This window comes from Castanea sativa, chromosome 4, assembly GCF_040712315.1.
Source record: "Castanea sativa cultivar Marrone di Chiusa Pesio chromosome 4, ASM4071231v1".
Lineage (NCBI taxonomy): Eukaryota > Viridiplantae > Streptophyta > Magnoliopsida > Fagales > Fagaceae > Castanea > Castanea sativa.
In genome coordinates this window covers 38,783,255-38,845,676 of record NC_134016.1, presented here as the reverse complement: position 1 = coordinate 38,845,676, position 62,422 = coordinate 38,783,255, and the positions used below count along the sequence as shown (strand labels likewise).

General features: G+C 36.4%; 4 protein-coding genes and 1 pseudogene across 4 annotated transcripts; 1 reads left to right on the top strand and 4 right to left on the bottom strand.

The window, feature by feature from the left end:
- Positions 1 to 4,956: 4,956 nt before the first annotated feature.
- LOC142632856 (RNA polymerase II C-terminal domain phosphatase-like 4) lies at positions 4,957 to 6,102 on the bottom strand. Its single transcript, XM_075807177.1, has one exon. It carries the CDS (start codon positions 6,100 to 6,102, stop codon positions 4,957 to 4,959), a length of 1,146 nt encoding a protein of 381 aa, XP_075663292.1.
- A 3,176-nt stretch (positions 6,103 to 9,278) lies between these two features.
- Positions 9,279 to 10,406, bottom strand: LOC142632855 (RNA polymerase II C-terminal domain phosphatase-like 4). Its single transcript, XM_075807176.1, has one exon. It carries the CDS (start codon positions 10,404 to 10,406, stop codon positions 9,279 to 9,281), a length of 1,128 nt encoding a protein of 375 aa, XP_075663291.1.
- Positions 10,407 to 13,674: 3,268 nt separating this feature from the next.
- LOC142632854 (RNA polymerase II C-terminal domain phosphatase-like 4) lies at positions 13,675 to 14,526 on the bottom strand. The gene is made up of 2 exons (XM_075807175.1): positions 14,370 to 14,526; positions 13,675 to 14,267 (listed from the first exon to the last, which is right to left on the bottom strand). The coding sequence occupies exons 1-2, from the start codon at positions 14,524 to 14,526 to the stop codon at positions 13,675 to 13,677; spliced, it is 750 nt and encodes a 249-aa protein (XP_075663290.1).
- Positions 14,527 to 27,667: 13,141 nt separating this feature from the next.
- On the bottom strand, positions 27,668 to 30,525 carry LOC142632852 (RNA polymerase II C-terminal domain phosphatase-like 4; annotated as a pseudogene).
- A 19,242-nt stretch (positions 30,526 to 49,767) lies between these two features.
- On the top strand, positions 49,768 to 50,597 carry LOC142633157 ((+)-cis,trans-nepetalactol synthase NEPS1-like). Its single transcript, XM_075807425.1, has one exon. The coding sequence runs from the start codon at positions 49,778 to 49,780 to the stop codon at positions 50,573 to 50,575; it is 798 nt and encodes a 265-aa protein (XP_075663540.1). The 5' UTR covers positions 49,768 to 49,777; the 3' UTR covers positions 50,576 to 50,597.
- The last annotated feature ends 11,825 nt before the right edge of the window (positions 50,598 to 62,422 follow it).

Below are 62,422 nucleotides of genomic sequence, written 5' to 3'. Positions count from 1 at the left end.
GCACATGATCAAGATTCTTTTTTCGCTTGTTTCAATTCAAATCTTTCACGTGTAATGATTGACTTGAAGTAAACGCTTTCTCAGGGTCAAGAAGCTCAGCAATTTGTAACGCATAACTTCGTGTACTCATTGTACACATGTAAAATCTCAAACATAGTACTTGCTTCTTGCAGAAAAGTGTGAACGGAAGGTCTCAACTTGACCATTATCATTTCCCAAGGTTGACCAGCAGACGGAACAGGCTATCCTTTAAGTTGTTTTGCAAGAGTTCTTGAGGGGTTCTCAAGTATCTTTCTTTTGTTGTTGAATGAATCAGAGTTTGATCTAGATCAAGAACCAAGACCATCTTCTTATCTTGTAACAATTTCACAGACTCTACCTTCCGAATCCGATCCATTTCATCTTTGGTAACCCACAACAACCGCATACCCTCATGAAAGTACTTGATTGCCAGCCTCTTACAGCTGACACACTTTCCTCTAAAAACACGTAGATGTGCACAATTCTCCCCTGTATTTTCTTCTGGTGTATCATCATTGTCGTCATCGACATCCACGTTGATGGATGAATCTTGTGGAAAATCCTTCTCGGAAATTATCTTCATGGTGAATCTTGGAAGTTTCTTTAGCAAAAGATAGTGACAAGACAACCCCTCTCTCTCTCTCTCTCTCTCTCTCTTATTTGTGTATAACGAATAATAACTGAAAAATGGGTTCACTTTTTTTTGGGAACGCTATCTCAGAAAAACAAGCTAAAGGAAGCACACTCAGATCAACATATATAGATGCAGTTTGAATTATACTGCATAAGCTGCAATCGTTTAGTTAGTCCGTGTACTTGTGCTACTTGTCGTATTTCCTATGTAATATTGGTTAGCAAAGTTAGTTGTGACACGTGCAGTGCACGTGGGTGATATGTCTAGCTGTAGTCATCTTACAGGTTAGCTATCTAATTAATTCTGTTATTAGTTAGTTATTCTTTCCGTTGGTTAGATTTACGGGTACACAATTGTGGACATTTCACATCTTCTAATTTTTAAATCCACTTCTATATATTAAAATATGGATATTCCTACACCAATTGAAAATATGTGTGTGAAATATGTGTGAAATAGCCAATACGTATTAGAGTGAAAAAAATATTTTCCCAAATAGTAAATAACATTTTTAATTAAACCGTTGAGCTGGCTCATACTTTATTGTGTATAGGCTACAATTTAAACCAATACTACACAAATTGTATTATCTTTCTCAAGTAGAACTAGTTTAAAAGGAATTATATATTTGGATTTAATTGAAAAATTTAAGGTATAAAACTAAAGAACCTGTACATAAGTTTTATCCATTAGTTCTATCATGTATAAAAATCTCATAGAGACTACAAGATATATATATATATATATATATATATATATATATATATATATATATATATTTCAAAGCCCAATAACTACTCATAAACACAAGTCTATGCAATGCTAATTTCCAAATGTAAATAATGGTCTTCCTTTTACTCTATAAAAAATTTCATGTCATTGTGAGAAACTTTACCACCTAGATTAAGAGTTTTATATTTGGAGTTGCCACTTGATTATTTAAGGAATTTTTTAAGAAAACCGAAAATTAATAAAAATACAATTTTATTTGAATAAGAATAAAAACTACATGTCTTTAATGAAAATACATTTAAACAAATAATTATATGGTTTATTTTCCTAATTATAATTTAAAGAAAAAATTTTATATATATATATATATATATATATAAACTAATTTTAAGAACATAAATTTACTTTGGAAAATAACTAATCAAGAACCCAAAATCTAATCTTATAGCCTCTCACAAGATGTGAAGGGTTTACGCACTCATTTTACCTTTTTTCGAATGTCAAACTTCTAAAATTTAATGGTTATATATAGCATGCAACAGTCTAATAAACAGACAATCTATTTCATGCCATCATTATGCAAAATATCATTAAAGAGAGCTTCAACATTCATAAACAAGAATCATGTTCGTCATACTATCATGTTTGTCATGAAATTACTTTTCATACCAGAATCACAGATAATTACATTCCAATTTGGTCCAACCATGTTCATCACATATCATCTCATCATACCATATTTCATCATGTCAGGTTCATAATCTAACTATATATTCATTATCATCAAATCCAAACATGTTGTATGCATAAAATTAAATAATGCAAAAATGTTAGGGTGCTATATCCACCTTCACTACCTCTTGTAAAGAAACAAGTGGTGGATTATCTTCAAGGATGGATGAAGCTATACAGAAGATGGTGTTGCTACTTCCTCTATTACCAAATCACAAGCTCTTTCCCTATCTTTTAATGAAAGAATTGTGCCTTCACCACCTCATGATGATTTGGAGGGATTTCAATCTGACCCAATTCAGAACTTTTTTCATTTTATGTTCGAGATGATCTTGATGTGTCTTGAAACTAATGAATTTGAGGAGTTGATGATGGGTTGAAGGTTGAATTTCTTGAAATTTAGATGAACACAAAGCTAGGATGAGAACTAGAACGTGTTTTTAGTGACTTTTCGATTCATGTGGTTAAAGCTTTATGTTCGATGAAACTTGTGGTTTATGTAATAAGAAAATGATGCTATGAAGATGGTGTTTTACTAACCTAAGGGTCCTTAGGGTCGTGGGTTTTAATACCCTAACACAGAGAAAGCTTCAGGTTTTCTATTCGCAAAATTACTCATTGCAAAATCTGATGTTATGTTTTTTGTTGGTTCTTGCCTTATATATAGATGGAAGAGGTCTCAAAGACTTAAGACTTTGATATAAACTCTTCCACCTCATACTTATCCAAAAAAATGGTAAGAACGAAAAACAAAATATTGAGCAACATGGTCAAAATCAGGCTTCAAAAGCTCAGAGAGTATCAATTTCCTCATTTTGTCTGCCTATCGGAATACTAATTTTGAGTTAAAGCATTCCAATTTGACATATAGTTAACCCTTTCATCTCAAACGTTTTTTTGCTCAAGTTCTCCAAAAATTTATAAGGAGTTTCATTATATTATTATTCAAATATATTATAATTTTTTGTTTTATAAGAAAAAAAATTGGTCTTACACAATTTCTTTTTCACGATATGTATAACCTAAATTTTTTTTTCAAAGTTTTACTATTTATTTTATTGTTCAATTTTATTTTTTAAGTTTAAGTTTAAGCCCTCCACAACCAACCCTGTCCTTGATGATCGGTAGGATGTTTCATTAGGGATGAGTGATTCAGAGCCTTTTGGTAATTTGATGACAAGGAGGACCAGAGACAGATTGTATGTTGTTCACCAGAGAAGACTTATAGTTGCTTGGTCATAAGTCATAAAATATTGGAGCACTACCAAATGTTTCAAATCAAGTAGAGCTCACTCGGTGAAGTTGGATGGCGAATGTTAATTTTCAATGCTAATTGATTTGATACAAGACTACCTAAAGTTTTACAAAAATTAATTATTAGTTGCTTTCGGAATATAGTGATGTAGTGCTCTATTTTTTTACATTCATAATAGATTTTATTAATTAAATTCAATATGGGATATACCATGCATACGAAAGGAATGAGCACCACATTACAATGCTCAACGCCCAATAAATTTCCATTAGATTGAGTTCAGTTATACCACCTGGAGCAGTTGGTGTGGAGCAGTTGGTACGAACACCAGGATTTCTTTTACCTTGGGATTGTTTCACATTTTCCATACAAGAATACCATTTATTGTTGGAATTATGGTTTCAGATTTTTTTCATATTTTTAATATTGGGTAAAATAAAGTCAACACCCTTAAAGTTTAAACTAATATAAGTCAAATTTAAGACCAACTTAGTCCCTAAATTGTTGTTCATTCTTCTCCTCTATTTCTCTATCGGTGATTAAAGATAAGTTTACCAGTTTTGAAATATCTTGAACTTGATCATCAATAACTCAAACCTCATGAATGTTAATTGTATTTCACCCTTTTAATATTAATTGACTTGGGATTATGCATCCATTGTTCAAAAACATTACATGCAAGCCTAGCCTCAGATATTGGAAAACTTGCCATGTGCTGAATTGAACTGGCCAGGTGCTTTAGTCCTCTAGAAAGTCCCCTAAATTTATGATATCAGCTTGAGTAAGGCATGCAATGAGTGCCATAGTCAAGGGCACGTTAGGATTAATTTGTGTGAACGCAGTGTTTGGGCTGTTTCTTTTGACAAACAAGCAGATTAGAGTGGTGGGGTGCAAGGAATTACAGTGAACTACATATATATAACGTCGTAAGTGATTATTAAGCCTATAAAGCTATAAAATGTGGTAGGGGTGAACTACATATCATCGTATGTGATTAACAAGTCTATGGCATGACATGCGCTTGGGATCAATCGTTGCAGAGCAAGTTTAAAAAATTTATGAGCCACACTAAGTATTGAAAGAAAAACAAGTGGCCAATGCAGTGCTGTTTCTTGCATAGGATGATATACTGAGCATAACGTAGTAATGGTGCATTGTGGCTTCTATTCTATGTATTTTAAACTATGATTCAAGATCAGTTTTACCAAATAGTAGATGAAACTAATCATGTAATTGTTGATACAAAATAAGGTTTCCATCTAACAAATAGTAACTACAGCATATATTCAACAGGGTAGAATCGTTTCAATTTACAAGGTCACACTCATATAAGAAACTGTAGATATCAACAAGGAGATAAACCACTGTAACAATTTCTCCTCATCACAATTGAGGAAGAATTCAATACCTCACATCGCATTAACTACTTAAAATCAAGCTCTAACAATTAAAAGTAAAGAACCTTTAATTTCTTTGTCTAGGAAAAAACCCTATTTCACTAACTGCAAGAAACATTTAACAGCAAAAAAATGGAACTTATACCTGTGCTGTTAATTGAACTGAACAAAGATCATCTCAACTTCTAAACTTTCGGCTTAATCAGATAATCTTTTTCAGATACCCTTTCCAATGCTTTGTAGCATGCACGTAACCACTTTGGACGGACCAAAATAATTTCTTCCATCTTGGCCTCCTCAAACTCTTCCGCTGTGGCAAACCAAGTGACCACATGTGTGACGGCGTTTATCAAATTATCCATAGAAATTTTGGCCCCTAACTCCTCTGCCATCAACCAGAGACGCGAATTTTCGGGCCTAAAATCAGAAGGGAAAATATGTTTGAAGGATAATGTACACCCTTGGAGAACCCTAAGGCGATTAAGTATGTCTCTAACATCTCTATCCTGAAGACCACCTTCAAATTTTGGGTTGAAAAACAGTCTGTGTATTAGTTTAAGTTGTTGAAGAACGGTGGTGAGCGCACCCGTGGTCTCACCTTCATCAGTGCCCAATGCAGAAAGAGATACAACACTCCAGTCATGATTTGAATCAAAGTAACGATACTTCTTAACAGGAATCAAGTTTGATTCATGCTTACTCCACACACTCACGGTATCATCAAGAATAAGAACCATGCGTTCCTCCTTTAACACAAGATCAAGACTCTTTTCGTCAATTTCAAGTAAATCTTCACGTGCAATGATTCTTGATGACATGAAGTAAACACTTTCAGGGTCAAGAAACTCAGTCGCTTTCAACGCATAACTTCTTGTACTTGTTGTGCACATATAAATCTCAAACATGGTACTTGCTTCTTTCAGAAAAGTATGAACAGAAGGTCTCAACTTGAGCATCATCCTTTCCCAAGGTCGGCTCAGACGGAATAGGCCATCCCTTAACTCATGTTGCAGGAGTTCTTGAGGGGTTTTCAGATATTTTTCTTGTTCTGTTGTGTGAACCAGAGTTTGATCTAGATCAAGAACCAAAACCATCTTCTTATCTTGTAACAATTTTGCTGACTCTACCTTCCGAATCCGATCCATTTCATCTTTGCTATGCCACAACCACATACCCTGATGAACGTACTTCAATGCTACCGTCTCACAGCTCACACACTTTCCTCTAAAAACACATGGATGTAGACAAGTCTTCTCAGTATTTTCTTCAGGTGTATCATCGAAGTCTTCATAGTCATCTTGTGGAAATCCCCTCTCGGAAATTATCTTCATGGTGAATCTTGGAAGTTTATTTAGCAAAAGATAGTGACAAGACAACCTCTCTCTCTCTCTCTCTCTCTCTTAACGAATAATAACTGAAACGTCTGGAGTGTGTTGGGGTTTAATTAGAGAACCAAAAATTCACTCTTATGTACTTTTTTTTAAGTCCTATATATTTGGAATGGGTTCTTTTACTTATAAGAAAAATGGGTTCATTCTCTATCTCAGAAGAGCAGGCTATAGGAAGCGCACACAGATCAACATAGATGCAGTTTGAATTATACTGCATAAACTGCAATCGTTTAGTTACATTGTTTACTTGGGCTACTTGTCGTATTTCCTATGCAAAGTTTGTTGTGTCACGTGCAGTGCACGTGGGTTATTAATCCAGTTGTAGTCATCTTATAGGATAGCTATCTAACTAATTCTGTTAAGTTGGTTGGATTCTTTGTTTAGTTTATTTTTGCTGAAAAGAAAGATCTTATTGAAAGCAAGAAACAAGCCTACAAACAAAAATGCTAAACTGGCCTCAACCCTTTGAATATCGCTAACATAGGGGGGGAAGTTGCACAAGTCAAAAGAATTAGCAGCACCTTTCGCTAAGATCAAGTGTAGATTCTCTGTTTTAGTTGTATATATAAAACAGAGGCCAATGTATTTATTTAATTCATTAATGAATTTTATCCAATTCATTAGATGTTGATTCTCAATTTCCGTTTTCTTAATTCTTTGTAGAATTTATTGAGGCTGGACAATTATGGAGTTTCGTTTGAAGAAATTAAATCCTGTATATGACCTTTTTTTCTTTTTTCTTTTTTTTTATTCTTGAACCTCTAGGCTTCAAGTGGGGCTGCCTTTGCTAGAGGCTACTTGGACCTATGGAATAAATTTTCATTCACCGATGAATTACCCTTTTTTCTACTATGTACTCATTAGATCTATAGATTATACTGAGACTACCATTTATGGGTACATATTTATGGACATTTCATATCCACTATTTAACATCTCTTTTTTCACATTCCTTTTTTGTGTTAAAACGTGGACATTTTCATATCAATTATAGATATGTGTGTGAAATAGTAGAAGTAAACCAAATTCTAAAACTTATCATATATTATTCTTTTGAATAGACCCCGCTTTAGCAATGATCATGTCATCAGTATACCAAACATAGCCGATCCTCCTTTCTTTTTTCATAAAGGAAGAATTGATTTGCAAATCAAGTTGATGTGGAAAAATTTTCTTTAGCATGTGAGAGAGGGGGCTGCCTCGAGCGATGATTTTCAGGCGATTTGAATAAGAATGCCCCTTTTTGTCTAAGATTGGAGTTTGGAGGAAAGCGAAATGAGATCACAGAAGGATGCATTTTCCTCACCTAGATAGGATTGTGTGAAACCATATTTTTCCCAACAATAAATAATCTTTTCAATCAGATGAGCAACTTGAGCTTATTGTTACTGTCTATGGGTATGATTTAGACCAATACTAAAAAAATAGTATTAATTTTTACAAGTAGAATTAAATTCAAAGCAAATATGTGTTAGGATTTAGTTGAGAAATCTAAGATATAGCACTTAATAAAGCCGTACTTAAGTTTTATCCATTAGTTTTGTCACCAAAAAAAGAAAAAAAAAAAAAAAAAAAAAAAAAAAAAAAACCTAGGAAAAAACAAAGGATTAAAGTAGCTGCTTTGACTCTCTCATTCCAGTCATTGTTTTTCTATATCCATTATTTTGAAAGTAACTGCTTCAGCTTCAACAAAGTAAAAAACAAAGGATGAATTCCACAGAGACTAGAATATATTTCAAAGCCCAATAAGTGCTCACAAGCCAAGTCTTTGCAATGCTAATTTCCAAATGAAAATAATGGTCTCCAATGTATTCTAAGAAAAATTTTATCATAGTGAAAAACACAACCTAGACAAGAGTCAACATTGAGTTCTCAAAATGCATCCATAGTTTGAAAACACTACGTGCAAGACTAGCCTCAGATATTGGCAAACTTGCCATGTGCTGAATTGAACAGGCTACGGGCTCAATTCCTCTAGAAAGTCGCCCAAAATTATAATTTTAGCATTGCAAATCAGTCATTTTCATTTTTTTTTAATTGATGATCACTATTAAATAAAGTATTAGGATGATTTATTTAGTTGTAATGACCTCCATTGCCAATGAATTTTTTTGTGTTAGCATGTTATGGCCCAAGTGGCCCAAACCAATTGTAAGTTTATGTATTTGTAGAACAAGCATATTAACTTTAACTTAGTTTATGGTTAGTTCATGTACTTGTCAAGGGCTTTCTTACTATAGACATAAGCAGTTAGACCGAATTACATAAACCTTTATGTGTGCTCTCTATTTTATACTTCTAATTACCATGCAATCATCATACACAATTACATAGCAACTTCAACATTTCGGAAAGACTTCATTGACAATAGTCTTTGGAGAAGTAACCTAACACACCAATTCACTGCCTGTAATTCTTTGAGGAGACTGCAATCGCATTAGGTAGCCGGCACCTCATTCAGGAATAAGACACACAATTCTTGGCCCACTTGAGGTGAACTACATATCATCGTATGTGATTACTAAGCCTATGACATGCCATGCTCTTGAGATCGATGGATGCTGTTTCTTGCATATGATGATTCACTGGGCATAACCTAGTGGTGGTGCATTGTGGCTTCTATTCTCTGTTTATTAACTTTTGGTGATAGTAAACACTTTTTGCTTCCATTCTCTATGTATGTTAAACTATGAATCAAGATCAGTTTTTCCACTTAATGTTAGACTAAAATAACTAAATTTTCTTCCACTCCTACAATTCATGTAATTGCAGACACAAAATAAGTTTCCATCAAACAAATAGCAACAATAGCATATATTCAACAGGGTAGAATCGTTTCAATTTTCAAGGCCACATTCACATAAGAAATTGTAGACATCAGCAAGGAGATAAACCACTGTAACTATGTTTCCTCATCACAATTGAGGAAGAATTCAATTCCTCAAGTAGATTTGACAAGTTAAAATCAAGCTCTAAAGATTAAAAGTAAAGAACCCTGAATTTCTTTGCCTAGGGGAAAACAAACCCTATTTCGCCAACTGCAAAGAACATTTAACAACAAAAAACTGGAAATTAGACGTGCTGCTAATAGAAGTGAACAAAGATCATCTCAAATTCTAATCTTTCGGCTTAATCAGAAAATCTTTTTCAGATACCCTACTGACTGCATAGTAGCAAGCACGTAGCCACTTTGGATGGACCAAAATAATTCCTTCCAGCTCTGCCTCCTGAAACTCCTCCGCTGTGGCAAACCAAGTGACCACATGTGTGATGGGGTTTATCAAATTATCCATAGAAAATGTGGCCCCTAACTCCGCTGCCATCAACCAGAGACGCGAATTTTCAGGCCTAAAATCGGGAGTGAAAATATGTTTGAAGGATAATACACACCCTCGGAGAACGTCACGGCGAGCAAATATGTATCTCACATCTCTATACTGAAGACCGGCTTCAAATTTTGGGTTGAAAAACAGTCTGTGGATTACTTTAAGTCTTTGGAGAAGGGTGATGAGTGGGCCAGCGTACTCAACTTCATCAGCACTCCAGCTATCAGGATCTGAATCAAAGAAACGATACCTCTTGATATGAATCAAGTTGAATGGATGCTTACTCCACACACTCTTGGTATCATCAAGAATAAGAACCATGCGTTCCTCTCCTAGCACAAGATCAAGAGTCTTTTCGTCTGTTTCCAGTAAATCTTCCCGTGCAATGATTCTTGATGACTTGAAGTAAACATTTTCAGGGTCAAGAAATTCAGCCACTTGCAACGCATAACTTCGTGTACACATTGTGCACACATAAATCTCAAACATGGTACTCGCTGCTCTCAGAAAAGTGTGAACAAAAGGTCTCAACTTGACCATCATCATTCCCCAAGGTCGACTCACACAGAATAGGCTATCCCTTAAGTTATGTTGCAAGAGTTCTTGAGGGTTTCTCAGATATTTTTCTTGTTCTGTTGAATGAATCAGAGTTTGATCTAGATCAAGAACCAAAACCATCTTCTTATCTTCTAACAATTTCGCTGACTCTACCTTCGGAATCCGATCCATTTCTTCTTTGTTAAGCCACAACCACATACCCTGATGAACGTACTTCAATGCTACCCTCTCACAGCTCACACACTTTCCTCTAATAACACATAGATGTGCACAAGTCTCCTCAGTATTTTCTTCAGGGGTGTCATCAAAGTCGTCATAGTGATCATCTTGTGGAAAATCCCTCTCGGAAATTATCTTCATGGTGAATCTTGGAAGTTTCTTTAGCAAAAGATAGTGACAAGACAACCCCTCTCTCTCTCTCTCTCTCTCTCTTGTAACGAAACGAATAATAAATGTATACTTCTGGACAGTGTGATAGTTTAGAGAACCAAAAACGCACTCTTATATACTTTTTTTTTCTCCTGTATACTTAGAGGGGGTTTTGGATTCAACTTATCCCTGCGTTTCAGCGTTTCAGCGTTTTCAGCTCTTTTTTTTTTTTTTTTTTTTTTTTTTTTTTTTTTTTTTTTTTTTTCAGCCGTAGTTATTGACTAATTTCTCATGAACAGTGCATTCGTGCACTGTTCATAGACCTACAAATTTCACTTTTCAGCAACTTTTTCATTAAAAATGGGTCCTACAGTACTATTCACACATTTAAAAATTATTTTGCTACAGTGTTTTCAGTTTTTAGTTTTCAGCTTTTTAGTTTTCAGTTTTTAGAATTGATTCATTTACCGATAAGAAAAATGGGTTTATTCTATAATTGAGATTAAATATTTAAATTATTTCTTTTAATTTTACTTTATATTGGAAATGGTGGAAAAACTGCAAGGAGACCTTATTTTAGACTGCACGCACACATCAACATAGATTCAGTTTGAATTAAACTGCAATCGTTTAGTTAGTCGGTGTACTTGGGCTACTTGTCGTTTTTCCTATGTAATATTTATCTGTTAGCAAAGTTAGTTGTGACACGTGCAGTGTACGTGGGTGTTTAATCCAGCTGTATTTATCTCATAGGTTATTAACTATCTAACTAATTCTGTTAAAGTAATGTTAGAATACAAACTTTCTACAAAAATTTTTACAAACTATTAATGTGGTGGTCAACATGTCTTTTTTAATTATGTATTATATATCTCTTCTCTTTTGTGTTCTTAACTCTTTTTTTCTTCTTCTTTCTCTAATTGGACCTCCCTAATCTATCTTAAAATCACTAGACAATCTCTTGTCGTAACCCACCTCTCTCCTATTTCTCTTCTTACTTAGTATTTCTTATAATAAAATATTAGTCTCAAACTCTTCTTAAAACGATGCGATTATTTTCTAACAAAATATAATTGTTATAATATATTAGATTTTTTAAATTAATCTATCTATATTTCTCATTTGAAAGTGTTTTAAATTTTGCAATTTTTTTCAAGGAAATATTATGATTGCTCGAATGCTCCGAAATGGACCAAAATGGAGCAAACTAGACCAAATTGAATTAAAATGGACTGAATGGAGCAAACTGAACTGAAGTAGTCTAAAGTGAACTAAAGGAACCTAAATGCTACATTGATATGGTTCAAGAGGAGCATATCAATAATAATTATTATGTTTCAGATTTTAGATATTATAGATATAGATGGATAACACCCCATATTCATTTAAATTAAATTTCCATACAAATGAATGAGGTTAGACAAGTATAATGTTTGTGATTGAAGAAAATTTTGGTTTTCTTTTTCTTTTTCATTTTGATAGAAGAAGCTTTAATCTTGTATTTGACTGTGACCTTTTTTTAAAAAAAATTTACTTGCCGTTGGCAGGACGTATGGATTAGGTTTATGGGCGTTATTAATATATCTATTATTTTTTATACTATGAAAAGATTTATATATTATAGGATATAAAACTGAATATTACTGGGTAAAACTTAGTTACAAAATATATATATATATACACACATTCAATACCTAGTTTAGTTGCATTAACCAATTAAAAACAAATAATAACAAAATGTTTACATTCAATTGCAGTATATAATGTACTACATCTCAGATATTGGAACCAAGTCAAAAAGAACCATTTTTATTCCTTTTGGCTGAATAGTTCAACCCAGCCTTTGACCCACCCGAGGACTACACTTTGTATATTAGACATCATGGAAGCTAAAAAATAATTCCTACAATCCTGGCTACATGAAAAATCTCATAGATCCTAAGAGATACAGGGGAATCGGATAAGGCGATAACTACTCACACGCTCTAGTCTTTGAAGTGCTATTAGGATTTCCCATCTGGGAATGCAACATGAACTTTCATCAATTTTAATTTTTATTGTAGCATCACATCTACAAAAAAGTCTCAAATCTGGTTACGCAAAATGCAAAAAAAAAAAAAAAAAAAAAAAATTGCATGTAGTTACAGTAACATCTAAAAATAGATGTCCATTTTAGCAGCATCAGCTTGAGTAAGGCATGCAGCGAGTGCCATGGTCAAAGGGCACCTTAGGATTAGTTTGTGTGTACGCAGTGCTAGGGCTGGTTCAATTAACAAGCAAGCAGTTTGGGATGGTGGCCACGGGGTGCATGGGATTAGAGTGAACTACATATATGATTACTAAGCCTATGACATGCCATGTGCTAGGGATCGATGGATGATGAGCAAGTTTAAAAAATTTATGAACGACATTAGTATTGAAAGAAAAACCAGTGGCCAAGGCAGTGCTGTCTCTTGCATATGATGATTCACTCGGCATAACCTGGTGTTGGTGCATTGTGGCTTCTGTTCACTGTTTATTAACTTTTGGTGATAGTAATCACTTTTCGCTTCCACTTTCTATGTATGCTAAACTATGATTCAAGATCCATTTACCACATAATGTTAGACTAACTTGGCTAAATACTCTTCCACTCCAACAATTCATGTAATTGCAGATACAAAATTAGTTTCCATCTAACAATAGCAAAATTTGGATACATCCAACAGGGTAGAATCGTTTTAATTTCCAAGGCCACATTCACATAAGAAATTGTAGACATCAACAAGGAGATAAACCATTGTAAATATGTCTCCTCATAACTATTGAGGAAGAATTCAATTCCTCACGTAGCATTAACTACTTAAATCAAGCTCTAAAAATTAAAAGTAAAGAACCCTGAATTTCTTTGTCAAGGAAAAAAAAAACCCTATTTCACCAACTGCAAAAAAGTGGAAATTATACCTGTGCTGCTAATAGAAGTGAACAAAGATCATCTCAACTACTAATCTTTGGGCTTAATCAGATAATCGTTTTCAGATACCCTACTGACTGCATAGTAGCAAGCATGTAGCCACTTTGGATGGACCAAAATAAATTCTTCCCGCTCTGCCTCCTGAAACTCCTCCGCTGTGGCAAACCAAGTGACCATATGTGTTATGGGGTATAACAAATTATCCATTGAAAATTTGGCCCCTAACTCCTCCGCCATCAACCAGAGACGCGAATTTTGACGCATAAAATCTGAAGGGAAAATATGTTTGAAGGATAATGTACACCCTCAGAGAACGCTACGGCGAGTAAATATGAATCCAACATTTCTATGACTTAAACCAGCTTCAAATTTTGGGTTGAAAAACAGTTCTTCGAGAACAGCGGGGAGGGTGCCAGTAGTCTCATCTTCATCAGTTTCCAATGCAGAAAGAGATACATGACTCAAGTCATCATCTGAATCAAAGTAATGATACTTCTTAACAAGAATCAAGTTTACTTCATTCTTTCTCCGCACGCTCTTGGTATCATCAAGAGCAAGAACCATGCGTTGCTCCCTTAGCACAATATCAAGACTCTTTTCATCTGTTTCAAATAAATCTTCACGTGCAATGATTCTTGAGTACTTGAAGTAAACATTTTCAGGGTCAAGAAACTCAGTCACTTTCAACGCATAACTTCGTGTACCGGTTGTACACAAATAAATCTCAAACATGGCACTCGCTTCTTTCAGAAAAGTATGAACTGAAGGTCTCAACTTGAGCATCATCTTTTCCCAAGGTGGACTCAGACGGAATAGGCTATCCCTTAAGTTATGTTGCAAGAGTTCTTGAGGGGTTCTCAGATATTTTTCTTGTTCCGTTGAATGAATCAGAGATTGATCTAGATCAAGAACCAAAACTGTCTTCTTATCTTATAACAATTTCTCTGACTCGACCTTCGGAATCCGATCCATTTCTTCTTTGTTAAGCCACAACCACATACCCTGATGAACGTTCTTGAATGCTAGCCTTTCACAGCTCACACACTTTCCTCTATAAACACATAGATGTTCACAAGTCTCCTCAGTATTTTCTTCAAGTGTATCATCATAGTCGCCATAGTCATCTTGTGGAAAACCCCTCTCGGAAATTATCTTCATGGTGAATCTTGGAAGTTTCTTTAATTAGCAAAAGCTAGTGACAAGACAGCCTCTCTCTCTCTCTCTCTCTCTCTCTCTCTCTCTCTCTCTCTCTCTTATTTGTGTATAACGATTAACAAATAATAACGGAAAATGAAAAACGGGTTCTTTTAATCTTACTTTTGCTATCCTAGATGAACATAGTTGCAGTTTAAATTATACTGCAGAAACTGCAATCGTTTTGTTAGTCTGCGTACTTGTGCTACTTGTCGTATTTCCTATGTAATATTTATCGGTTTGCAAAGTTAGTTGTGACACGCGCTTTGCATGTGGGTGATTAATCCAGCTGTAGTCATCTCATAGGTCAATAATCTAACTAATTCTGTTAATCAGTTTAATTAACCCATTCGTTAAAGAATTGTATCCAAATCATTTGATTTTGATACTCTGTAATTTTCTTGATTTTAAGGCTGTATTTGAATACCGCTTATTACTGAAAACTGAAAACACTATAACAAAATGATTTTTAAATATGTGAATAGTATCGTAGGACTCAGTTTTGAAGTTGTTTTAAAGGAAAAAAGTACTTGCAGGTCTTGTGAACAGTGCACGGGACCCACTGAAAAACGTGGGACGCAACTGATGAAAAATGCTTTTCAACACTATCCAAACATACACTTGAAAATTTTTAGGTGCTCCTGGAGCACGAAGAAACGGTGCTTCCTCCTCTCATATTCATGATGGACCTCATCATGAATTTAATGAGTGGTCCCCACCATGAATGTGAGAGGAGAGTGCATCATTCTCCGTACTCCCGGAGTACCTACGAATTACTCACATGCAGTAAGTAGAAGTGAATGAGGCTATAGGACAAGTATGGACTTTCGCTAGAAGAAACTTAGGATGAATTTGGCATTAGCTTTTAATTTTTAACTTTTATGTACAGCTTTTTAAAACCTCTTTTTTTCCCTTTTTTTCTCACTTTTTATAAATTTTTCAAGGTATAATTATATTTTAGCATATTTTCAACAAAAATTAAATAAATTGTTCCCAAGCAAACTCTTAATCTTGCATATGAATGCAACCATTTTTGTTCTTCCATCAAAGGCTGATTGAACCTATGGATTACATTTTTATGCACCAATGAATTATATTTTTCTTTTTTTTAACTGTGAACTCATTAGGGCTATGGAATATACTCAGATTTACTATTTATGGGGTACAGAAACATTTTGATTCTCTCACACCCATTATTTCACATCTTTGTTTTCACGTTCAATTTTATGTATTAAAATGTAAACATTTTCACATCAATTGTGGATAAATGTGTGAAAAAGTAGATGTAGTGTCCGTTTGAGAAAAACTTATTTAGCTAAAACTAAAAATTTTTTGCTGAAAGTAATGTTGATAAAGTTAAAAGTTAGCTGAATAGTACAGTGGAACCCATGAATATTAGCAAAAATAAACTAAAAGTGGAGATAAGCTGAAAAATTCAACTCAACCCAAACGCACACGTAAACTAATGTGAGAATATTTTTCCTAACAATAAATAGCCTTTTTAATTAGGTGAGCTTGCTAATACTTTATTGTCTATGGGCTATGATTTAGACCAAAATTGCACAAATAATATTATATTTCTCAAGTAGAATTAAATTCAAAGAAATTATACGTCTGGATTTAATTGGAAAATCTATGGTATAACATTTAGGGTTCATTTGGTTCGTAGGATGGAAAAGTGAAATGATAGAAGGGATTTTAGTTTCCCTCATTTGTGTTTAAATGAAAAAGTGGAAAAATAGAGAGATAGAAATTTTTGTTTGGCAGAAAAGAAATATAGAAGGATATAAAATGTGATTTGTATAAATTTACAATCATGTACCTACTAGATAAACCAAATATAACACTTTTATATATATATATATATATATATATATATATATATATATGAATGGGCACTTCATTTTTTTTAAAAGCACAAAAAATTTCAAGAAACCAAAATTGATTTCTAAAAAAAAACCCATAATGGATGGGAAGAAAAAAAAAAGAATTAACGAATAGCACCTAGGATATTATAAGAAACAAATGGCACCAAAAAAAAAAAAAAACACACTTAAAGCAACATATATGTTGTGAACATTGACAAGTGGGTGGGCATTTTAATCCAAAATTTTGCACTAGATTTTCGCTCCTATTTTCTTCCAATTTTGGGGAGATTAAGTTTTGGTGGGTCCAAAGAAAAAATAGTTGGATCCCATCATTTTTCTCTCCTCCTCTCAACCAACACTCCGCCCACTAATTTTTCCTCCTATTTTCCACTCCCCTTTTTCCATTATCTCCAAACTCATCCTAACCTAACATACAATTAAGGAACTGGACATAAGTTTTATCCATTAATTTTGTCACATAAAAACAATCTCATAGAGACTACAAGATATATCGGATCCCAATCTCATAGTGACTACTCACAAGCCCAAGTCTATGCAAAGCTAATTTTCAAATGCAGATAATAATCTTCCTTGTAGTCTAAGAAAATTTTTATATCATTGTGATAAATACAACATAGACAAGAGTCAACATTGAGCTTTCAAAATGTATAATCAATATAAAGATACTTTAGAACCTAGATTGAGAGTTTCACATTTGGAGTCAGTCAATTGATTATTTTAGGAAAAATTTAAGAAAACCCAAAATGTAATAAAAATACATTTCGAGATACAACGGCAAACATTTTGAGATACATTTGGAGTCGTTTTTAGAATGAGTTTCCTCTCCACCTCAATCCAAATACAACGGCAAACAGGGTACTAATCTTACAGGACTAAATAATTTTTTTTTCTGTAATGTGGAATGTTAATGTGTTGCTACCAAAGTATCTGGAAAATTTTGGCTTCAGGCTGTGCCTAACACTTTGAGATATGTATTATAATGTTCATTATAACGTATTGCGTGATTTTGGAGAACTTTTACTTAAGCCAATGAGATTTTATATAATGATGTGGCATGTTGGAATTAAAGAGTGTTAGGTACATATTTTTATGTAATTGGCATATCTTTTGACAAAACACATTTTACTTGTATTTAGGTAAATCTAAGTAGGTTCAAGATGATCATTACAAGTAGTTAAATTGAAGATATGAAGATTACTCAAGAATTGTTCAAGAAAAGTGCAATCAGCAGGTCTGGATACTTTCTTGACAGAAGCTCGATTTGTCGAGATTCATTATAGCTCGACACATGTCTCGATCTATCGATCTTACGGGATTTAAACTATAGCCAGCAACGTTTTTATTCTAAAATGCTATTAGTTTATGGGTTTGTATAATCCTTACAAGACTAGGAAAACCCAAAGTTTGTGGGTTTGTATAATCCTTATTGGACTAGGAAAGCTCAAGGTTCGTGTAAACCTATTTGGAATAAGAGAGCCTATTAAGCTCTTATTTAAAGGAGGTGGAAAAAGAAAAACCCAACCCTAGAAAGCTTGATAAGGTTTTCTTTTTGAAATTCTAGCCTCCTCATACAGAAGAAAGAGTTCTTGCTGCGTTTCTTGTACACCTTTGGGTTCTGTAACCAAGAAAAGTCTCTTACACCAACATTGAAGATTTTATTGGTGTTTCTATGTGAAACTGCTACAAACCAACTACAATAATCGAAGGGTTGCTATGAAATTAGTCATGTACTGCGATTCATGCAAAGGAGTAAGCCGTGTATTGGGATCCGCGCATCAGTTGATTAGTCACGTTCTAGGAGCCGTGCAATACAAGGAGAGATTGTCACTATAGAACAAGTCCAATTGTATATTGGGATAAGGGTTCAACTGTAAGTTGGTATAAGGTACTAGGATTCCTTTACTTGTAACCGCTTGTTTTGAAAATATTGGATTCTCGTGAGTGGTGACCTTAAAATCACCCGGTGAAATTTTTTGCTTTGGAGGTTTTTCCCATTTGTAAACAAATCACCATGTCAATTTATTTTCCACTGCATATTTATTTAGTTGGAGATTTGTTTGTGCTACCACGTGCATTGCATGTTAAATTGATTAATTAATTAAACTTGGCTAATTAATCAACTAATCCATTATAAGGGGTCAATACGTTTTTGATCTATCAAGTGGTATCAGAGCAGACACACTCTGATTAGGTTTTAATTTTTGCTGTGTGATCCATTGGCCCCCGTTGTCAAGGAAACTCTTGATCGTTTTGATTTGCATGATCTTGTGTTGAATGATGATGATGATATTCAAGATGCTTATTGAAAGCTTTATAATTTTTGTGTGAAATTTCTTGAATGTTCTACAAAATTAAAAGCTAATTTTAAAAAGGTCAAACTTGAAAGAGATGAATTGATTGCAAAATTGGATGAAGCAAATAATTTGAATGAGAAATTTAAAAATCAAATTTCATCTCAAGCGGACAAAATTAAGAGTTTGGAAGAGCAACTAGTTGAATTTAAAACTGAAGTTGAAAATTTAACTAGTGTCAAACTTGTTGTTGAGCCTAACTCAAAAGAAAAAAAAATTTATATTCCTCCATTTAAAATGAATAATCAAGAGTTGAAAGCAAATATTGCTAGGATAGACAAAGGTAAACAATTTGATGTTAACGCTGAAGTTTCTAAACCTATGTCTTAAATTCCTCCTAGGTTGAATGAAAAATCTGAATTTGTCCAAATTTGTCATCATTGTCATATTGTTGGTCATATTAGGCCAAATTGTCCTAAGTTGAGGTATCTGTCAACCTCTAAGGTTAGACCTCCTTCTAGGAAGCATAATAGTTCGAAAACTACTCATGTTTGTCATCATTGTGGTGCTTCCAATCACACTCAGCCTAATTGTTTCAAGTTGTGTGACAAATAGGTCTCATCCTTTGACTAAAGGCTCTGTACCTATTCCTGGTGAATTATTAAAAGTTTTGAGCTTTTTAACCCAATTTCAAAAGAATTCTAATTCTTCTATATCCTTTAGTAGACATACTAAGACACGTGTCTTTTCATCTTCACGGCCAAAGACTCGTGTGGTGTGGGTGAGAAAAGAGTCTAAGACTTAATTGTCTTTTCAGTGTGTCCTCTACTTTAATTCTTCCTATCTAAAGTAGGACTCTCTTTGCTTGATTTCTTATCTGCTTTTGGAATCATGATTTCATGCATATGTATCTTTCTTTCATGCTTTCATGTTGTTTGTCTGTTTTTATTTAGTTGTTTAGTTTTTATTTTGTTTTGTTTTCAAAATTAAAAAAAAAATTGAAAAATAAAAAAATACAAAAACAGTGTGTTTATGTACATTGGAACTTGTGTACCTGTTAGGAACTTAGAGGTTCCTAATGGAAATGAGTATGAATTGTATGGGGATTGATAGGAATTATAGGAAAATTGACTTAATTCGAGGTAGTCACACTCCATAGAGAGAGAGAGATTAAGAGAGAGAGAGAGGGAGAGATGCACTAATGTACTAAGAAATTGGTTTATTCTTCAATTGATATCTAATGTTGAATTACAATCATGTATTTATAGGAGACTAACTATAATCTCATTGGCTCACATAACTCAAGATAGTTGGTTAATTAATTCAACATGTGTTCTATGAATTAAACCACATGTTAAATGAGCTACATGTGCTAAAATCCTAACTAACTCATCATAATCTCAACTTACTAACTAACTAACTAAAGGGATTACTTCATATTCCTAACATTTCCCTCCCCTTGAAAATACATTGCCCACAAGGTGTTGTTGTAATCTTCATGAGGGGTGATCGGCCACTACACCAATACCTCAAGGCATCTTGACCGTTGAACACACCAACAATTCCAAAGCAATTAATCACAACCCAAAATTAGAGTAAATAGGCTTCATTTCAAATTAGACCAGCAAATGAACACTCCTAGCAAAACCTTGACCTTTGATTTGTTGGATGATTGAAGCCATGCACAACAACCCCAACAAGAAAGTTTACTAGTACACCATCACATATGAGAGTGTTTTCCTCTGGACCAATAAGACCAAATTCTATCATTCTTTGTTGTCCATAGTACACATCATCTTCTTCTTTTTTGCGTAGACCATAGCCAAAGCACCAAGGAACTTGAAGCATTTTATACCTTTCCACGTAGCCAATATTTCCTTGTCCTTTGAAACAAATTCACCACTCCATTTTGTAATTACAAAAGCCAACTTCTCAAAAACTTCATACCCACACATCATTCTCAATGCCAAGGGGTGTTCAAATGAATGGTTGGTGAATGGGAAGTACATATCAATCCAAAACATTTCCATAGTACCAACTATATCACAAGGTTCTGAATTTCTCACCTTTGAACAAATCTCCTTCCCATGCAATGGACCACAAGCACCCGGTGTGATTTTGATCTCTAAGTAATCCGCATTGACGAAGAATGTTTGAGTTATACCAAAATGATAACCCACGACGGAACTATTATTCAATTTTCTTTGTTCACTAAACGCAGTCGATTTACTATTCTCAAGAACCACTATTTGTTCTTTGAGCTTCTCAGGACTTTTGCTTAATGAACAACAAAGATTATCCCATGGATCTTCAAAATCATGGGTAAGTTCAGTTGATTCATGAAGCTTTAACTTGTCACTTGTACCTTCAAGGAGTTGTATCTCTTCTTCGAATTCCATTGAATCAAGAGATTATAACTCTTCTTCAAATATGTTCTCAAGATCCTCTTGCACTCTTGAAAGTTCTTCCTTCATGGTCATGTTAGATTCAGCCAAGGCCTTCATCTTCTTGGAAATATCCTTGACTTCTTCTAAGGCTTTGTTCAGTTGGGAAATTTAGACCCCGGTTGATAGAATTAACAAGTTTTTAAACCCAAGTTGTTAATTATATTTATTATGCATAAAACTTGTTAAAACAAAAAAACATCAATATCATGTCAAAACTAAGTGCAGCAGAAAAATAAATAAGACAAGATATGATGACCTAGGAAAACCAATTAAACCAACCAGTTTCACAGTAAAAAACATGGGGGGAAACCTTCCCAAAAAGGCAATCCACTATAGTAAAGAGAATTTTCAGATTTAGTACAAAACCTTTGTCCCTAGACTCTACAATCCCCGTAGATGAACTCACAGCAGAAACCTTCTACCGCTTCAGAACCTCTGAACTCTTCAATATATGAACGCCACCCTTTGATGCACGAATCTCAGTACGTGACTAACCAATTGCGCGGATCCCAGTACACGACTTCAATCACCAACTAGAGAAGAAGATGTTGGCTGCAAAGTTCTTCACTTCATCAACAATAAAGACCAAGAAGCACTTGGTTACAAAACCCTAAGGCGTAAAGACGCAGTAGCTTCTTTCTGAGAGAATAAGGCTTTGGTCACCCTTTTGCATATGTTCTCCTTGTATTCTCTTATGTGACGGCCTCTAAAATAAGTCTTATATATGTCTAGGGCTGTTAGAAAAGAAACCCTACACAAATACAAAATCCTGGCCCAAAAATCAAACTTGAAAATTCTGATTTTCGTAACCTCGATAGATACCTCGATAGATAGCATCTGTCGAGCCTCATTAAACCTCGATAGATAGCTATCTGTCAAGCAACTGTCCGCAGGTGTCCAAGAGGTGTCTAGGAGGTGTCTAGTAAGTGTCCAGCTTTAGTAAACACCTTTTCTTCACTTGTTTCTTGGTCCAATCTTCATGGCTTTAATACTAGGCTTGAACAACATGTTCTTTGAAGTATTAAACATATCCTAGATCTATCCAAATACAAGTAAAGTGTATTTTGTCAAAGGATTAGCCAACTACATAAAATATGTCCTTAACATGTTCAACATTTGCTGTATTTCTTTCAAAAGTTTTCTTTGGTCACAATTGGTCGTCTTCGGATCAACGACTCTAATACCACTTGTTAGGAACTTAGAGGTTCCTAATGGGAATGAGTATGAATTGTATGGGGATTGATAGGAATTGTAGGAAAATTGACTTAATTCGAGGTAGTCACCCTCCATAGAGAAAAAGAGAGATTAAGAGAGAAAGAGAGAGAGATGCACTAATGCACTAAGAAATTGGTTTATCCTTCAATTGATATCTAATGTTGAATTACAATCATGTATTTATAGGAGACTAGCTATAATCTCATTGGCTCACATGGCTCAAGATAATTGGCTAATTAATTCAACATGTGATCTATGAATTAAACCACATGTTAAATGAGCTACATGTGCTAAAATCCTAACTAACTCATCCTAATCTCAACTAACTAACTAACTAAAGGGATTATTTCATATTCCTAACATTACTTTGAATGGCCAATGAAACAAAGTTTTCTAAACTTTATCTCTTGTAGCTTAAATGAGTATCTCTATGCACAACTAAACAAGTGAGCAAGTGAGTATTGTGGCTCTTGTTTGTGATGGGTAAGATTAAGTAATCTCTTATACTTAACACTCATATCACTCTTTTTGACGGGAATGACAAAAAAATCCTCAAAAAAATGCATAAATAACCAATTCACCACTGTTGCTCGCCAATCAAGAAATAACATCTATATACTTCGGCATAGTAAAGGTGCAATGTCAAAAACTTAACATAATTGGATTTTTTTTTTTCTCTCTTTTATATGCCCATGCTAGGGGTGGCAAAATTTGACACGACCCGGGAACCCGACACGACACGACACGACACGAAATTAGCAGGTTATGGGTTGAGGCTTAATGGGTTCGTGTCATATTCGAGTTGACATGACTAACCCGTTTAATAAATGAGTTGGGTTAGTGTTGAACACAGAACCCGTTTGACCCGTCTGACCCGTTTAATTAAATGATATTTTACCAATATACCCTTCAAACTCTAGGTATATAAACTTATTAATTGTTGTGATTTATTTTCTTTGACATATTGTGATTGATTATTTGTGATATTGGGATATGCTTTAATTTTGAATGATTATTTGTGATGCAGTTACTCGTTAGTTTTGAATTTTATATTAAAAATATTTATTTGTTTGTTTTTTCATTAATTTTTATTTTTCATTTTGATAAAATCTGATAAACAGGTCGACACGACTGACCCGTTTAATAAATGGGTCGTGTTAGGGTTGAGGAATCTTGACCTGTTTAATAAACATGTCGGGTTAGTGTTGACTTATGTAGTCGAATACTCATGACTTGACACGACATGAACCCGACACGCGAACACGAATTGCCACCCCTAGCCCATGCGTGATATGCTTAAAAGAAAATATGCAAAAAAAAAAAAAAAAAAAAAAAAAAAAAAAAAAATTAAAGCAAAAAAAATCAAAATACTTTAAAATATAATTGAAAGCGTGTATTCTAGGAGACGTGGGAGTTATAGGATGTACCTCGAAGGTGATAGTCTCCATCAAGCAGTTATGATCATGTGTGAGTTAAATTGATTTGCTCATATCTCAAATCGTCATAACATGTAGATACTTATGCAATCTTGCGATGTTTTTCACACACAACATGCAATATTCTTTACTACTTTTGATACACGTGCATGTACAATGTGATTTGGTCATCACAAGGAATACTTGTGTTAATGTATGCTTATTAAACTGTCTTAACTTGTTTTTAAAATATAAAATTGGTTAGACTTGTTTAGTATGTGTGTGTGTGTGTTTTGGATCTAAATGCTTGACATTTTTCTTGATTGAGAGATGATTTTGAGAGCTTAAAATGTTGGTTAGATCATTGGTTGAGTTGCATGTTTGATTGCATTCATGTCTGTGTTTTTCTCTTCTTGAAAAACTGTTTTTAAAGCAATCTCGACAGTTCTTCGACACCTAGGCCATCTATCGAACTCTTCAACTTCTTTTTATCACAATCTCAATAGTTTCTCGACAGATTCTCGATCCATCGAGAAACTTTTTGTCTGGCCGATAGATCCTCGATAGCTTCTCGATCCATCGAGGTTGGCTCAATAGCATCTCGACAGCTCTCGATCCATCAAGATCCTCTTGCATGCATTTCATTTTTTCTTTGTTTTGCATTTTTTTTCTGTGTCCATAGCATCTTGTTTTTCTTTTTCTTATAGGTCTATGATTCCTTGTTCCCTCTATATCAGTTTTCTGTCTATCCCCGGTCAAGTCTTTTGGTTTTTTATGCCCTTTGACAATTGTGTCAAAAATGGTGAGAAATTTGAGAATTGAATGTCATTCCTTAGGGGGAGTAATAGACTTAGGGGGAGAACTTCATGTTAAAGGGAAGAAAGTTTTTGATGTAACTAACTTAGGGGGAGAGTTAATTTGATACACATTGATATTGATATATTTTTTGTGTTATGTATCTTTTGGTTTTGTAACCATTTACATACATCATGTGTTGTTTCTATATTTGATTGATGTATGTGTTTCACTCTTTATCTCACATGTGTTGTTTCTTTTCTCTTTTTATACACATGTTTCTTGTTTATTTAACTTGTCATTATTTTCCACATGGTACCTTGATGTGTTTTGTTTAGTGCCTTTGAGGAAAAGCAAGTTAAAGCCAAGTCAAGATTCCAAACCTTCTTCTTGCAGCAACTTCCAAGGTTCAGATATTTTAGACTAGGCTTATTTATTCTGTAATCTTGAGTAGAATGTATTCTAGGACATTGAATGTACTCTTGTGGTTTTGTCACGGATTGCCAAAATGGGAGATTGTTAGGGACATATTTTTATGTAATTGGCATATCCTTTGACAAAACGCACTTTATTTGTATTTGGGTAAATCTAAGTAGCTTCAAGATGATTGTTACAAGTAGTTAAATTGAAGACATGAAGATTACTCAAGAACTATTCAAGAAAAAGTGAAATCGGCAGGTCTCGATACCTCCTCGACAGAAACTCGATCTGTTGAGATTCATTAAAGCTCAATACATGTCTCGATCTATCGAGCTTACGGGATTCAAACTATAGCCAACAATGTTTTTATTCTAAAAGGCTATTTGTTTATGGGTTTGTATAATTCTCATAGGACTAGGAAAACCCAAAGTTTGTGAGTTTGTATAATCCTTATTGAACTAGGAAAGTCCAAGGTTTGTGTAAACCTATTTGGAATAGGAGAGCCCATTAAGCACATGGTTAAAGGAAGTGGAAAAAGAAAAACCCAACCTAGAGGGCTTCATAAGGTTTCCTTTTTGAAACCCTAGCCTCCTCCTACAGAAGAAAAAGTTCTTGCTATGTTTCTTGTACGCCTTTGGATTCTGTAACCAAGCAAAGACTCTTGCACCAATATTGAAGATTTTATTGGTGTTTCTATGTGAAACTGCTACAAATCAACTACAACAATCAAATGGTTGTTGTGGAGTTAGTCACGTACTAGGATTCGTGCAAAGGAGTAAGCCGCGTACTGGGATCCGCGCATCAATTGGTTAGTCATGTACTGAGAGCCGTGCAATACAAGGAGAGATTGTCAGTACAGAATAAGTCCAATTATGTATTTGGGTAAGGGTTCAACTATAGGTTGGTATAAGGTATTGAGATTCCTTTACTTCTAACCGCTTGTTTTAGTAATAGTGGATTCTCGAGAGTTGTGACGTTAAAATCACCCGGTGGGGTTTTTTGCCTCAGAGGTTTTTCCCATTCGTAAATAAATCATCGTGTCAATTTATTTTCTGCTGGAGATTTATTTAGTTGGTGATTTGTTTGTGTTGTCACATACATTGCATGTTAAATTGATTAATTAATTAAACTTGACTAATTAATCAACTAATCCGTCACAAGGGGTCAATACGTTTTTAGCCTATCAAAGAGGTAAAACTTAAGTTTGATGATGTGACATATCCGTATTGGAGAAAGTAAATCAAAGGGTTTACACCAAGTACTTAGAGCATCCTTATTAAGGATTGCAAAAATGCTAAAACTTAAATTTTAGCATCTAAAACCCAAAAAACCCACTCCATCAAAACCTGCATATGCTAAAAAATTTGAGATCTTGCTACAGTGCGCTCTCATTTTTTAAAGTACACTGTAGCAATATATTATCCTTTTTTATTAATTTCTTTCTCTCTCTCTCTCTTCCGTGCTTGTCTCCTTCTCAAGTCTCTTCTCTCTCCTCTCTCACTTCTCCTCTGTCTCACCATCTCACCCAAGCTTCATCCTCTCCATCTCAGCCAATTCTCACCATTTTCTTCCTAAAAAGCTCACAAAAAACACCCAAACATCCCAACAAATTACCCAAAAACTCTACGACAAAAAACTCATAGACACCATCAAATTGCCCTTTGTAAATCATACTTGAAACCCATAAAAATACCCCACTGCAATCACATAGAAACCCAACCAAAAAACCAGAAATTTAGCATAGAAAAATACCCAAAACCTCATTGAAATACCCAGAAAATACAATTAAAAAAAAAAACACAGAAAAATAGCTTCCAAAACCTAGAAAATTAATCCTAAAAATTCCTCTGTACACACCGCCAAAAATAGCCCCAAAACCCAACAACAAACCACTGAAAAACCCTCAAAATATCCTTGCAAATCCACTGTTGAGATCGTGCGTGGTGGTTTGAGTTGGCGTTGGGTATCCGTTGTGGAACAGGGAGGCTTTGCCTCGTTTGGATCAAAATCTAGGCTCTAATCGGGTTTGAATTCAAAGATAAAGCAAAGAATGAAGTTGTTGAGTGTCGTGGTTAAAGGTGATGAGCTTGAAAAGCTCAAGCCATGGAGGTTTTGAGAGCAGAATATCAGAAAGAGGGAGAAGCTTCTAGACCGGGTTGAGAAAGATAGAGAGACAATGGGAGAGAGAGAGAGAGAGAGAGAGAGAGAGAGAGAGAGAGACAAAGGGAGAGTGAGGAATAAAAAAAATGAATAAAAATATTAAAGAAAGAATATTTAAATGAAGTTGTAAAAAAAAAAAAAAGTTTGATGTTTAATATATTGTAAAATGAAGTGTTAAAATTGTAAAAGTAGTGTTTTGAGATTGTAAATGCTAAAAAATTTAGAAGTCTTGATACGAATGCTCTTATAGAATTTAATCTTCAAAAACACTACATGCAAGACTATCCTCAAATATTGGCAAACTTGCCATGTGCTGAATTGAACTGGCTTGGAGCCCTAGTCCCCCCAAAACTATAATTTTCATGGCAAATCATTCATTTTCAGAAGTTTTAGTTGATAATCATTATTAAACAAAGTATTAGGCTGGTGTATTATGATAAATTTATTTCTAATGAGGTGAGCAAGGTGTAGTCTCACAAGCTTCGCTGCCAATGAACTGTTTTTGGAAGGACTACATCGACAAATGACAAATTGACAATAGTCTCGGGAAGAAGCAACATAACATACACCAATTCACTGCCAGTGATTCTTTGAGGAGACCGCCATTGGTAGCTTCCACCTCAATTAGGAACAAGACAAACACAAGTCTTGGGCAATCGACGGAGTTCTCAAGCTCACGTCCATTACTGCAACACCCTATGATCAGATTTAACTTTTCTGTCAATGCCATTGCATTCACTATAATATACATTTTCACCGGTTGTAGTTCAATTCAAATTGTATCCCCAATCCCAAGCCAAATACAACAAATAACTCATTCACTCCCTGTCCACACTGCAATGACAATTCTAAAATACTAAAAAATAATACTATTGTTAATGTTAATATTTAAAAATTACTCCAGCCAACCAATTGTTGCACTAACATGTATATGACAAAAAATAAAAATAAAAATTGACTTAAATCTCACACTCACTTAAACTTTTTGAGGCTAATAGGAAAATCCTGTTCAGGCATTCTTTCAAACAGGTAATAGGCAGCTTCAACCCACCTGGGATGAACCAAAAACCTCTTCTCCCGCTCAGCCCACATACACTCCTCTGAACCCACAACCAAAGAAACCACATGGGTCACCGGTTCTTTAAGCTCCATAGCACGCATTGCGCCCAACTCCTCTGCCATAACACAAACCCTCGAGTCCAAATTGCTAATAAACACATTACACCCTTTGAGTACCTCACCACGTAGCATTCGCAATATCACCCTCACATCTCTTTGCACAAAACCCACCTCCAATTTCTTGTGAAAGAACAAACCATGAACCAGTTTAAGCACTCTTAGACTCTTTACAAGCGCGCCTTCGGTTTCGCTCTCATCGGTGATCGTATTTGAACCGAAGTAAGCGTATCTCTCAATGGAAACCAAGTTAGACCTATGATTGAACCAGACCTCATCGGTGTCATCAAGCACTAGAACCATTCGTTCGGGCACGAGAACAAGGTCGAGGCTCTTTTGGCACTGGCGGCGCCACATATAGGTCAGGGTGGTCCCAGGACCACCCTGACCTGAATTCTTTTTTTTTTTTTGATTATTTTTTTTATATATATAATAAAAAAAATTTATTTATGTACCTTTAAAAAAAAATTAGGAACACCCTCAAAAAAAATTAGGAACACTCTCAAAAAAATTTTATGCCAATAAAATTAAATTTTTGTAGATTATTTGTTACATTTTAGCTGGAACCAGTTTTTAGAAGAAAAAAAGAAAAACTCTTAAATTGACAAACTCGTCAGCACAACATGTCATTACTTGTGTCGAATGCCTAAAAAACAAATCCAGCTATTGCAAAGGTCGCCCTTTCTTCTTCTTCCTTTTCGTCTTCTTTGCTTCGTCTCAGACGTTCTGCTAGTCTACCTCTTCTTTCTTTTTTTACACTAGTTTTTGTTTTGTCAAGTTTTTTCTTTAGTTTGTTTTTTAGACTTTTAGCTTGCTAACCCCACCCACGTGACAAAACTCAAAAAGCTAACAAAATATTCTTTCAAACTTATTTATTAAGTCTTGCCTCTTCCCAATATGATATACATATATACATTCTTATTGTACTATTTTTTGTTGTTGTTTTTCATTATTTAATTTCATATTTATGTTTTAATATTCTAAAACAGTAATTGTTATGTAATAACTAAATGATTTGAGTGTCAAAAAAGAAAAACTAAATGATTTGTTTTATTTGAGGTTTATTTATTTAGATCAATAATTTTATGTTGTAAAAGAAAATATAAATATATATTATTTTTAATTTTTTTTAAAAACCCCAAAACACCCTGAAACGGTATGTCGAAATAGATCTGTACTGAAATATTCCATTCCACTAAACAAACCGAAACATGGTCCAAAACGGTATTCATAACATTGCTTTCAAGCAAAAAGAAAAAGCTAAAAAAAATTCGAACTTAAATCTAAAAAAGAAAAAATTGTAATAGAGAATCTGAAGAAAAAAAAATTGTAACAGAGCAAGCCCACCGAGGAACACCCTGATAAATAATCCTGGAGCTGCCACTGTCTTTTGGTCACTCCGAGGACTATCGTCCCGAGAGATAATCCTCGTACCGAAGTAAACGTTTTCTGGGTCCAACAACCTCGTCATCTCCAATGCGTAAGCTTTGTCTGCCGTAGTGTATATGTAAAACTCAAACAACGTACTAGCTTCTTTAAGAAAAGGTCGTACGAAGGGTCTCAGTTTCACAGTCTTCTGAAGCGAATTCAATGTGAAGTGGTCGTTACCAGACGACGAGGTTTGGGACTGTTTGGTTTTGGAGGTGGTGGTGACGAGATCGAGAACCAAGACGAGCTTTTTGTGCTTGAGTTTCTCGTGGGATTGAAGGTCGCAGAGGCGAGCGATCTCTTTGTGGCTGAAGCGTAAACCTTTGCGGACGTAGCTGAACGACACGCCGAAGTTGTCGTCGAGGAGTTTTTTCTTGCAATGGGTGCACTTGTTATCTTGGATTTCGGGGTGGCCACATGGGTCGTTTTCGTCTGAGTTGTGATGTGGGTCTGAACGCTTTTTGGATTTGGATTTGGGTTCGGAGAGGACATGGGGATTGCTGTCGGTGGAGGTGGTGGTGTTGTTGAAACTGAGGGATTGGAAAGCGTCGTTGAGGGTGGCGATGAAGTCGTGCTCGGTGGTGTATGAATGTAGAGGAAAATCATCGCCGAGCTCATATTTTGGTTGGAGAAAGACAAGAGAGCAACACAGAGAGTATTGAGGAGAACGCTTTTTGATGGGGTTCACATGTGCAAAAAAGAACAGCACGTGACTTTCAAAACGCATGTCGTATTCAGAATTAATTTCATCTTACATGACTAAAGAATTTTTTATTGCTGCTTCCCCATGCCTTGAATTTGAATAGACCAAAGTTTTTTTCATGCCAGAATTCCAAACCTTAAAACCCCAAATGGGAGGTTGAGGGACCTTATTGAAGGACCCTTACCCGAGAGGAAGACAAGCTTACTGTCAAGCAATGCTTTGATGAAAATCATGTGTGGAATCCTCTAAGTATTTCCTTTGAGCTTCCAGAGAACGTGCTCAACATCATTATGGCCACCCCATTCTCTTATGATCAACAATCAAAGGACCCTCTCTTATGGGCTTTCTCCAAAAATGGTTGTTTCTCCCTACAATTAGCATACCTTCTTGCTAGGGGTTTAAATCCCCTGAACCTGGACACTGTGTCTTCTATGTGGGTTTGGAAGACTGATGTGCTAGGTTCAAGAGGTTTAAGCCTTGACCCAATTTGCACTTTGTGTAATAGGAACAATGAATCAATTGAACACCTTCTCAAAGAATGTGAAATAGCTTGCAAGTTCTAGCAGGAGCTTCAAGTACCATTCTGCCTAAGAGGATCCTTTAAACTGCCTTTTAAAGAGTGGCTTGAAACCAACTGTAAGGTAGAGATGAATTCCAAATTTCTAGGCATACCATGGAGAATCCTGTTTCCTATAGGAGTATGGCAACTGTGGCTTCACCGGAACAACTATGTGTTTCGGACAGGGAAGGTAGACCAGCTGATATGGAAAAGATGCATACAAACTAGTGCAGAATTTTTCTCTATTGGGTTAGACAGTAAATTTAAAAGCCCAAAAACCATCATTCCAGTAGGATGGGAGAAGCCGCCAGTGGGGTGGATGAAGCTCAACTCAGATGGTTCAGCCTTGGGAAATCTAGGAAGGGCAGGAGGCAGAGGAATAATACGAAACCATGATGGAAATTGGGTGCAAGGTCACGCTAGGGGGCTCAGACATACTAGCAGCTTCATTGCTGAGCTATGGACGTTAAGGGATGACTTGATCATGGTTAGAGAGCTGGGATTAAACAATCTTACTATAGAGCTTGATGCTTTAAGTGTTGTTATGCTTATGAATAATGACTCTACCAATTTATTAATGGAACCCCTCCTAACTGACTGCAAGAACCTCTTGAAGGAGATCCCAAATAAGCGAGTGGTCCACACTGACCACGAAGCTAACCAATGTGCTGATGCGTTGACGAAATTAGGAGCTAGCTCTTTATCCTCTTTTGTTGTCTTTTGTAACCCACCGTCTGTGGTGGAGAGTATTTTGGTTTTTGACAAAGCTAGCATGCATTGTAATAGACTTGTGAATTCCTAGTTTAATGAATTTTCATGGTTTACTGGGAAAAAAAAAAAAAAAAAAAAAACCATAAGGATTGCATTATCGATCCTGTATTTGTGTAGCAGTCTTCAATGAAGCAAAGTTGGTCATTATGTAGATAAGATTGAATTAAGATGAAATTAATTCCTAATTTTGCTATGTTGGTGCAGGGATTTGCAGTTGGAACGCTTTTTATTGTTTGGTGTTTATATGGGTAAGGAGGTGAATCAAATTTTCAGCCATTTGCTTGTTTTATTACAATGACACTTCGTTTGCATCTGGTTTTGTTTAGTGCAGAATACAGATGATCAACTGCCTCTCCCTTACAAACTAAACATCCTTCCATGACCAATATAGTCATTCTTTGGAGTCTGCAGACCTCAAAAAGATCCCAATTCATGATAACTTCATGAGGAAGTGAGATCTCTTTAGGTCCACTCCAGCATTTAGAAAATTGGTCAATCAGCAAAGATACATGTACTTGCCATTATTACTGATTTGTGTCATATAATGTGAATGTCAATAAACCAATCCCAAAGCTAACTCATTGCCGACTACTAGAGTCTTACAAGATGTATTATAGAAGTGAATCCTAGGGGAAAAAAAACACATAGTTCTAACGAGGGAACAATTTGGATGACATGGGTTCTCCAGTGACTATCTTTAAATTGTAGTGCATTAAAATTTTTCTTTGAGCATTTGTGTGTAAACCTAGGCATTTCGAGAAATTTTTTAGTAGAATGTACTGCAAAAGATGCCTTTTAAGTACTAATTATTCTTCTTGAATCAATTGCTGAACTCATTTTCAAGAAGGATGCAAGGTTCAGTTTGTTTAGTCACAGAGTAACACAGTACCACTTAGAGCAACCACGTCAGCTCTTGCAAAATACAAAAAGTAACTCATTATACACATTTTGACCAAAAAAACACCCATATCAATGAGTGTAAAATTGTGCATAAATGCACAAGTGCTACAGTAACCGTACATATATGTACGGTTACTGTAGCTATTCTATCCATTATTTTAATATTATCTTATATGTACGGTTACTGTAGCTATTCTATCCATTATTTTAATATTATCTTCATATACTATAAAAAGCCTATATCACTCTCTTTTTTCCTCCCTCCTCTCACTTGAGCAACACCAACGCCTCTCGATACTCTCTCCCTATTTCATTCCTGACCTCTTCCTCTCATCTTCTCTCTTCGTCTGCTTCTCGACAGCTCTTGCTCTTGCTTATTCTCATCACCACAGGAAATAATGTGATTGGTTTGGGGGTTTTGTAGCCCCGTGAGGAGGGTGGATCAACTTAAATGAAGCTCTATTGACAGACTTTGGGGCAAATTTTTCTAAAATGGTATGGGTTTATCTCATTGAGATTTTAGGGTTTTTTTTTTTTTTTGTTTCGAGCAAGATTCTTGGGAGTTTCTCTAAACTAACTTTTTAGGGTTTCCTGTTAGTTCAAGCCTTAAAAAACTATGTAAATTAAAAGATTGTTCTACTCTAAAATTTTGAGTTCCAGGAACTAAATAACGTGAACCTATAATTCAAGTGAGGGCATGAAAGTATTAATTTTGGGACTCATTGGAATTTTGTTTGTAGTATGTTATGACTCTGTCTTATTGTTTTGTTCTGGAAGTTGTGGTTTGTTATGACTTAGTTTTTTACGTCTTGGTTGATGTCTCTATGGTACACGTTTATTAGCTATCAGTAAAATCCTCTTTAATGAAAAAAAAAAAAAAAAAGGTTAGGATTTGTACAAATACGGTTAGTCTGTTTATTTATAATAGAATTTGTAATATAATTCGTTCAAGGTTTTTTTTTTTAATAATAAAATTTGTATAGATACAAAATTTGAAATACAAGAGTACTGTGAAATACAAAGGTATTTGAAAAGGAAACAACTTTATCCAATCTTATCACAATCCTAGAGTTGTTAGGATTTGTATCTTGTATTCTATGTTATCACCTTCAAGTGGTTTCTTCATTGCTCTCTTATTTATTAATTGTGGCTCTTGTTTTGTTGAAACATCAAGAATTTTAATTCGGATCCATGAGTTGGTGGCTGTAGTTTAATGTCTTAATGTAAAATTGGAAAAAGCCAGGACATTTTTTATATGGACTTTCAATTCAAGTAATGATGTTCTCAATTGTTTCAGTGATTCTGTACTTGATTTAAGGTAGACTTTACTGAGAAGATTGTCAATTGTGAATGCAATCTTAAATTTTCCCTTGCATTATCTAGTAGATAAATTTCAACTTCCATTTTGTTGCTTCTAGAAAGTGGCTTGTGCTAGTATCTTCACAAAGACAATATAAAGTACTTGTAAGTGCACAATTGCACCTGGACCCAAAGAAGGTTATGGGCTCAGGCCCAATGAGCCTTAAACAATGAAATTTGTAGAGTGTGGGTTCGGAATCTAGATTAAAGGTACTGAGAACTTGATAACGGGATTTTATAAGCAAACACTTGTAAATAATGAATGATAATTGCAAATGGGTCTCCTCGAACTTGAGCCGAGGACTATTTCTTTACTATTTCTCTTTCTTCCTTAAAGATTACAATTCTTAATTTCTTTCTTAGTTATCGATCCCCTTTCTCTTTGGCCTTCACCCCCCTTAAATACTTCCTTCCCTCATAGTTTTTGGAAAGTGACTAGAAGCTTCAGCCCTACTGTTCAGGGGTCACTTCCCCATTAATACGGCCAGGAAGGTAGGTGCAGAGCCTTTAATGCGGAGGTGGCAGCCTTTGCTCTTGATATTTTCTCTAACATTGGTGCATCTAGAAGGTTCAGGGTGTCCCCCTTCAACCATTAGTCTTTCCAGAGTTGTGCCTTGACTTTCATAATGAATTTTTGAGTTCTCTTGGATCTATCCGAGAAGAAGCTCGCCCTCGGCTGTATCCTTGGATCCTCGGCGTATGGGCCAATTCGTAAATTTTAATTTTGGAGCAGGTCGGCCCTCCATGCTACAGTCCAAAGGCCCATATGCCCATTTGGGTCCTTTTACTCCTCACAATAGCCCCTCAAAACTCTATTTTTCATCATCCGATGAGAAAAAATAGGGTTTTGATTCAACAAGGACTTACCTCACACGTTTTGTAAATAACTGCACGTGTGGAAACCGTTTCGCATTCCAAAGGATGCCACTTGGCGGTTTTATTTTCAAAAACGCGCGCATTTATTACCGTAAGTTACACCTTGTCCCCCACGTTCAACGGTGAGATGAGCATCCAACGGCCCTTGTTACTCCATGAAAATTTGGGCGGGACAAATGCAATTTCGAGGCCGCTTCCCACACGTCGTGACGCTTCGGGAACCTGCGCCCTCATTTATTTCCCCAGAGGCTAATCCCATCAAAACATTAGTAATCACCCTTTGGTCTGCAGAAATCCGTGGAAATTCATACAACTTGAAATTTGTAAGTTCTTATTCCTTTTTTTCTTAACCCTTTCTCCTCGGACCCTGTCCTCGGCTCCTCTTATAACCATTCTCCCTCTTAGAACTTAGCCTTTCGTTCCTTTCCGATGGGAAAGTTTAAGTGTCTAGTTGATACCGCCGCTGGGATGGAAGGTTTTAGAGCCAAGTATCATATTCCCAGTGACGTAGGTCTAAAATACTGCCCGGCGGAAGCCGTGGCCGGTTCTAGGAAAACCGGAGAGGTCATCATCCCCATGGTCGCCTTTGTAGAAGGTGGGATGACCCTCCCAATGAAACCCGTAACCAGGGAGTACCTCCGCAACCACCGGTTGTGCCCCGATCAGTGTGCCCCCAACGTTTTTAGGGTCTTAGGAAGCGTTGATGCTCTAAACGAGCAAATGGGTCTGAACCTCACGTGGCATGATGTCGTCTTTATGTACGAATGCCACAAACTCACTGGAGTAGGTTATTACATCAAATCCCGCTCCAGCGTAGTTAGGTTGATCTCCTGTTTGCCCAAGTCCAATAAAGGCATGAAGGATGACTACCTCATCGTCTCTGGCAACTGGCACGATGGCCCCCATTGCCCAGTTGAGTGGGGAGATCCAGGTGCGACACCTTAGGATTTAACTTCCCCCTCCATAACTCCCTAAATCATCTAGGCATATGTATTCGCATTTACTTGAGCGTCTAACTTTAGTTTATTATATGCTCTACGAATCTGACCATGTTTGTTTATTTGGATGTTTTTCTTTGCAGATAAGCAAAACGTGCGCCCACGCTTAAGCCACTGCAACGTTGCCGATTTAAATAGAGTGCTACGCTCCGAGGTGTTCGTCAACAGAGATTTACAACTTAGGGCGGCTCACTTGATTCTGGGGTACGATCCTGTCTCCTCGAACTTCTAGGAGATCGAGAATGCAATAATCGCAGGTGACCGAAGGCATAGGTGGATTAACGTAGCCAGACCCCACTTTTTGGCCGACCACGACATCCCTGACGTCCCAAACATAGTGTTGTACACACAGCCCATAGCGGCAGTTCCCCTCGCTGTGCACCCTCAGGAAATTGCTGTCCCAGAGGAGCGAGTGTCTTCTTCGAACACATTGGACGAGGAGATAGAACAATTTTAGTTCGAGGACTCCCCACGACCTCGCGGAAACCCGTTCGTTGTTCTTTCCGACGAGGAAGAAGAAGCAGCCGAAGCCTCTAGGATAGAAGGTCTAGTGATAGCGCGTCCAGACGACAGCTCCATTAAAGAAGAGATGGACGAGCTAAAGGACCTTATGACCGCAAGAGGCGCACGAGTGGCGAAGAAGGGGATAAGGGGCTCCCAGGTTCCCCCGGCTTTACCACCACCTCCTCCTCCTCCAGCCAACCCCAAGCCTCCAGCCGAAGATCCCAAAAAGAAAAGGAAAGCGGAGGCCGAGGGGGCTGGAGGTGAAAAACAAAAGAAGATGAAACAGCCCGCGCCGGCCCAGCAGCAGAAATTGGACAATGGCAAAGGGCGCGCCCGCTCAGTTGAAAGCGGGGAGATCAGAGACGTGGCCGAGGTGCGCCGAGCACCAGCTACCTGGTCTCCCGACTTGAGACTGGACGGCGCGCCCATTCCCTGTCACTCCAGCATTAGGGCAGTCCAACAAGGCCACGCCCATCATTTGGCTGAGGTGTTGGAGCGTCCTCTTCTGCAGCCCAAGGACATGGAAACCTTGGAGAAGATGGGCCAGCCGCAGTTGTTCCTCTCATTAAAAAGGGGTTTAGCTCTGGTAAGTTCCACCTCGCACTCGTACTTTATATTTATTTGCAAACACTTTATCGTATTTAACCTCCTGGCATTTTTGCAGTCCATCCAAGAAGTTTTCGCGGCTGAGAAGTTCGTGGAGGATTCTCGGAAGCGTGCTGGGATGGAGCAAGAGCTAAGGCAAGAGGCAGAAAGGTCCCTAGGCCAGGCCCTAGCAGAGAACGGGAAGATCACGTCACAGCTAGCCGACTTGAAAAGAGAGAGAGATGGTGACAAGGCCAGCTTGAAGACGATGGAGGGCCAAGTGGAGGGGCAGCGTAAGCTTCTCCGCCAAAAGGATGACGAGCTTGCCCAAGTCCAACAGGCACGCTCTGACTTGGAAAAGGAGCTTACGCGGGCGAAGGAGAAGGCTCGCACCCACAAGCACGCATTAGAGGCCGCGAAGAAGGCCAGCTATCAGGAGGGGGTAACCAGAACGCAAGAACAGCTGACAGAGGCCTTTGCGGCCTTGTGCCGAGAGTACTGTCAGCAGGTCTGGGGAGAGGCCATGAATGCAGCAGGGGTTCCTCAAGCTTCCGAGCTGAGGAAGCCCGAGAACATTTGGCTTCCCCTAGACATACAGGTTATTGAAGACCCTCTTGTTGCTGCCTCTCCTGCCCTTCCTCCTGTAGTGCAAGAACTTGTTCCTGATCCTACAGAACCTGAAGGTTCCTATAAAGAGAAGGACAAGTGTGATGGCGCCGAGAAGGAGCAAGTTCAAGACACGGAGCCCCTCGTCCCTTCAGCAGACAAAGGGAAACAAGTTTTGTCCACCTTTGAACTGGAGTTGAAGAGTATCGAGGCTGGCAGCAGCTCCCTCCAAGACCCCCCTGCACAAGCTTAAGGCCTAGGATAGAACCTTTTGTACTCCCCCTTTTTTGTATATAATTAATGAAGAACATTTTTATTCAACTTTTGTTTTGTCTTTGTTTTACCTTATTGTTTTTGTGCTTGCCATGAAAGTCTTCAATAACAAATAGTTAAAGGGAAAACAGAATAAATAAGTCTAACTCCACAATGCAAACAACTATGACTTCAAAACAACCACATAACTTAATTTAGATATTAAATAATGTCACAGTTAGACAACTCACATGATGATTAAACCTTTGTAATCTGACGTATTGCTTTCAGTAGGATGTAAGGTCCGAAGACCATTCCTTACAAAAATTTGTTTAACACTTAAAAATGTGGAACTTGAGGTCCAAATTAATGAATGGTGAGATATTGATTTCCATGAAACGTGTAATAAGAATAAGAACAGTAACAAGATATTAAGAACAGTGACAAGGTTTGTGGTCCGAGGACTATACTTAACCAAGTTTCTATTTGACTCTTAAGAATAGTAACCCTAAATGTTAATTTCCCCAAAGTAAGAGGTCCGAGGACCCGACATAGCTAAGGTTCTGTTTAACAAATGATAAGATATCAATTTCCACAAGATTTGTGGTCCGAGGACTACACTTAACCAAGTTTCTGTTTGATTTTTAAGAGTAGTAGTTTCAAATGTTAATTTCTCCAAAGTAGGAGGTCCGAGGACCCAGCATAACTAAGGTTCTGTTTAACAAATGATAAGATATCAATTTCCACAAGGTTTGTGGTCCGAGGACTACACTTAACCAAGTTTCTGCTTGATTTTTAAGAATAGTAGCTTCAAATGTTAATTTCCCCAAAGTAGGAGGTCCGAGGACCCAGCATAACTAAGGTTCTATTTAACAAATGATAAGATATCAATTTCCACAAGGTTTGTGGTCCGAGGACTACACTTAACCAAGTTTCTGTTTGATTCTTAAGAGTAGTAGCTTCAAATGTTAATTTCCTCAAAGTAGGAGGTCCAAGGACCCAGCATAACAAAGGTTCTATTTAACAAATGATAAGATATCAATTTCCACAAGGTTTATGGTCCGAGGACTACACTTAACCAAGTTTCTGTTTGATTTTTAAGAATAGTAGCTTCAAATGTTAATTTTCCCAAAGTAGGAGGTCCGAGGACCCAGCATAACTAAGGTTCTGTTTAACAAATGATAAGATATCAATTTTCACAAGGTTTGTGGTCCAAGGACTACACTTAACCAAGTTTCTGTTTGATTCTTAAGAGTAGTAGCTTCAAATGTTAATTTCCCCAAAGTAGGAGGTCCGAGGACCCAGCATAACAAAGGTTCTGTTTAACAAATGATAAGATATCAATTTCCACAAGGTTTGTGGTCCGAGGACTACACTTAACCAAGTTTCTGTTTGATTCTTAAGAGTAGTAGCTTCAAATGTTAATTTCTCAAAAGTAGGAGGTCCGAGGACCCAGCATAACTAAGGTTCTGTTTAAGAAATGATAAGATATCAATTTTCACAAGGTTTGTGGTCCGAGGACTACACTTAACCAAGTTTCTGTTTGATTCTTAAGAGTAGTAGCTTCAAATGTTAATTTCCCCAAAGTAGGAGGTCCGAGGACCCAGCATAACTAAGGTTCTGTTTAACAAATGATAAGATATCAATTTTCACAAGGTTTGTGGTCCGAGGACTACACTTAACCAAGTTTCTGTTTGATTTTTAAGAACAGTAACTTCAAATGTTAAAGGTATTTATAACTTTAAAATGTTAACTAACAAAAGCACATTTTATTAATAATAATATCTTCTAAGGTTATTTACATTCCACGGGCGTGGTACAATTCTTTCATCTAGGTCAGCTAGCCGATATGACCCCATACCTGCTACTGAGACAATGCGATAGGGGCCTTTCCAGTTGGGTCCTAACTTACCCCAAGCTGGGTTCTTAGAAGTACCCACAACTTTTCTTAGTACAAGATCACCAGGTGTGAGTGGCCTTAGCTTCACGTGGGCATCATATCCCCGTTTTAGCTTCTGTTGATAATAAGTCATTTGGACCATAGCTGCCTCGCGTCGTTCCTCAAGTAAATCGAGGCCTTTTTCCAAGAGTCCATTGTTATTCTCCGGGCTAAAAGAACTTGTCTTCAGGGTGGGAAAACCAGATTCCAGGGGTATAACTACCTCGGCTCCATAAGTCATAGAGAATGGTGTTTCTCCCGTGGACCTACGCGGCGTAGTCCGATACGTCCACAGAACATGTGGGAGTTCCTCTACCCATCTACCTTTCGCATCGTCCAACCTTTTCTTGAGCCCACTAACTATGACCTTGTTAACAGCCTCGGCTTGCCCATTTCCCTGAGGATAAGCTGGGGTGGAGTATCTATTTATGATGCCCATATCACCACAGTATTTCCTAAAAGCCTTGCTGTCGAATTGAACGCCATTGTCTGAGATAAGTGTGTGTGGAATACCGAATCTAGTGACGATATTTTTCCAGACAAATTTCTTGGAGTCGACGTCTCTGATATTTGCTAAGGGCTCGGCCTCAACCCATTTAGTGAAATAGTCTGTCCCCACGAGAAGCCATCTTTTGTTTCCTGCAGCTCTCGGAAATGGCCCCACTATATCCAATCCCCACTGCGCAAAAGGCCAAGGGCTGGAGAAAGGGTTAAGAACCCCTCCAGGTTGATGAATATTAGGGGCGAACCTCTAGCATTGATCACATTTTCTGGCATAGTCCTGAGCCTCTCTCTGCATATTGGGCCACCAATAACCCTGAGTCAGGGCTCTATGGGCTAAGGACCTTCCCCCAGTGTGGCTTCCACAAATTCCCTCATGCAGTTCCTCCAGAAGTGCTTCCGTTGATTCAGGATGCACACACAACAAGTACGGTCCTGAGAAGGATCGTTTATACAGTTTCTGGACCTCGGATAGCCAGAAACGTGGCGCCTTTCAACGTATCTTATCTGCTTCAGATTTGTCTTGAGGAAGGATGTCATTCTTAAGAAAAGATACAACCGGATCAATCCAACTAGGTGCCGGCCTTATCAGATGAATGCGAACTGCGCTAACAATGGTAAGAGTTGGCTTTAGCAAATCCTCCACGAGGATAATCCTGGGCAAACCCTGAGCCGAGGACGTCGCTAACGTAGCCAAAGAATCTGCATGGGTGTTTCCACTCCTAGAAATATGAGGTAAGACGAAGGAGTCAAATTCAGCTTGCTGACGCTTGACCTGGGCCAAATATTCCTGCATTCTGGGGTCTCTAGCCTCCATGGTCCCCATGACTTGGCCGACCACTAACTGAGAGTCTGAGAACACATGGATTTCCTTTCCACCCATCCTACGTACCATCTTCATGCCCACCAAGACTGATTCATATTCGGCCTCATTATTAGTAGCCGAGAACGCCAATCTCAAAGATTTTTCGAAAACAATCCCTTCAGGGGACATTAGGACAAGTCCAACACCAGACCCTCTCTGATTAGCTGCCCTATCCGCATACACTTTCCAAGTCGGAGGTATTGCAGCTGTGATCACACCAACTGGTTTTTCATCCATGTGTGCCTCTTTCAGGGTTTCTTCTAGCAATGGTTCGGTAAACTCTGCCACCAAGTCAGCGAGAACCTAGCCCTTCACCGAGGTGCGAGGCTTATATTTAACATCAAAGGCTCCCAAAATGGTTCCCCATTTTGCCACCCTGCCAGAGTAATCGGCACTGCGTAACACCGCCTTAAGAGGCAATTGGGTTAGGACCACCACAGTGTGAGACTGGAAATAATGAGGAAGCTTGCGCGTGGCGTGAACTACGGCCAGAAGCGCTTTCTCCAAGAGCAGATAGCACACCTCGGCCTCATTCAAAGACTTACTAACGTAGTAGACCGGTCTTTGCACCCCGCTTTCATTCCTTATAAGGACCAGGCTGACTGCGTGGACGGCCACTACCAGATAAACAAACAAGACCTCGTCCGCCTCGGGGCGAGACAAAATGGGTGGCCAAGAAAGATATTGCTTAAGCTGTTGGAAAGCTAACACGCAATCCTCGGTCCATTGAAACCCTTTCCACTTATTCAATAATTGGAAGAAAGGACGACATCGGTCGGCTGACCGAGAGATAAACCTATTCAATACAGCAATCATTCCGGTCAATTTCTGGATCTCTTTTGGGTTCCGAGGCGGCTGCAAATCCTGAATAACTTTGACCTACGCTGGGTTCACCTCTATGCCTCTGTGAGTAATCATGTATCCCAATAACTTTCCGGACCCCACGCCAAAAGAGCACTTTGAGGCGTTAAGGCGCAGCTTGTACTTTCTTAGCACCTGAAAGGTGTCAGCCAGATCTTTCACGTGTGAAGGTATTGTTTTACTCTTCACCACCATATCATCCACATATACCTCAATGGTCTTTCCTAGTTGCTGTTCAAACATTCTGGTCATCATTCTTTGGTAGGTAGCCCCAGCATTCTTCAAACCAAATGGCATGACCTTATAGTGGTAGTTCCCTGTTGGAGTAATAAAAGCAGTCTTCTCTTGTTGTTGTGGTATCTGTCCGACCTGAAATCCCTTCTCTCCTGCGGGATAACCTTCTCCTTGCCCTTTCCTTGCTACTGGTCTTCCTCCACTCTCTTGTACTCGTCAATGTGGTCCATGAGGCGACGCACGCTGTGAACGGGCTTTTTAGTCAAAGACTTCCTCAAGTCATGATCAGTAGGAAGGCCTACCTTAAAAGTATTAAGCGCCACCTCATCAAAGTCTCCATCTATTTCATTAAACATTTCCCAGTACCGGTCAAAATATGCTTTCAACGTCTTCCCTTCTCTCATGGTCATGGATAGCAGCGAGTCCAATGGCCGAGGCACTCTGCTACACGTAATGAACCGCGAAGCGAATGCTCTAGTGAGCTCCCCAAACGAACCTATAGACCCTGATTTAAGGCCGTTGAACCACCTCATAGCAACGGGTCCCAAGCTAGAGGGGAAAACTTTACACATCAGGGTCTCGTTGTGAGAGTGAACCGTCATCCTCTGGTTAAAGTGACTCACGTGCTCCACTGGATCAGTCCGACCATTGTAGATGGTGAAGGTGGGCTGGGTAAACCTTCTAGGGAGCCTCCCCTTCTCAATCCTCCGTGAGAATGGAGATTTGGAGAGTTGGTGCAACGCCCGACTCATAGCATCGTTCCCTAAGCCCCTAGAAGGAAGCTTCTTGCGTCTGCGAGATGGCTGGTCATCCTCCTCACCAGAGGACATTGTACTGGGGGGTGAGCATGACCTTGAGCTGTAGCTACCTCCCCGGACCTCCTCTGAGGAAGGATTAGATGAAGACAGCGAAGACCTACGTCTGGCGCGGCGTAGCTTCCTCTTCAAACTATTAATCTCCTTCTGCATGGCTTTAGCACCATCCTTATGGGTGGTACCACCTCCACCATGAGTATGGCTAACCCCTGGGTATTCTGTATGGACACTTCCCTCACGGTCCCTTCAACGCTCAAGACGCTCGAAAAGATCCTCCGGTTGTGATCCTTGTGACTCTGCATGGTGAGAGCCCAGGCCTGCCATAGTATCCCAACTCCTTCCAGACTAGATTTCCCACAGACGGCACCAATTGTAAATGCACAATTGCACCTGGACCCAAAGAAGGTTATGGGCGCAGGCCCAATGAGCCTTAAACAATGAAATTTGTAGAGTGTGGGTTCGGAATCTAGATTAAAGGTATTGAGAACTTGATAACAGGATTTTATAAGCAAACACTTGTAAATAATGAATGATAATTGCAAATGGGTCTCCTCGAACTTGAGCCGAGGACTATTTCTTTACTATTTCTCTTTCTTCCTTAAAGATTACAATTCTTAATTTCTTTCTTAGTTATCGATCCCCTTTCTCTTTGGCCTTCACCCCCCTTAAATACTTCCTTCCCTCATAGTTTTTGGAAAGTGACTAGAAGCTTCAGCCCTACTGTTCAGGGGTCACTTCCCCATTAATGCGGCCAGGAAGGTAGGTGCAGAGCCTTTAATGCAGAGGTGGCAGCCTTTGCTCTTGATATTTTCTCTAACATTGGTGCATCTAGAAGGTTCAGGGTGTCCCCCTTTAACCATTATTCTTTCCAGAGTTGTGCCTTGACTTTCATAATGAAGTTTTGAGTTCTCTTGGATCTGTCCGAGAAGAAGCTCGCCCTCGGCTGTATCCTCGGATCCTCGGCGTATGGGCCAATTCGTAAAGTTTAATTTTGGAGCAGGTCGGCCCTCTATGCTATAGTCCAAAGGCCCATATGCCCATCTGGGTCCTTTTACTCCCGACAGTACTTATGCTATTTTGGTGAGACTGAACTATTGGTAGGTAATGTAAGTTTGTAAGATCTTATACTAAGGGTACATAAATTCGGCTTGGGATCTACTATTATTTTTCTAACTAGACCCTACTTCTAATATCATTGATTGAACGTTCATTAAGTCTAATGCACCATTTACAACAGCTATGCTTTGGCTACTCTGCTTGACTTTCTTGGCTACTGTGCTTATCTCACACTTGATAGAGCTGTGTTATTAGATAGTTGGCAATGACTTGATCTTATCTTGCACTTGATAGAATTTTTAGTTTTAGCATTAGATAATACCCCCAAATTACTTTGGTTGCTTATTAGTGCTGCTTTTGAATTACTTTGGTGTTTGTTAGGTGATGGACTCGCAAAATCCCTTCTTTCTTGACATTTTACAAGACAAGGAACAAGGTTTTGAGTCTTAATGTCCACTCCACATTAAGATGTGAATGTCCATCAATCTCCACCCCAAGTTGAAATGGGACAATCTACACCCCCCATTGCAAAAAAAATCAACTACTACTACTAAGAGAAGTCAATGGGGAAACAACTTCACCGTAGATAAAGACATTAAGCTAGTGTCGGCGTGGCTCAATGTTAGCTTAGATGCCGTGACATCGACAGATAAAAAACACACAACATTTTGGGATAGAATTTGGTCCACCTTCCACAATGACAAGAAATTTAACCGCTCTAAGGATTCTTTAAATAGTCGGTGGTCAACAATTCAAAGGGAGACCAACAAGTTTTGTGGATACTTGGCCCAAATTGAGAACCGGAATGAAAGTGATAAAACTGAGCATAACAAGGTATTTCAACTCAACATCTAATATGTATTGTATATCAATGCACTTTTAGTTTTATAATTCCCATTATTTTCAATTTTTTATTTTTGTAGAATAATGATGCAAAAACTATGTATAAAAGTAATAGCAAAAATGCATTTCAATTGGAACATTGTTGGAGAATTTTGAGGAATGAAGCTAAGTGGTTGAATCTAAGAGATAATGTGAAGGTCCACACAAGACAGCCAGCCACACAATCTTGTCATACTTTTGCAAGCTCAATAAATCTAGGTGAAGATAATAATGAGATGAACTCCGGCGAAACCTTGGAGAGACCCATAGGCAAGAAGGCCGAAAAGGAGAAATTAATGAAAAGAAAGAATTGTGATGATATGGTTCCAATACTGTCCTCCCAATTGGATGAAATCAAGGAAGAGAAGAGGAGAATGCATGAGGAGGAAAAGGAAAGTATGCACATTGCATTAGAAGAACGAAGAGAGTTAATGCATATTGCATCCGAAGAACGAAGACAGTTGATTCGTATCAAGAAAGAGAAGAATGAAGTAGAAAAGAAGAAATTGGAAGTTGAAATTATGATGAAAGATACAAGAACCACAGATCCTAAGCAAAAAGAATATATTCATCTACATTGTTTGGAAATCTTGAAGAGGTTAAGGTCTAAATTTCCATCATAATTTGAATATTATTATTGACAATATCTAATCAAGTAAATTTTTGTATAGTGCAAAGATACTAGCACATGGCTGACATAGATGATTTGATGGTAGATATCTTTTTTGTAGTATTTACTTGTGCAGGGAACACGGTTATTCAATCTCTAATCATGTTAGATATATTTTTATAGTCTTCACTTGTGTAGGGAAAAGAGCAATGTTGTAAATTTTGTATTATGCACGGACAATAGCACTTGATTATTCAATTTAATTTGTGATTCTGTTCTTGTCATTCTGTTTTGGGTGAAGTAATGTCTCTATTTTTGTCATTCTATACAAGATAATTTGTGCAAGGATAATAGCAATTGGATAATTTGTCATTCTCTTTGCTTGTTTTGCTTGTTGAAGGTGGATGTACTTGTACTTGCTGCCATGGTTTATGGTTTGTGTATGTTTGGTTGTACTTGTACTTGTATGTTGGCTGGAATCTTGCAATTGAAGCCATTAATGAAGACTGTTTGCTTTGCTTGTGTAGCCGTTGGGCAAGTGTACTGGAGATTATCGAAATCTGCTAAGCAGATATATTCCATGCAAATGAAGATGACAATGCATAAGAGAACATCAAAGGAATGCAATTTGAAAATTTTAGTCATGTCTAACTTTAGTCATGTCTTTTTTTTTTTTTTTTTTGATGTTGTTGATGCTTCCCTATGTTTCTTTAGGATTAATTAATGATTCCCTTGGTGAGGTGAGGTAATTAAACTTGGCTTCATGTTGAAGGTCAGCTTGTTTAATTTCTAATCTCATTGACTAATAGCCAGGTGGTGTCTTGAGGATATATATAAGAAATAATGTTCGGGAAAAACAACATTTTGCATGCATGTATGTAATAAATACTGCCCATAATGTTTCTTCACAAGTCTATTTAAAAATAAGAAGTCTCCCCCAACTTGGAAGATAGGTGGATGAACTTTATTAGTCATGTCTTTTTTTAATTTGTGATTGGTTCCCTGTGTTTCTTTAGAATTAATGATTTCCTGTGTTTCTTTTATTATTGCCGGCTTGGTGAGGTAATTAAACTTAGCTTCTCACGTTGAAGAATGAAGATAGAAACCTGCCCCGTCCCCAACTTGGAAGAGATGACTATAACTTTAGTGATTTTTCTCGCTGATGATTCCCTATGTTAATTTATTTAGAATTGATAACTTTTTTTTGAAATTTAAATGCTATATATATATATATATATATATATATATATATATATATATTCCAATGGTCGTAGGAGCCACTATTCCAGCGGTTCGGTCATCGATTCTAGCAGTATGATGGTTGGAGACATCGATTCGATGGTGGTTGTCGGAGCCACTATTACAACAGTTAGCCCACCAGTGATGGCGGTATGATGGTCAGAGACACCAATATGCCAGTGGTCACCAAAACCACTATTTTGGTAGTTTGGGCATTGGCGGCATTCGTCAAAACCACTCTTTTAACAATACACCCATCAGTGGGTCACTATTCGGTGGTACAGTGGATGACGAAACCAATCTGGCAATGTTTGTTAGAACCACTATTTCGGCAGTTTTGCCATCGAACCTCCTCCACAAGCAACTCCATTGGCCGAGCCACCGATGTTTATAGTTTACTTAAAATATAAGTTTAAATTAATAAAGTATGACCATTAGGGGAAATAAATAAAATTTTAAAAAAAAATTTGATGAAGAATGAATATTTTATTGAAATATTTTGTAAAATAAATAAACTGATGTGGGTGTTTTGTAAAAGTGATGGTGTAAAATAGAAAGAGTAGGTTTTTTTTGTGTAAAATATACGTAATCTTTTAGAAGAGTTGATGCAATTGCTCTTAATTGTCCCGAATGGGTATATGTGCTCATTGTTGTTGAGATATGTGGTGGAAATTTTGTCAGAATAGTATATTTAACACTTAAGAAAGAAGAAAGTATTTTTTTTCAGATACTTTATAATTAATCTCGCCACACTCAAATAAAATACAAAAAAAAAAAAAAAACAAAAAAAAACAATTTCTTAATGATACTTATAACATTACTCACCATTCATCACTATTTTGCTCTTTTACTTTTCTTTTTCCTTACACGTGCACTTACTTGCTTTTTGTTGGATTCTATTCTTATGGGATACTTCAACAAGTAAGAATTATTATATAGAATAAAAAGGAGACAAGCTCCTAATTTCTATAAAATTAAGGAAACGCCAATAAAAGCACACGATATTACAAAAATGGAAAACTTTACGCTAAAAGTGTAGAAAAAAAAACTTAAAAGTTAGTTGAATAATATAATGAGACTCATAAATAGTACTAAAATGTGCAATAAGACTCATGAATATTACTAAAAATAATCTAAAAACTCAAATAAACTAAACTTTTCATCACATCCCAAACAAACTCTAATTTTTTTCTTAAAAGCAAAAGAAAGCTACATAAACATTTCAATTTTGATAGTCAAAGATAAGAACTTACCTACTAAAGAAAAAAAATATTTTCCCGCAAAACACATAAAAGAAAACACACAAGCAACATGTTAGTCGATAATGACTTACAATTGTGACTTTCACCTCACTAAGACTAGCAGATAAACTTCTTTGGAAATGGGCATTGAATCAAAATTTTGAAGGGTCTCTTTGCCTTCCTAGAGAGGTGACCCTTGTTTATATTCTTGTTGCCTTACTTTGTTTAATGAAGAGGTGGCAATTCGTGTAAATTGGTTTTATTCGTATTGTATGAAGGTAAGGATATTAGAATATATAACTTAACTCTAACTTATTTAATAATCATGTCAAAACCACTCATCCTTAACACAACTAAATTTATTGAACGGGTGTACACAACCAAAATTTGTTCTAACTCGTTTAATACATAGTCAAAAAATAAATAAAGTGAAGAGGTTCAATGTGTTTGGTTGTGACAATTTTGCTGTGGCGATCACAATTGAACCTCGTAGGTTATGAATTGGATTGCAAATAAACAAAGAATTTATATGTTCAAGCATCAAATATTGATCCTGCTTGTGATATGGATGCCTTGGTGTGTCTCAAGATGTCTTGGTCTATGTGGAATTGCCTTAGGAAGACTTCTATTTTTAGGAGTTTGGGGATGGGTGAGCTACACGTGACGGAGTTTAATTGGTGGCGTGTCATAGTCTGATTGGAGGAACATTTAGACTTTTTCTCCAAGACACATGGCAACTTTTGATTAGCCGAAATGTATTGATTTTCAAGGTGACACATGTCAGCACCTAATTAGACTGCTTCTATTATTGCTTACACACACCAGACTACTTACTTTATTGCTTATACGCGCAATGGCATTTTGCATGCTTTGTATGTTTTTATTTTATGATACTTGGTAAATTTTTGTTGATTCCTCAATGGTGATAGTGACACTAATGTCAAAATAATGATAACATTGAGAGGTTTAGAACTTACTAACTATAAATTATGGATCAAATTTTGCAATTTTACAGGTCCTAGCATTATTCACTTGAGTTGTGCTAGGACCATCAAATATTACACAACTTGTTGCCGCAACTCACCACGTGGTGAGTTGTAACTGGTGAAGGAGTGTTTGTGGGCCATGTGGGGACACACCTTCACCAATCACAACTCGCCACATGGCAAGTTATGGTACAAGGTTGTGTCAATTTACGTGGTTCCAGCATTTTCCTTATTCACTTACTATTCCCCCATGGCACTAGCTATAAATTATGGATCAAATTTTGCAATTTTACGGGTCCTAGCATTATTCACTTGAGTTGTGCTAGGACCATCAAATATTACACAACTTTTTGTCGCAACTCACCACGTGACGAGTTGTGACTGATGAAGGAGAGTTTGTGGGCCATGTGGGGACACACTTTCACCAATCACAACTCGCCACGTGGTAAGTTGTGGTACAAAGTTGTGTCAATTTATGTGGTTCCAGCATTTTTCTTATTGACCTACTATATATTCCCCCATGGCACCAACCATATCGATATTATTGTCCTATCTGATTTGATAGATTGTCCAATATCGATCATCTTCCAATACAAGCTGCCATCTCACTGGTTTGCCCATTATCGCTCAGTTTGCAATGACAGACTCCTCCAACAAGAAGTTACAAGGCAAAGTAGCCATAATCACTGGTGGTGCAAGCGGCATAGGCGAGGCTACGGCTCACCTTTTTGCCCAACATGGTGCACGCATGGTTGTGATCGCCGATATCCAAGACCAATTGGGTCACCAAGTAGCCATATCAATTGGTATAGACAAGTGCCAATACGTGCACTGTGATGTTTCTGATGAAGACAAGGTCAAGAACATGGTTGAATCAACGGTCCAGAAACATGGTCAGCTCGACATCATGTTCAGCAACGCTGGGATTGTGAGTGGCTCTAATCAGACAATCCTTGAGCTCGACCTTTCAGGGTTCGACAAAGTGATCAAAACCAACGCGCGCGGCATGGCTTTGTGTGTGAAACACGCGGCGCGTGTGATGGTAGAGAGGCGCGTGAAGGGGAGCATCATATGCACAGGAAGCGTAGCCGCTAGCCAAGGTACACAGCTATTAACTGATTATTGTATGGCAAAGCATGCAATGCTGGGTCTGGTTCGATCAGCAAGTGTGCAGCTTGGGCAGCATGGGATTAGAGTGAACTGTGTATCACCCTCTATGGTGGCTACACCAATGTCATGTGATGCATTAGGAATGGATGCAGAGCAAGTGGAGAAGATTTCTGAGCCAACTTCAAGCTTGAAAGGGGTTGTGTTGAAGGTGAGAGATGTTGCCAATGCTGTGCTCTTTCTTGCATCTGATGATTCTGGTTTTGTCACTGGACTTGACTTGAAGGTTAATGGAGGCCACTTAGAGAGTCGGCACAAGCCCCAATGAGTACTATTTTGAGATGGAAAGCAAAGGGTTTAAGTTTTAATCATATTGTCTTAAACAAAATAAGTTTTTTTTTTTTTTTGAACAAAATAAGTTGAAGGAAAAGGTATGTATACCTATTTAGCAAAAAAAAAAAAAAAGAAGAGGTATGTATACCTTGTTTAAGTTCTGGGAGTAGGTTCTACTTTATATTTCACAAATATTGAATACAAATCATATCTTTTACTTTATATTTCACTAATATATCTGATTTCACCAATATTGAATACAAATCATATCTTTTACTTTATATTTCACTAATATATCTGATTTTATATTAGAAAATAGATCCTGTAAGAAGAAATAATTTTTCTACTATTTCTTATCTGGCAAACATTTGTAAATATAAAATTAAAAGCTTTAAGGAAGAGCTCATGAACCTTACATGTATGTACGAAAAGATTTCTTCCCCTGCTTGGTCTATGGTAGTACTCTTCGGCTCCAGTAAATTTACGCTTTTTAAGGTAAAATATTTTATTATTACATGTAAGAAATTTTCATTAAAATATTTTCAAAATTTTCAAGTAAACTACCAAAATTAGTGGAACAGCCATGGGAACTATTGGTGCCAAATGTCTAGTGACCAGATCACTCGAACCAGTAGCCGAAACAGTGGCTTATGCGACCGCCACTGGAGCGTTGTCTTTAGTGATGAGACCACCAGCACTTTAGTATAACAACAATTTCAGTTATCAGACCTCCAAAAATGATCACTAAAACGGTGTATTCGGTGATCGGACTGCCATAATCGGTTGTCAAAACGTCGGGTCAAGTGACTAGACCACAAGCCCTGGTCGTTGGAGCGAAAACTCCAACCACTAGACAACCAGCGCTGGCTACTCAACCCACCAAACCGGTGACCTAACCGCCAGAAGATAAGAGGGGAAGTCATTCTATGTTTTTGTAAAACATTTTAACAAATTTGTAAAATTAAAAAGTTTTACAACTTTTTATAAAAGATTATATTGTCAACCAAAAATATTTTACAAATTTAACTACATTTTACATGCAAACAAATACTTAAAAAATTAAAAAAAAATTCAAAATATATTTTACTTAAAAACAAATGAAACATAAGTCACAGAGTGTGTGTGTGACCTCAGTGCGTTGAGTTACAAAAGGACTTTGGTGTTTCAAACTTTCAGCCCACAATAAATTAAATTAAAGCTCAGTAATGAGCTTTATTGTGGTAGTGGCAAGTAAGCCCCTTGATAATGTTGACGTCAACACCTAGCCCAATGCTGCCAAGCTCAGCCTACCCTAGTGGCAATGCCAAGAGTTCTAGTGGTTAGTTCAGCATACCCATTTGAAAATTCATCCCTCTAAGTTTGATTAATTCAATAGATGAGGTAAAAATCTAAGTTTTCAATCATTTTCTTCTATGAAATCCTTTGGGCTTTGTTGTTTTATGATATTTATGGTAATAACTTAGTGGGTTTGAGGGTTGTATTTCTTGGATATGGGTTTTAATCTATGAAGAAGATTGAGATAGATTTTTGAAATTGAGTTTCTTTATGTCTTTGGAATGATTTTGATATATGTGAAAAGTTGATAGTGCTAAGTATGAAAATTGCTTGAGTTTTGGGTTGTGTTTGTTGCATGTCAAGTGTTTGATATTTTACCTCAATGAGTTATGAGGTTAGGTTTAATTGCTTGTAGTTTTTTTATTAAACTTGAAGTTGGACTATGCAATATATATATATATATATATATAATGAATTTTAGAACTTTGAAGTGAATTGATGTTGCGGTAATTGATTTTTATATAGGATTGAATTTCTTGACTTGTGTTGTGATGATTGTTATATGAGGTTATGGGTTGTAATCCTAGTTTTTTATATGTGCTAACACATGTAGCTTTAAGGTTTAATCAAGTCTCAAAACTTTTGGCATGGTGTTAAAATTTTAGTTTTTTTTTTTTTTCTCTGACCTCAAATCTGTCAGTGACAGATTTGAGTCAGATACACTACGTAATTTTTAATAAATTATAGAAAAATTATTTTGAGCTGAATTTTTTATGGTACATACTAAACATATAAGAGCTTCTCCATATTTAATTTCAAGCTTTTTGGATAACATTAAGTGAACCAAAAAGTTTTTTAAAAAGAGCTGATCTGTTGCATATTTAGTCGGAAAGTATGATTAGAATTTTGAGACTTTAAGGAATTTACTTCAAGCTTTTGTTGTATGGTTTATCTTGTCAGTTCATATGTGCTTTCTTTGACAAGTGATTTATTGTTTGACAACTATGTGAGTTGAGTTTCTTGAGAAATCATTTGGGTTTTTGATTTATAAGGGAGATTGTGTTTAATTTTTGAAAGAGGGTTTCCTTGCATTTTGAAATGGCTTTGGCATATGTGGTTGTGATTGTGGTGTTAACTATAAATTTGTGCAAGTAATGTGAGCATGTGTCTTTTGCTTACCAAGTATTTGATAAATTACCTATATGAGTTATGGGATTAAATTTCTTGACTTGTGTTATGATAATTGTTATATGATGTTATGGGTTGTAATCCTCGTTGTTTATATGTGCTAGCACATGTAGCTTTAAGGTTTAATCAAGTCTCAAAACTTTTGGCATGGTGTTAGAATTATAGTAATTTTTCTTTTTTGCTACTTTAAATCTGTTAGGGACAAATTCGAGTCAGATGCACTTCCTGATTTTTAATAAATTATAGAAAGATTATCTTTACTTGAATGTTTTATAGTATATACTAGACATATAAGGGCTTCTCCATATTTAATTTCAAGATTTTTGGATAACACTAAGTGAACCAAATTTTTTTAAAACAATAGCTGACCTGTTGCAAATTTAATCGAAAACTATGATTAGAATTTTGAGACTTTAAGGAATTTACTACAAGCTTTTGTTGTGTGGTTTATCTTTGAGTTATATTTGTTGATTACTTTTTATACTTCAATACTTGTAAGCATTCTATATTTGTGATTATGATAATTGTATTGGGATGGATTGTTGAGTTGAAGCAAGCGAATGGCTTGCATGGTGCTATAAGGCAGTTTACATTCATATTGAAAGTGTTTATTATTTTTTGAAAATTTGGGTGGATTTTTTTAGTTATATTTGTTGATTACTTTTTAAACTTCAATACTTGTAAATATTCTATATTTGTGATTATGATAATTGTGTTGGGATGGATTGTTGAGTTGGAGCAAGCGAGTGGCTTGCATTGATAATTGTTTTGTGGTGGATTGTTGTTTGATTATTTAATTTCTTTCACATGTCGAACATGCAAACTAAATGACAATTATCAAGAGATATTGATTAGTTACCAAATGTATTAATAAATTACTTATGAATTTAGACTCCTTATGCCTACACTTAGGACATTGGTGTGACTTGCAAGTTATTTTCTCAAATTTGGAAATTTTGTCTTATATTCTTAGAGGCATAGGTTTGTTTGTTAAAGTAATTGAAATATGGACTAATGGTTGGTTTATGCTTTCATGATATCATGCTATAGGTATTTATTATGTAAATTTGTTCTATAGCTATGGACAAGAGTTGGATGGACATTAGAGATAGGACATCTATGAAATATAGAAATGGAGTTGCACAATGAGGATATTAATAGACTTGATATGATTTGTTTAGTATATTTAAGATTATGTGTAATCCATTTGCAAGAATATGAAACTATGTGGTTTTGAATATGTTGTGTACTATATGCATAATTCTACTTCTATGGTTTTTGCTTAAGTTTGTAGAGATTCAAGACTTAGTCCATTTGAGTGAATGAGGATATAGATAGACTTGATATGTTTTGTTTATTATATTTAAGATTATTTGTAATCCTATTTGCATGTTTATGAAACTATATGGTTTTGAATATGTTATGTACTATATTTAAGTGTATGTGTAATTCTACTTCCATGGTTGCTGCTTAAGTTTGTAAAGATTCAAGCTTTAGTCCATTTGTGTGAATGAGGATATAGATAGACTTGATATGGTTTGTTTATTATATTTAAGATTATGTGTAATCTTATTTGCATGTTTATGAAACTAATTGGTTTTGAATTTGTTGTGTGAATGAAGATATAGATAGAAATAGATATAAATCTTCTTTGTTTATTTTAGTTCTTGAATGTATAAATGAAAATGAGAGGTTTAGTTATATGTGAGGGAATTAAATTTTAATGTATTAAGAATGTATTTGGTGTTTAAATTTTTTAAGTATAGCAACTATTATCAAAATGATTTCTTTATAAACTTATTATATACTCTTAATTTGTATTCATGGTGGTTTCGATTTAGATCATCAATCTCTAACTCCTCATAAACCATAGGCTTCATCTCATCAATAAACTATCATATAGTGGTAAATGCAGTGTTTTAAGGACTCCATGGGCTATTATAAAATTGTTTTGAATAACCACATTTATTTTGGAAGTATTGTACTTTGTTTATAATATTGTCATAGTTTAAGTAGTTTTTTTGTTTTTTTGTTTTTTTTTTTTTGTAGGTAGAAAAGTGTTTTGTTCAATTCAAGATGACACATGTATCGATATTAAATATATATATTTGAATTTATGGTTAATGTGTTAGTTTGGACATTTGTTATTGTGGAATATTGATGATCAATAGTGTGAGGAATGAAGTAGATTCTCCTTGGACCTAGGGCCCAAATAGTCATTGGGCCACGGGAAAGTAGTTGGGCCCAGCCTTTGTGCTTAGGGGAATGCTCAAGGAGTAGTAATCCATGAAGGAAGTGAAATTTGGATCACCATAAGTATTTTACCGTGGATAGCCCATTACCGAGGGAAAGGGAAATTATTAACTTGTCCAAGCCTTGAAGCATGGTGAAGCACAGATAATTAGTGTGAGGCCTTTGGAAGATACTAGTAACCACAGGAAACTCTTAGAAGGTGCAAGAAGAATGGAAAACTCCTAGAAGGTGCAAGACGGAGGAAGATATGTGTCTTCGCATTAATGAGAGGGCTCTTACCTAACTTCTGCCGCATTAATGGTGCATAAGACAGCTTGAACAATACACATAACCCCACAGGACGTCAGAACTTGAAGATAAGAAGGTGAGGAAACCGATAAAGTAAGGAAAAATATCCCTGCTACTCTAAGTAGAAGCAAAACAGTTGGAAGGGTAAGAACAAAGGTTGAAGCTATAAAAGTGAAGGAGGCCAAAATAAAAGTGGATCCAGAAAGAAAGAAAGAAAAAAAAGAGTGAGAAAAGTATTATATGTAACGCCACAGGAATATAGGAAAAGAGTGTTTTTCCCATTCACTTGTAAGCACTTTGTAGTTGTAGAACGAGTGGTTTAATAGTCAAAGGGATTCACTATTTGTGTTTCCCATTGTAGAGTGCCTTTTTCCCGTTTTTATATTTTTATTGTGCGGGCTATCGTATAAGCTACACAAGGAGTTTTCCACAGGAACCAATTTCTATGTCCTTACAATTAGCGTCATCTGTGGAAATATTCTACCAAGCAGAAGACACAAGAGTTGGATTGTCTGAGACCATGGCTAACCAATCACGAAGTGGTCTCGCATATCTAGAGCGGCCTAGTATTTAGAAGAATATGTTCATGTGGATAGACGCGTGAAGTCTGAAGTTCATAGGGATACTCAACGACATCTTAGCCCCCCCTCCACAGCATGAGAGGTCGAGGAGCCAACCTATGTGAATAAGGATATGGAGGTGGAGATGTTGAAAGAACAAGGGGCTTTGCCGCAAAGAAACGCTGAGAAGGATAAAGAGTTGCTACGTCATAAAGACAAGGAGCTACATCACCAAAGGAGACCAAGTTCAGCACCTACTCATTTTCGAGGAGATGAACGTCAAATGGATGATGGCAATAGGAAAAGGGATAGGAGTTCACCCCATTCTCGTGGGGAACGAGAGAAGACTCCTTCGAGAAAGGGAATAGTTTCTCCACCTCTTCAAAAGGTTAGGAGAGAGGAGCAAAAGGGGAATAAATTGAAAGGCCCAGTTTCTCATCCTCAATCCTATTCAGCTCAGGGTGTTTCTGGAGAAGATGCCATGACTAAGACTTTGCGTCAAATATCTCAATCTCCATTTTCAGAAGAAATAGAGAAAATAGATTTTTCGAAGAGATTTACTAGGCCAACTTTTGCAATTTATGATGGCAAGACGGACCCTGCGAAGCATATTAGTCATTACAATCAAAGCATGGCCATATACTCGAAAAATGAAGCCTTGATGTGTAAAATTTTCCATCTAAATGTTGGACAAACATGGTTTGTTTTTCATACAAAAGGTACAGCGGATCTACTTTATTTGCAATCGATAAAATGTACTATGTAAATTTTAGAATTTAAGAACAAGAAAGCGTACCTTAGTGCGATGAAATTCAAAACCAACAATTAGAAGTACTTAGGAACACTTTTAATCTTCACTCCAATTCCACTAACGCCCAAGAAGTGTGATCTTTCAATCAGTTTCCAATGGAGAATAAAAGAGTGGCTTACACTCGCATACATTTTCACACATATCAAGTGTCTCATAAAATTCTGTATATTTCTCTCTTAATATCTAATTGATTATCTAATTGGGCTAGCCTTTTGGACCTTTCCAATTGGGTTTAAGTATGTGACTTGGAGTGGGACCAAAATGAAACCAATAAGACTCTAGCTCCAATGGACCTTGGGCATTTCTATCAACTCTTGACAAGTCTAAAGTCACCATTAATTATATTTAGTACAACTATATAAATATCATTGCACTTTTGGTCTTATTTATAAATTATATCTCAAGACTTTATTGTACATGCAACCCCTTCATAAAATATTCGTAATAATATAAAGTCATAAAAGTAGACTGTCACTTTGAACATTACTACATCTTTAATCCTTGAGTACCCGGTTTAATCCTTTAAGTTATTTATCATATATTTATGAAATCCAATTTCATAAATATATACTTTAGTAACTCCTTACTAAAGTTACTAAAGTGGTTAGGCCTAACACTCTGAATAACCAAACCCATTAAATTTATCTCAATGGAATATTTTATATCTACGTTAAGAGATTATGAATTTCATCTTAAGAATATATGTTCCATATTCCATCAACACTAAATGTGGCTGCCCCAATATATTGAGATTTTGATCGTGACTTTAAATCTCACTCCTGATATATCAAAGTAACCTATACTTCATAATCAGGTCCGTTATTCTCTCAGGATTAAGAGTTCATGTAAATAGAAGTTGTGAGATTTATTATTAATTTGACAGTCGTTAGGAGAATAATAAATCTCACAACGATCCAGTTTGATAAATTTCATTTATTGACCAAAATATAAAAACACAGTTTGATAAATTTCTTAAAGAAATTTTCTTATTTTGAAACCTTTGCATGATAGTTTTATTATTAATGTTACAATTACATTTCTTTCAAAAATTTATTAGGGTTTTTCTTTTTGTTTGTAAGAACCTAGTATATTGTTAAAGGAGCCAAAATTTAAAGATAAAGTTTGGTTACAAACTTAGTTGTAGCCTAAGACTACAACTCTCACTTTAAAAAAATTAACGTGACTATATATTTTGAAAATTTAACCGTTGAATTGCAAGTTGTTTATGTTCTTAAAATACATGTCAAGTTTTATGTCAATCAAATATTATTTATTATTTGATTTATAAACTTTAATTTTTTATTTAATTTTAAACTACAAAAACTCAAAATTTAAAGATTTGATTGATGACATAACTATTAATCTTTGATCCTCTTGAAATTTTGCAAGTATGGAGGATATAAGAAAAAAAAATATAATCCAACGGTGAATTTTTCGCAATGCACATCCAATAAAAAAATATTGAGTAGAATTATAGTTTTAGTCTACAATCAAGTTTGTTACCAAATTTTGTCCAAAAATTAATTATATTGGGCCTAAAAAATTTTAGGATGGTCACAGATATAAAATTTATATATAATAATTAATTATTTTTCCAGGTCAGGGTGGTCTTGTGATCACTCTGAAGTACGTGTGGTGCCACCAATGGAGGAGAGAGCAATTTTTGATGGTGTTCACACATGCAATAAAGAACAGCACGACTTTCAAAACGCATGTCGTGTTTGGAATGAATTTCATCTCCACCTCAATCCTAGAGTAATGCTATGGACATGGCACAACTTCCACTTGGTGAGTTGTGATTGATAAAAGTATAATGGTGGTTGGAGACACACCTTTACCAATCATAATTCGCCATGTGATGCATTGTGGCACATAGTTGTGCCAAACTATGTATCATTAGCATTACTCTCAATTCTAACCCAATGGGGTACTGTTATCCTACAAGACTAGAGAATTTTTTATTGCTGCTTCCCCATGCCTTGAATTTGAATAGGCCAAAGTTTTTTTCATGCCAGAATTCCAAACCTCGAAACCCCAAAAATGCTAAGTGTTGGTTCTGCTTACAATGATTTCATGGCATGTTAATTCAAGCTTGGACCTTGCTGTCCTTATATTTTAAAACTTGGCCTTTTAAGTTCTAGAATTTGATCAATAATGGTCTTGAAGGCTTTTTTTTTTTGTTTTAGCAGTACTACGTTCACGGTATCAATTGGGGGACTAGCACATACATTATCCAAACTGCACAACACAAAGAAGGCAATTTTCATGTGGTGGCTTTGAAGACATGCGTTGGGCTTGTGGAGAGTTGAAATGGTAGTACAGAACACTCTGCCACTATGTTATTTTGGGAAATTTTTGTGGTTCATATGAATTTCAGCTTGGAGATGTATAATATATTGAATGGCTTAGAGAACTTTATTACAGATATATCACAAATACTGCTAAGTTAGCCTTATAGGATCTTTTGCCTATAATAAACGGTGTGGGAAATTAGCCATAAGGATTGCATTATCTAACCTGTATTGTGTAACAGTCTTCAATGAAGCAAAGTTGGCCATTATGTAGATAGGATTGAATTAAGATTGCAATTAATTCCTAATTCTGCTATGTCGGTACCAGGATTTGCAGTTGGAACGCTTATTATTGTTTGTGTATATATGGGTAAGGTGGTGAAGCAAATTTTCAGCCATTTGCTTGTTTCAGTACAATGACAATTCGTTTATATCTGGTTTTGTTTAGTGCAGAATACAGATAATCAACGGCCTCTCCCTTACAAATTACACGTCCTTCCATGACCAATTTAGTCATTCTTTGGAGTTTGCAGAAAAAAAGACCCCAATTCATGATAAATTCATGAGGAAGTGGGATCTCTTTAGGATCCACTCCAGCATTTAGAAATTGGTCAATCAATAAAGATACACGTACTTGCCATTATTACTGATTTGTGTCATATAATGTGATTGTCACTAGACCAATTCCAAAGCTAACTCATTGTCAACTACTTACAGTCTTACAAGATGTATCTAATAGAAGTGAATCCTGGGGAAAAAAAATCACATAGTACCAACTAGGGAACAATTTGGATGACATGGGTTCTCCAGTGACTGTTTAAATTGTAGTGCACTAAAATTTTTCTTTGAGCTTTTGCATGTAAACCTAGGTATTTCAAGAAATTTCTGAGCAGAATGTACTGCAAAAGATGCCTTTCTGTCCTTGCCTTCTGTGTAACATTGTCAATCGTGTTAACAACACTCTTTGGGATAATTTTTTAGTAAATTTTTCAGTTTTTTAGCAGTTTTTAATTTTTAACAATTTTTTTTTTCTCTTCTGACAACTTTTTTTTTTCTTTTTTTGGGGAGTGAAGCACCACGGTCCTGATTAACATTTCCCTCTTTTGAATCCAACTGTCATTGATGCTTTTGAGAATCAAATTCTGAACTCATCTTCAGTAAGGGCAGAAGGTTAAGTTGGTTTAGTCAGAGAGTGTGACAGTACTAATTATTCGTCTGGAATCAATTGCTGAACTCATATTGATGGGATGCTCTTAGTCAAAGAGTTACACAGTACCACTTAATTGTCTCGAATGGGTATATGTGCTCATTGTTGTTGAGGTATGTTGCGGAAGTTTTGTCAGAATAGTATATTTAACACATTAGAAAGAAGAAAGTATCTTTTTTCAATTACTTTATAATTAATCGCACCACTCAAATAAAATACACACAAAAAATTCTCACTGATACTTATAACATGGCGAAAACAGTCAAATAACACTTTTGGTAAAAGGTGTAAATGCATTTTAAGTCTTTATATTTTAATTTTTTTTTTATTTTAGTCACTGTATTTTAATTTTATTACTTTTAGTCCTTAATTTAATTAACGCGTTTCATTTTAGTCATTTCTGTCAGTCAACCGACAAAAATAGCTGAGGTAGCTGCTGGAAGAATTTAAATATTATAAAAAATGTCACATCAGCATATAAATTTAAAAAATTAATTTATTAATTTTAACTAAATAATAAAAATAAAAACAGAATTAAAAACTAAAATTCACAAAATTAAAACAGAATTTCAAAAATCATCTCAAACTCAAACTCCATTCTTTCATCTCAACCAACCCAAACAAAAATTTATCATTAGATTATTTTGACTTTAAGTGTTTACTTTTTCCCTTTCAAAAAAAAAAAAAAAACTTTCAAAAAAGTGTATTTACTTTTCTGTAAGTGAGCTCTCTCTAAAATCATGATTTGATTTTAGAGAGAGCTCCAACAAAAAAAAAAAAAAAAAAAGAGTTTAGAGAGAGAAAGGGAGAGAATGAGCTGGTGGGTAAAAATGGGAGCATGCATGCATGTATGTGTAGATCGGTGGTGGCTGAGTATTGTGGTGGTCCGTGGAGGTGGATGGTGGTGGGTTTGTGGGCTAAGCTAGATCGGCGGTGGTTGAGCATTGTGATGGGTCCGTGGAGGTGGGTGCTGGTGGGTCTGTGGGCTGAGTGTGGTTGGGTCCTTGTAGATTGGTTTGGAGCAGATCTAGAGGAAGGGGGCTGACAGTGGAAGCAGATCTAGAGAATGGAACTCGATCTCGGCCTCCGTCTCAGCCACCGTCTTGGCCACAATGGAGCTTGCCAGTCTTAGTCTCGGTCTTCGTCCCAGTCTTGGCCACAATGGAGCTCGCCAATCTTGGCCACCGTCTTGGCGTGGGTTTCTTGACTGATCGGTGGGTTTGGTGACTTTTTCGGTAGTAGTGGTGGTCATGTTCTGGAATTTTTGTGGGTTTTTGAGCTAAAGTTCATGTTATGAAGAAATGTTTTTGATCGGCAGGGTGGTGGTGGCTTGATTGTGTTGGTCATTAGTGGTGGGATCTGGGTTTGATTGTGTTGGTTTGGGTTTGATTGTGTTAATATGGGTTTGTTGTGATTGGCTTCTTGATCTGGGTTTAATCTGGGTTGGTTTGTTAACTGGGTTTATGGGTTTGATTCGTTGAGAATTCGGTGTTGATTGTGTTAGAATTTGGGGAAGAACATGAAGAATTCGATGATCTTGATTTGTGGTAGATCTAATGGTACTGAGTTTGATGATCTCTGAGGTGTTGAATTTGAGTTTTTTTTTTTCTTGTTTTCATTTATGTCCTAGTGATCTGGATTTGAGTTCTTGGGTTGCTGGGTTTGTGTTCTTGTGATAGATTTGAGTTCTTGGTTGCTGGGTTTGATTTGGGAAGAATATGAAGAACAAATTGTAAAATAAAGAACAATATGAAGAACAATCTTAATTTATGTGAATTTTAGTTTTTAATTCTGTTTTTATTTTTATTATTTAGTTAAAATTAATAAATTAATTTTTAAAATTTATATGTTGTTGTGTCATGGTGATGTGACATTTTTTATAATATTTTAATTCATCCGATAACTACCTCAGCTATTTCTGTCGATTAACTGATGAAAATGACCAAAATAAAATACATTAATTGAATTA

Coding starts and splice junctions, on each gene's coding strand:
- LOC142633157 (XM_075807425.1), top strand. CDS start 49,778: ATGACAGACTCCTCCAACAAGAAGTTACAAGGCAAAGTAGCCATAATC.
- LOC142632855 (XM_075807176.1), bottom strand. CDS start 10,406: ATGAAGATAATTTCCGAGAGGGATTTTCCACAAGATGATCACTATGAC.
- LOC142632854 (XM_075807175.1), bottom strand. CDS start 14,526: ATGAAGATAATTTCCGAGAGGGGTTTTCCACAAGATGACTATGGCGAC. Junction 14,268..14,369: donor ATTCAAGAACGTTCATCAGG/GTATGTGGTTGT, acceptor TTCTTGATCTAG/ATCAATCTCTGATTCATTCA.
- LOC142632856 (XM_075807177.1), bottom strand. CDS start 6,102: ATGAAGATAATTTCCGAGAGGGGATTTCCACAAGATGACTATGAAGAC.